The sequence below is a fragment of the Salmo trutta genome, chromosome 24 (assembly GCF_901001165.1).
Source record: "Salmo trutta chromosome 24, fSalTru1.1, whole genome shotgun sequence".
Lineage (NCBI taxonomy): Eukaryota > Metazoa > Chordata > Actinopteri > Salmoniformes > Salmonidae > Salmo > Salmo trutta.
Window position 1 is genome coordinate 18700241 of NC_042980.1, and position 72089 is coordinate 18772329.

Here is a 72089-nt window from a genome sequence, read left to right on the forward strand (position 1 = left end):
AAGTACCTTTATACTGTGTGTGGCTTATGGGTGGACAAAATTGGTTGTCATTTCCTTCCAGGCTATTTTGGTACTGCTGAGGGTTATTGTGGAAGCGTTGTTTAAATTAAGGTATGTTTTCTGGCTTCATGCTATACACAGAGGAATTGCTAGATTACAGTTTAATCAGAGAGTAGAGGTGGTCCCGGACAGGGAGGACATCCCTTCTAGCGAGCGACAACGGACGGACTGTGTCTCATCGCACGTATGACCAGGGTAATGACAGGAAGTGATGAAGCACCACTTCCTTTCTTACTTCCTTTAATATTTGGTCCCCATGACCTCATAGGACGTGCCAGATCCTGACAAATCAGCAGCTCCAGAGAGAGGAAACCACTTCTGACTCCTAGACAGAGAGGATTCAACTCATCTGACTTTAAGGTGATATAAATAACCTTGCATGGTTGAGACTCAAAATCACTTACCCCCATATTGGTTTTAAATATGGCAATATGTGTCTTATGTGTTTCCTGGAATTATGCTTTCCGTTAATGAGCTCTGTATACATCTTTGATATGAATATTACTTCAAGCCAATTCCTTCCCTCCTTCCCGCCATCCACTCTGGAAATAGAATAGAGGTTCTGAGGGAGCTGTCGATCTCTGAAGCCAACATAGCACTTAGCATCTTTAAAGTTGACTGTGAATGACTGTTGGTTATGCAAGCTTCTTTTTAGACTTGCCAGAGAAGCATTCCTCTCTCAAAACTTCAAAACCTAAGAGAGGGAAAACTTACTGTACAGTGCATTCGGAAAGTATTCAGACCCCTTAACTTTTTCCACATTTACATGGATTTAAAAAAAATATATAATTATCATCAATCTACACACAATACCCAATAATGACAAAGCAAAAACATGTTTTTCTACATTTTTGCACATGTATTTAATTTTTTTGTTGTTGAAAAATTACACTTATATATGTATTCAGACCCTTTACTTAGTACTTTGTTGAAGCACCTTTGGCAGTGATTACAGCCTTGGGTCTTCTTGGGTATGACACTACAAGTTTTATACCAGTATTGGGGAGTTTCTGCCTTTCATCTCTGCAGATCCTCTCAAGCTCTGTAAGGTTGGATGGGGAGCGTCGCTGCACAGCTATTTTCAGGTCTCTCCAGAGATGTTAGATCGGTTTCAAGCCCGGGCTCTGGCTGGGACACTCAAGGACATTCAGAGACTTGTCCTGAAACCACCCCTGCGTTGTCTTGGCTGTGTGCTTAGGGTCGTTGTCCTGTTGGAAGGTGAACCTTCGCCCCTAGTCTGAGGTCCTGAGCGCTCTGGAGCAGGTTTTCATTAAGGATCTCTCTGTACTTTGCTCTGTTCATCTTTTCCTTGATCCTGACTAGTCTCCCAGTCCCTGGCACTGAAAGCATCCCCACAGCATGATGCTGTCACCACCATGGATCACCGTAGGGATGGTGCCAGGTTTCCTCCAGACGTTTGGCATTCAGGCCAAAGTGTTCAATCTTGGTTTCATCAGACCAGAGAATCTGTTTCTCATGGTCTGAGAGTCCTTTAGGTGCCTTTTGGCAAACTCCAAACGAGCTGTCATGTGCATTTTACTGAGAAGTAAAGGCCTGATTGGTGGAGTGCTGCAGAGATGGTTGTACTTCTGGAAGGTTCTCCCATCTCTAAAGAGGACCTATGGAGCTCTGTCAGAGTGACCATCGGGTTCTTGGTCACCTCCCTGACCAAGGTTAACCACAGATGGACTCCAATCAAGTTGAAGAAACATCTCAAGGATGGTCAATGGAAACAGGATGCACCTGAGCTCAATTTCGAGTCTCATAGCTTACGTAAATAAGGTATTTCTGTTTCAAATTTGTATTACACTTGCAAAAAAAATGTCAACCTGTTTTCACTTTGTCATTATGGGGTATAGTGTGAAGATTAATGAGCAAAACATTTTATTTAATCCATTGTAGAATACGGCTGTAACGCAACAAAATGTGGAAAAAGTGAAGTGGTATTTGGTATTTTATTAGGATCCCCATTAGCTTTTGCAAAAGCAGCAGCTACTCTTCCTGGGGTCTGCACAAAACATGACATAATACAGAACATTAATACACAAGAACAGCTCAAGGACAGAACTACATATGTAGCCTACATATCAATGCATACACACAAACTATATTGGTCAAATAGGGGAGAGGCGTTGTGCCGTGAGATGTAGCTTTATCTGTTTTTTTGAAACCAGGTTTGCCATTTATTTGAGCAATATGAGATGGAATGGAGTTCCATGCAATAATGGCTCTGTATAATACTGTACACTTTCTTGAATTTGTTCTGGATTTGGGGACTGTGAAAAGACCCCTGATGGCATGTCTGGTGGGGTACGTGTGTGTGTCAGAGCTGTGTGTAAGTTGACTATGCAAACAATTTGGGATTTTCAACACATAAATGTTTCTTATAAAAAAATAGGTGATGCAATCAGTCTTTCAACAACTCTTAGCCAAGAGAGACTGGCATGCATAGTATTTATATCAGCCCTCTGATTTCATTGAAGAGCAAGATGTGCCTCTCTGTTCTGGACCAGCTGCATCTTAATAACTAGTTCTTTCCTTGCAGCCCTGGACCACACAACTGGACAATAATCAAGATTAGACAAAACTAGAGCCTGCAGAACTTGCTTTTTGGAATGTGGTGTCAAAAAAGCAGAGCATCTCTTTTTACAGACAGACCTCTCCCCATCTTTACAACCATTGAATCTATATGTTTTGACCATGACAGTTTACAATCTAAGGTAACACCAAGTAATTTAGTCTCCTTAACTTGTTCAACAGCCACACCATTCATTACCTGTAACGGTTGTCGTCGGGAATGGAGGACCAAAAAGCAGCAGGAATGTGGATGCTCATCTTGTATTTATTTTAAATGAAAATGAACACCAAAATAACAAAAATGAAGAACTTACGAACAACAAAACAGTCTTGTCAGGCTCACACATGCAAAACAAGAAACAATCTCCCACAAACACTACACCAAACAATTACCCATATATAGGACTCTCAATCAGAGGCAACGAGAAACACCTGCCTCCAATTGAGAGTCCAGCACCCAAACATAGAAAACCTAAACTAGACAGAATGCAGAAATACAACCTAGAACATACTAACCTAGAACATACACCCAAAACCCAGGAACACATAAATCAAACACCCCTCTACAACACACACAAAACCCCCACCATACAAAACAAACATCCCTCTGCCACGTGACAGTACCCCCCCTAAAGGTGCAGACCCCGGATGCACCTCATAAATAAACAACCCCCCCCCCCCAAAAAAAAAATCCCCCTAAACTAAAGGGAGGGAAGGGAGGGTGGCTACCGTCACCGACGGCACTTGTGCTACACCCCCCCTCCCTAAACCCACCTATACCGGAGGTGGCTTTGGCTCCGGCCTACTGTCCTCCAGAATGCACAACTTGATCAGTTTCGGGCCGTAGGCAGACTCCCCTCATTCCGGATCATCGGCAGACCTCTTCCGTTCCATGCTGAAGGCAGACTCATTCGGTATACAGTTAATCATATTTAGTTCCAAATCGTCAGGCTTACTCAGTTCCGGGTTGCTGCTAGACTCACCCGGTTCCGGGTCGCAGGCAGACTCCCTCGGTTCCGGGTCGCAGGCAGACTCCCTCGGTTCCGGGTCGCAGGCAGACCCCTTCGGTTCCGGGTCGCAGGCAGAGTACCAAAATACTAAACAACTACTCCCTCTGCTGGTCAGGACGTGACATTACCAGATTCAGCTGAGGTCTCGAACTTAGGGAATGATTTGCACCAAATACAATGCTCTTAGTTTTAGAGATGTTCAGGATCAGTTTATTACTGGCCACCCATTCCAAAACAGACTGCAACTCTTTGTTAATGGTTTCAGTGTCTTCATTAGCTGTGGTTGCTGATGCGTATATGTGTCACGTCCTGACCAGCAGAGGGCATATTGCTTAGTCTAGGTCAGGATGTGGCAGGTGGTTTGTGTTTGTTTGTGTGCACTGCGTTGGTTTGAGCCTGCCACACTGTTACCATTGTAAGTACTGTTTATTGTTTTTTTTGTTCAAGTGGATGCCTTACATGTTTCCTTTAATAAACATGAGTGTCCACAATCCCGCTGCGCCTTGGTCCTTCTCTCTTAAATACGACATATTCGCCGAAGAGTACGACATATTCTGTGACAATATGGTTGAATCATCAGCATACATGGACACACATGCTTTGTTTAACGCCAGTGGCAGGTCATTGGTGAAAATAGAAAAGAGTAGAGGGCCTAGAGAGCTGCCCTGCGGTACATCACACTTTATATGTTTGACATTAGAAAAGCTTCCATTAAAGAAAACCCTTTGAGTTCTATTAGATAGATAGCTCTGAATCCACGATATGGCAGAGGTTGAAAAGCCATAACACATACGTTTTTTCAACAACAGGTTATGGTCAATGATATCAAAGACTGCACTGAAATCTAACAGTACAGCTCCCACAATCTTCTTATTATCAATTTCTTTCAACCAACCATCAGTCATTTGTGTCAGTGCAGTACATGTTGACTGCCCTTCTCTATAAGCATGCTGAAAGTATGTTGTTAATTTATTTACAGAGAAACAGCATTGAATTTGGCCAAACACCATTTTTTTACAACAGTTTGCTAAGAGCTGGCATCAAGCTTTTAGGTCTGCTGTTAGAACCAATAAAGGCCGCTTTACCACTCTTGGGTCTCAAAATTAATTGGCTTCCCTCCAGGCCTGAGGACAAAGACTTTCCTCTAGGCTCAGATTAAAGATATGACAGATAGGACTGGCTATATAGTCAGCTACCATCCTCAGTAGCTTTCCATCTAAGTTGTCAATGCCAGGAGGTTTGTCATTAAATTGAACAATAATTTTCCCACCTCTCCCACACTAACTTTACAGAATTGAGGGTCTGTTTCACTCATTGAACCGGTTAGCCTGATGACACACTTGGTGGGCATTACCTGCTTTCTGAGCTTCCAAAACAAGTGTTTAGTGAGTTCCTGCCTCCACATAAACAAGGAATGGAAAGTTGACTTCAGTAAAGAGCATAATCATTGTTTGTGGTGTCTGTTTGATGCGTTTGATAGCACTGCAGTGTTTACACTGATACTGGTCTTTCATCTCCAGATAAGACAGCTGCTTCAGGGGGAAAGGACTCACATGGATTAAATGAGGTTGCTGCTGTAAAAAAAAGGTTATTCCTAGAGCAGCAATGGACCCCCGTGGCACACATTGGCAAAGGGTTCAGCACGTGTGGTGTGCTCTATAAAAAATATGATAAATGTGTGACATTGGTGTTGGGCTGCGATAGCATCAATAAAGATTTATTTTGCTTTCATATCAGTATGCAATGACCCATTTTCTCTGGAGATCTTGTCACTTGTTCTTTAAAAAACGAAACAAATGCGTTGTTAATAGGTCAACCATGTGTTGAGCAAAAGGAAAGTCTTACTTGAAAAGACTACAAAGGCCTAGGTTAGTTCACACTGGATAGTGTGTGAATAAATGAGAAGAGAACTGTTTGCAACTGTCAATTAACAGGCTCACAATAAGACCTGGGGTGGGAGTCAGTGTTGAGCTGTTCTGCACGTCAGTAAAAATCCACCTGCTGTGTTTCTTGTCCCGAGGCATTGTTCACATTTCAACTAGGTAACACTGAGAAACTTATCCTAAATCCCTGCTGCCTCAAAGCACTTGAACACAGCTCAAAAACCTGGTCCTTGAAACGTTCCAAGAATATTACTAGACTGGAAAAATATACACCTATTCATCTATGTTAATTCCAAAATGTGTATGAAGGAAAACCACAACACAAGACAGGAAATGTTTTCTTATTTTCCAAGCTGCTAAAGTAGGTCTATGGCTCACAGATTTCAGTAGCAAAATCATGGGTAAATATTTTATTTTTGCATTCTTGGCTCAGATATTTTGCCTTCTCACAGCTCTTGTGTTATTTGCTACTCAGTCAGGTGTTTTAGATTAACATCTGAAAGACTTTGGCACAATTTTGAATACATTCTGGGTAATTCTGAATTGACCGTGAAAAGATTGACCTAAGATTGCATCGATTAGTTTTCCATGTCATACCACGCATATATCCATACCATATCCATACCACATATACATCCCTTGTTTTCCTCTCATGTCACATGTTCAGACAGCACACTATGTCCTGTTCAAACCTGTTTGTGGTGTTAAGAAGAATGAAAAAATGTTTTTAATTGAAAATCTTGTTTACTCAGTTATATGACCTGCAAGCTGTTGGAGAGGAAAAACACACACATACATGCGCGCACACACGCACGCACACACACACGCACACACACACACGCACGCACGCACACGCACACACACGCACGCACACACACACGCACGCACGCACGCATGCATGCACACATACAATCTCTTCTGGTTCTGGTCTTATTGCCTGTACGTTGGCAGAAAAACAGAACAAAACTTCAAGGGCAGTCCAAAATATATTATTAGATTCACAAACAACACCACTGTGTTCTCCTAGCCCAGGCTTAAACACTGCAGCAGTATCTGTCTGGAGCAACTGGGGCAAAAGGATACACATCTAAGAATAAGGCCTACTTTCTTGGTTCCTCCATTATAGAGGTGGATCAGATGATTTTGTATCGTTTGTTTATTCGTTCTTTCATTCGTATTTTTCAACCAACATACAACTGGGAGGAGTCAGGCATCCCAGTGTGTCAGACACTTTTAGATGACTTCACCTCGTGTCCCTCGACACCCTTGATACACTCCTGTGTCGCTGTGACATTATCAGCATCCAGCCCCTCCTAGGAAACCTCCCTGTCCTGGCATCACAGAGGCACCAGACTGCAAGGAAAACATCCTTCATGCCTACACAATGTGACAAGTCCCTCTCCACAGAATCACCCAGGGAGAAATGAGAGAGAATTCTGCTACGAGAAAATTAACTTTTGGTCAATGGCTCACATTGACAGTACTTGACATATCTGGGTCTCTGCTGTGGAGAAATACTGGTAGTCATTATTCACAAAAACTTGTACAGGGAGCCTGTTGAAACAAACACTTTTATAAAGTAACCAAACATTATTTTTAATTTCTGTCAAACTGTAATTTAACCATCCACCTTCCTCATTCCTGTGTGAGCAAGAGTTAACTTAGAGTAAAATAAAATGCAAAAACAAAACTTTCCTCAGTGTAGTACAAACTCCAATAGAATGGAGAATGAGTCACATTCAAAAGTATGAAAGTATGTGAAAATAACATTGTTTGACTAAGTTGCTCTTGGCATAGTCTCGGTATGGCGTGTTGAAAAAGCATGTCTGGGCTTGAAATAAGGAGGAGACGAGACAAACAGTTGTGTAGGCACTTGGCATGAGGCCAACATGGGGGAGTTTTCATAATCATTTAATTGGCTTGATTGTCTGTCTGCACTTTGACCACAAGATGCTCTGTGTGACCATAAATGTGTATAACAAGCACATTTGCATGTTTTACTTAACGTTGGCATTCTCTTCAGTCTCTTCAATGTCTTATTTTTTTGAATCTAATCCAAATAACTTTATCACCCAACTGCTGATGCTGTCAAATACAGCAGGGTTGAGTCAGGTGAATAGGTTGACAAACCAGATCTATGAAGTAAACAGGTCTGATTTAGCCTGCCAAGCCAACCTGTATGTAATATAAATGCAAATATGCACCAACCATAGCTGCTAACCGTGACTCTCTAGACAAATATTATCACTGGAAAATGACTCCACAACAATTGGATGACATTTAATATGACAGCAGTTGGCATTTCAGAAAGGTGCCCTATATCTTTCATCTCTATAGAGGTATGGCAGGATTCATTAATGTAAATGTATTCATTGGGTGAGCATATATCCTGGTGAAGAAGTATAAAGACCGTTTCTGTTATCATGAAAGTACGACTGAACTCAGCTACCCCACGTTGGCATGATCATAACAAAGTAAACGGCCTTTTTATCTGCTGGAATTGATGATGACAATATCGTCAAGGGCATTCCTTTGTTAGTAACAGATCCAATTCCTTGTTCCTGTTTTGTAACATGCTATTTCACCCCTTGTCGGAAACAATGTCAGCAATATGTTTTTGAGGCAGCAAATAACAAAACAACAACAGAAACAGTAAGTACAGAAAGTACAGTATAGAATGTTTGACTCACAATACTGCCCTGCTAACACAATCTATAGAATGAGCCACGAGTATTCAAAGCAGTCCTTCTCCGCAGCCATTAAATGCAAACAAGTTTGCCCCCCTCTCGGTCCTCCAACTAATTCTCTCTTGGACAGAGAGAGAAGAGAGATCTTCTGAAGATCCTGCACAGACATGGTGGGTGTCTCAGGATTAATGATGTTTGCTTTCCTCTCCGGTTCTCTCTGGGAGCTGGTGAATAATACAGAAGGAGAGGTCAGCAGCGAGGGTCGGGTCAGAGCTGCTCTGCTCCCTGGAGCCTGGAGCATGTCTTAGCCCAGACTCACATCCACCCCGGGGTATAGGGGGGTTGGGGAGGAAGAGTCAATGGGGGTTTGCGGCTCTTGCTTGAATTTGGTGGCAAATGACCTCTGTTCTGTGTGTTACTCTGTGTAGTTGGTGTTAAGAGTGTGTGTGTGTGTGTGTTGGGGAGTGTGTGTCTGTGTATGTGTGCGTAGATGTGGCTGTGTGTGTAAAGCTACCCTGAGGGAGTCTGTGGCATTTCACACACCGATATATAGAGAGAGGGAGGAAGAGAAGAGAGGGCCGGAGGGCGGGAGGTATGGAGAGGAATGGGTAAGGAGGGTCACCTTAGGGAGGTCACTTTCACAGAGCTCAAGGTCTACTGCTGCTGAACACCACTGTGAGTATAAAAAGCTGCAGACTAGTTGTCTATGACTTCATTCCTCTTTAGGGAAAATGAATGTTAGCGGCAGAAAAAGATGCATTGAATCCCAATGAAAAGATTTCAAATGAAATAAAGCTGGGCCTACATGTATACCCAGACAGCACACATACTGTACATCTCGCCAACGTCGGCCTGACAGCGGTATATCTTTAGTAGACCGTGTTCCATTTAGAACGTCGGCGGGAGGGTGGCAGTGAGTATGGGAGGTCGAAATGCATGCACGCTGCATCGTCACATGGCCGCTCAGCATCACAGAGTCGGCCTTAGATGGTGTAAACATCGACATTGGGACGAGTGTAACAACGCTTGAATAGCTGCCTTCTCTCGATACATAATCATTCCTTACCCGCAGGGGCATGTTTCACATCTTTTAGGCATAGCCTACCAATGGACCGTCAAACATTTCCGGGCTTGGTTGGCAATCATTTTTATCAGAAAATATGTTTAAAGCCTATAGGCGTAAATAAATGAATAAAATTGCATTTTCTGAATACAGTACTTGTCCCATGCCAATTTAAACGATCAAAATAATATTTTTTTGCCATTCAAAACCATGAAACTGATGGGCCATAAACGTTTTATTTTGTCTCTAGAGCGGCTAGGCAGCATGCAGCTTTGACATGCATCGTCCAAAAAGCGATTGAAGGGCGAATGCAATCTAATGCCGACATCTCGGAGACATCTTGCCAATGTACAAACATTCTCTATACTACATCGGCCTGATGTATCATGTAAAGATAGGGCCGACATCGACACGATGTACAGTACATTCGGAAAGTATTCAGACCCCTTGACCTTTTCCACATTTTGTTAAGTTACAGCCTTATTCTAAAATGGATCAAATAAAATAAATCCTCATCACACAAAACACCATAATGACAAAGCGAACAGTTTAAAACATTTTTTGTTGCAGATTTATTAAAAATAAAAACTGAAATGCCTTATTTACATAAGTATTCAGACCCTTTGCTATGATACATGAAATTGAGCTCAGGTGCATCCTGTTTCCATTGATCATCCTTGAGATGTTTCCGCAACTTGATAGGAGTCCACCTGTGGTAAATTCAATTGATTGGACATGATTATGAAAGGCACACACCTGTCTATATAAGGTCCCACAGTTGACAATGCGTGTCAGAGCAAAAACCAAGCCATGAGGTCGAAGGAATTGTCCGTAGAGTTTCGAGACAGGATTGCGTTGAGGCACATACCTGGGGAAGGTTACCAAACAATGTCTGCAGCATTGAAGGTCCCCAAGAACACGTTGGCCTCCATCCTTCTTAAATGGAAGAAGTTTGGAACCATCAAGACTCTTCCTAGAGCTGGCCGTCCGGCCAAACTGAGCAATCAGGGGAGAAGGGCCTTGGTCAGGGAGGTGACCAATAACCCGATGGTCACTCTGACAGAGCTCTGTGGAGATGGGAGAACCTTCCAGAAGGACAACCATCTCTGTAGCACTCCACCAATCAGGCCTTTATGGTGGAGTGGCCAGACAGAAGGCACATGACAGCCAGCTTGGAGTTTGCCAAAAGGCTCTCAGACTATGAGAAACAAGATTCTCTGGTCTGGTGAAACCAAGATTGAACACTTTGGCCTAAATGCCAAACATCACGTCTGGAGGAAGCCTGGCACCTTCCCTACGGTGATAAATGGTGATAGCAGCATCGTGCTGTGGGGATGAATTTTCAGCGGCAAGGACTTGGGAGACTAGTCAGGGTCGAAGGAAAGATGAACGGAGCAAAGTACAGAGACATCCTTGATGAAAACCTGCTCCAGAGCACTCAGGACCTCAGACTGGGGGCGAAGGTTCACCTTCCAACAGGACAAAGACCCTAAGCTCACAGCCAAGACAATGCAGGAGTGACTTCGGGACAAGTCTCTGAATGTCCTTGAGTGGCCCAGCCAGAGTCTGGACTTGAACCCGATCAAACATCTCTGGAGAGACCTGAAAATAGCTGTGCAGTGACACTCCCCAACGAACCTGACAGAGCTTGAGAGGATCTGCAGAGAAGAATGGGAGAAATTCCCCAAATTCAGGTGTGCCAAGCTTGTAGCGTCATAGCCAAGAAGACTCAAGGCTATAATCGCTGCCAAAGGTGCTTCAACAAAGTACTGAGTAAAGGGTCTGAATACTTATGTAAGTGTGATATTTCTGTTTTTTATTTAAATACATTTCCCAATAAATTGGCTTTGAAAACTGTTTTTGCTTTGTCATTATGGGGTATTGTGTGTAGATTGATGATAAAATAAAACAGTTTAATTCATTTTAGAATAAGGCTGTAACGTAACAAAATGTGGAAAAAGTAAAGCGGTCTGAATACCTTCTGAATGCACTGTATGTGTGCTATCTGGGTACAGCTTTACTCTAGTCTAGCATTCAATTAAAATTGAAAGAAAATGATTGTTTTAGTTCTTTCTAGTTTGTGATTCTGCTGATGGCTAACCATATGTTTCACTCAACTGTTATCACAGGCTTAATCTTCACAGCACTCCTGCAAATTCCATTCTATATGCAAGTGCATTTGATTTCACTCATCAAAGGGAACATCACTTTAAAGTGCTGAAATTCTATACATTTATCAGCTGCAGCATACGAGGTCAGTTCTGACTTGTTTCTCGGGGATTGATGGAATTGATTTTTTCATGGCGCGTGCACTGCCTGGTTTTCTCTAAAAATGATTTAATCCGGTATATTTTCCCTGGAACAAGTTATGTCAAAGCTACTGCAGTCTCCACTGTGAGCTCATAATAAAGTTGAAAGTGTCTCTGAGCAGTCTAGACTCCAAAGTTTCGCTTAGGTTTCCCAGGACTGTGAGCTGCCGACCATTAGAACATGTATTTTATTTAGTAGCTGCTAAAGTTGGCCAAGAGCATAAAAGAACTGCAATGAGAGCAACAACTTTAACACTTCCTCGATGACTTAACTGGCTGGCTAACTGGTTCCAAGTCAGCTTACTGTAAAATAAATTATCAAAGAAACCTCACTGGCACTCGGAATTGTCTAAGACCCAAAACAAACAACTACATGCATGGAACCCACATTAACTCACTTGTTTGAGCACTCTCTCCTTCTTTCATTCTCTCTCTCTGGAGGCAAGAAGAGACAGTGGCAAGATGATACTTAAGCGACAAAGGAACATTCAACATCATCTTATTTACACAGCAAATGTAGAAACAGTGAGACTGGCCACCTCAAATTATTCAAACGTTTCTCACCACAGCAAGGCTGTCACTAGAGCACATGTCCTGTACAGTAACTATTGTTGGTCTTACCTCACTCTCTTCCTGATGAACGTTTCAGATGTTATTGAACGGATGACAACAATAGAAAGCTCACAGCGGAGAGCCAGAGATGAGGAGGAAAAGGGAAGTGTGTTAATGTACCAGGCAGCCTCTTTGATACCGTATCACTAACCGTGTTTGAAAACAAAGAACGTTCATGTACACTTCAGACAGATATTTTGCATCCTTAGAGATGCTCAACCACCATTTCTCAAGGCTCCACACACATCTGCAATATAATTTACAATGACGGGCGGACAGGGACACAAACACTTCTGAAAATCACAGTCAGTATGATTGTGTTTACATGCTCCACTACATCTGTAGAGTTTGTATGACATAACATCATTTCTGAGTGGTGTTTTAGTGTAACCTGAAAGTGTTGCTGATATACGATGACTGTCATTCCCTGACTCTCAGCATATCATAACTGATCTGTGGTTTGTCTGTGGATAGATAGAGAGAAGTGGGGGATGAGATGAATAGAGGAATATTACTTCACTTGGCCCAGCTGGTGATAAAACATCTGCTTGTAGACATAACAGACGGGTTTTGTTGCCATCTTTTCTCATTTCCTGTCACTTGTCATCTCTTCTGCTGTAAAGCTCTGTTTCTAATGCATATTTATTCAGGCCAATCTCTGTCACTGTGACAGCAGTTTAATTAAAGGAACATTTGTGTGAAGGTTTTATAAGGCCGTTATATAGATGTTGACTGTCTATGTCTAACCTAATTATGAGCTCAATGTGTTGTAATTTACTGTATCAGCTGAGTGTTTAATTAATGTATTATGTGTTAATCTAGACTTCATGTAAGATTTCTGGACAAACCAGTTCAAGGTCTCTATGTTAGCCCCTTGCTAAGCTTCATTCATCTCAGAAACATACAGTATCATTTCAGGAATAGAAAGACATTGAGAAGGCCGAGGTAGCCTAGCTTACTGATTTATCTTTACATCTCTAAATTATTTCTCCCATTCAATAGATAATCATCACCAGAGTAATTTCATTTTAACAACATCGGATGGCCTGGCCCCTGTGTTTGATAGAACAGCAGCCTCAGCTTGATGGGAATGTGCTGACATTCAGTCTGACTCCCAAATGGCACCCTGTTCCTGGCACCCTATTCCCTATATAGTACACTACATTTGAACAGGTCCCTATGGGCCCTGCTGAAAAGTAGTGCACTATATAGGGTACAGGGCGCTGGTCAAAAGTAGTGCACTATATAGGGAACAGGGTGCCATTTGGGACGGACCCATAGTGGTGATAAAGCTAGTCTGGAAGGCCTGTGATAACTCTGTTAGCCTTGGCATTGATTTACTGGAGGCCTACTCTACAGCATTATTACATTGTCCCATGATTGAATATTTATATTTGGCCTGTCTAGATAGGCTAGCCAACTTTGTATCAATGTGGAGGGAGAGATGGTGCTTTGTCTCGGTAATGTTGCTACAAATTGAGTGTAGTGGTACTGTAGCATTCATGTTGGTTCGCCCAGCAGTCCGAAAGGCTGTGTTGTAATTGACCATACTCCCAGGTTATTCTTGGCAGGATACGAAAGGGGTCCATCACAACGGGCCTATCTGATGCTAACTATTATACACTTACAGCTGGCAATCAGCTGGACTGAGAGTGGGGTATGTTAGACCACTATCTGGTATTTTTCCTTTGGTACGTCTGGGGATATGACATGTCTGAAATGTGTTGTGTGCCCCATACAGAACACTCTGTTGTCATCTAAAATCAAATTAAAAGGGGAACAACCCAGGATTTTACGAATGACAGGGGAGTTCCAGCTCCCTATCAGTAGTAACGTTCATGTTTGATTACCCACAGCAATGGGAGGGATCGTGATTGGTTGCCATGGAGACAACCCTAGAGTGAGTTTCTGTCAACCATTTTGTTTCGTGGATTTCTCTCCCTATTGATTTATGACATTATTTTCCCTCTGAGTGACCTGAGGCTGAATCAAGGCTTTGACATGGCAGGACTGGAGCCAATGTCTGCTGTACCATGAGCTCTGACAATGTTTTTTCCCCCTTCAGAATTAGAAATCAGTGGAAAAAGTGAAATATCCCAATCAAGAATTCATGTCTATGAGTGTGTGACAGAGAGTGAGAGAGCAAGAGAACTAAGAGTGTTGCTAAGAGATTCTCTTTCATGGCCTCTGTGGTACAGGATCAAGGCTGAAGGAGCAGCACTGCTGACTATGAACCTGGCTGTGATCTCTCCTGTCTCCTCAAAGACTGACAAGGTCACAGGGTGCCACTGGAGGTCGGGTATTGACTGGGGTTTGGTGCTGTAATGTTTTGATATAGTGAACTAATTGATTTTCCTGTCAGCATCAAAATATTTACTTCATTGAAGAATGATCCTTCTTATGTGATCATTATGAAGGAGCTTTTCTTCAATAAAAAAAAAAAATATATATATATATATATATACTGTGTGACTTTATTCCACAGAATGAGATGCAAGTGAATGGAAGTGATTCCAGATGCGCTGCTGTGGTTGAACGGAATTGGCTGAATCATCACCTCATTGTCCCATAAATGAGTAAGGGATGAATAGAGCTGTAAATTACTGCTTGGGGAACTAGAGGAGCAGGTCTGCTATTTAACCTGAAACCCTGGGTAATAAGTGGATGAAGAAACGACTCCTCAGAGTGTATTCCTTACTCTACTAAGAATGGTGAAGCCGTATTTCAACAAAACAAGTTGTCTCTGCTTCCGGAAAGAAGCAAACATTATTAGTGGTACTGGAAATAAACAATTCACCACAAGATTGCGAAACGTGGTATATGGAGAACTAAATGCTCTGTGGCCAGTGATAAGCAGCAACCACAAAATGTATATATAGTTGATTTTTAAAAGAATGTGTTAATTGGCCCATGCTTGTATATAGAATATTGTATTGGCTGTGTATGCATGCAGCTATGGTTTGTTCGTTTTTTTATGCTACTGTAAAAGCAGCTGGTAAAACCTCAGCCGTTTCTTCTGACTTAAATAAAAATTTCACCAGTACCACAGAAACCTTTTTACAGACACTTAGCAGTGTTGGGTACGGCTTGGTGTTAGGAAGGTGACGGTGCAGGTTGGTTTGTTCACTGGACTGTGACCCACAGCTGAGGTGACAGATAACATGAGCACACTGGTACTTGTCAAGACACAAAACACTTGCTGTTCCCCATGTCTGCATGATTCTCCCATCAGTGATGGTGTCTCAGGACCTGCCACGTTACATGGCACAACATCAACATCACGCTAGGTTCACAGGGAGTCATGGAGTAACACAGAAATCCATCACCTCAGAGATTTGTACAGTAAACACAAGCTGGCATCATCAAATAATGTACCTGTTCACTTTTGATGTATCTGTTCACACATTTAGATTTGTGTTACTGTTGCTTTGCTATTTCACCTTCCAGTAAACAGCTCAGGTTTGCTACTTTTGTGGCACAAAGTAAAATGTTTACAGAAGAGGGAAATATACAATTATTATTGCTTAGTATTTCTTTATGAATGCTAATCATGGTAAAGTAGTCCATCAGTGTACAACCAGTACAACATGAGCATTAGCTAATAACCAAGTGAACTGAGCTGGAAATAACTCTATGGCTTTAATTGGCAACCCTGAATATTAATGAGATTCAAGGTAAATTGCTCACAAAAGGGAATTCATAATGGTTCATTAGAGTTAGACAAGATTGCAATACCTGAACCAAAAAGAAACAGGAGAAAAAGGGAAAATATTGAGGATGTGAGGATTAACGGTGTGAACATAAACAACAACACGTGCACTTGTGATAACATGAAACAACATGCCACAAAACCCCCCACAAATTCAGACTATCAATCAAAAGAGGTCCACCTCCCGATGATTTTAAGCATTCAGTGTTCATTCCCCTTCCACCAAAATACTCTCTGGCTGTGAATCCATCACAGGGGCACAGGCTAGGGGCACACGAAGTGACAGAAGTTACGCCTGTAAAGTCTCGCTGTGCCCGCCTCCAGCACCTCTACAGGATACTGTGACTTCACAACCTTAACTGGGGCTGAGTGACGGAGATGCAGCCTGACAGCATGGTGGGAATCTTAGAATTGGTGCCCACAGAAATGTAATTTTTCTTTTTCATCCCATTTTTATTTAACTTCCCAGCACAGCCTCGCTTGGGTTGGCCGACAGCTAGGCTGGTCAGCTGACATAGCGTACCACTGTGGTGGTGAGGGGTGACAGTGGTGGTTTAACTGTATAACTGTGTGCCAGTTTTTAGAACAAGGTTAATATCATTGAATGTCATACTGTGAAAATGAAATGCTCTGACTATCACTATATTGTTAATAACAATGGTACATTGTAATTACCTACATTTGCAGTGGTTCCATTTCTCTTTAGATTTTTTTTACTCTTACCCCTTTTTTCTCCCCAATTGGTAGTTACAGACTTGTCCCGACACTGCAACTCCCCTACGGACCCAGGAGAGGCGAAGGTCGAGAGCCATGCATCCTCAGAAACACAACCCTGCCAAGCCTCACTGCTTCTTGACACACTGCTCACTTAACCCAGAAGCCAGCCGCACCAATGTGTCGGAGGAAACACCGTCCAGCTGGCAACCAAAGTCAGCTTGCAGGCGCCAGAGCACGATGGGACAAGGAACTAGAGCACGATGGGACAAGGAACTAGAGCACGATGGGACAAGGAAATCCCGGCTGGCCAAACCCTCCCCTAACCCAGACGACGCTGGGCCAATTGTGCACCGCCTCATGGGTCTCCCGGTCAGGGCCGGCTGTAACACAGCCTGGGATCAAACCCAAGCTGGGTGAACTCATGTGGACGGAGCAGTTTGAGCGTCAACAACAACAACAACAACAAAATCATGAAAATGTATGCACTCTGGATAAGAGCGTCTGCTAAATTACTAAAATGTAAATGTAAAATGTGTGGTGTAACATTCTTATTAGTCTGACATTCTTAAATGAAATGCTGTACAACAACTGTAAGAACTTATGAAACCACAGTCCAGTGAGGTTGTGTCCTTGAGGTGTTTCACAAGTCAAATGAGAGTGAGAAAATACACTATGTCAACTTCCACTGATGTCTCTTTAACACTCTCACACCCAAAACTCTCAGTCAGTACAATAGATGACTGTGAGTTGGGTGTTATACAAGCACAAGAACACTGTCATGTAAAGAAAAACTTCTGACTCTGGTTCTGACATTTTCTTTCTTCAACAATATGGCATGAAGAGCTTGCAAAACTTTTGGAAAAAAATCCATACTTATTTAATGCAAATTAACTTTAAATACACAATTAGCATACATACTAGGTAGGATCCCTTAGTTGGCTGTGACTTTTCTTTTTAAGCCAAACATTTCAAGCCAGTGGAGCCAAACCTTCATTACGAAGTCTGTATTTACCCCCATTCAACGATGCCTGTTGAGGAAAATAAACATGACATTGTACAATCCAAACTGTGATTGTCTGTATCAGAGCAACCCTGCCCAGGGCCATTTCTGTGGAAGTACAAGCTGTATTCAGCATCCAGCATCTCTGCTTGCACACAGGTTAAACAGGAAATCATTGCCGGTATTCTTCTCTTTGTCTGGGAGGGTGTCAGCACAGGCTGCTTTGTATGGACTCAGCCAGGTGCCTGTTGAAGGTGGGTCCCCCACATTGAGCTGCTTCCCAGCCTGGTCCTGGCATCACACAGAGAACCAAGACAAAAAAGGCTTTGTCCTCAATGGCACCCTATTCCCTGTATAGAGCATTACTTTTGACCAAGGCCCATGGGGCTCTGGTCGGAAGTAGTGCACTACATAGGGAATATAGTGCCATTTGGGGCAAAGACAAAGAAAGGACCTCACTCGTCTGAAGAAGTGACTGCTGGGAAATCAACTAAGCAGATACCCAATGCTGCTCACCTGCAAAATCCAAACTGACAGCAGTTTCTTTATGGGAAGAAAGGTCTGCTCACAAAGGAGGCACGTGCTCACAATCAACGTTTCCTTTGACATTCTTCTGCCTTTGCGGCTATATTATTGCAGATTTAGGTGGCTGACATTGGTAGCAGGTCGGCTTTAATACAGGTTGGGAATAATTCCTGGTGCCAGTGTTATCAAAGCCATGTGTATCTGTTGGGCTCCCGAGTGGCGCAGTGGTCTAAGGCACTGCATCTCAGTGCTAGAGGTGTCATTACAGACACCCTGGTTTGATTCCAGGCTGTTTCACAACTGGCCGTGATTGGGAGTCCCATAGGGTGGCGCACAACTGGCCCAGCGCTGTCCGGGTTTGGCCGGTGTAGGCTATCATTGTAAATAGGAATGTGTTCTTAACTGTCTTGCCTAGTTACATTTTAAAAATAAAACATTTATCTGTGAGTGAGCAGCCTCTCCCATTGTTACACTTTCAATTGAAAATGGAAAACAGAAAGGTGTTGGGAATAACTCACTCCAGCTGGGAACAAAACCTTTATGAAACTTTGCAAAGTCACACAGATATTCAAAAAGACACAAAACACACTGCATCCCTTATTAAAACACAGAATCCACTGGTTTAGCAACTTTAAAGAAAAATTGTACCATATCCCACATCATGTTTTTACAGTTACTATAGAATTCTGCAGTAAACTGTAGTATACTATAGAATACTATAATCCACACTCTAGTAGCCCTAGATCATGTGTAGTACTTGTATAGTATAATTTTGTATAGTACTTGTATAGTATAACTTTTGTTTCTATGAGTGTACTGCAGAATACTAAACTCCACAAATACTACACTACAGTAAATACTACACTACAGTCATGTTGTCAAAGACTCTAGCCACCCAATCCATAGACTGTTCACTCTGCTACCGTCTGGCAAACGGTCCCGGAGCATCGGCTATCAGACCAACAGTCTCAGAGACAGCGTCTACTCCCAAGCCATAAGGCTGCTAAATAGCCGTAAGACTGCTAAATAGTTAATTAATGGTTACCCGATCTTGCACTGATTCTATGCACAAGACTATATATACACGCTGACACACACACTACACTCTCACACAAAACCCCTACAGATTTTCACATACACACACACACACACACACACACACACACACACACACACACACACACACACACACACACACACACACACACACACACACACACACACACACACACACACACACACTAACAACATGTAAATGCTTGACTCATTAAAACTGCACGGAATCTGTGTTATTAGAGAGAGAGAGAGTTAGCCATTGTTTCCGTAAACTAAAATGGTGTCCTCTATCTTGGTAGGCTACATTTACCCCGAGATGCTGTCTCAAACGGCCACCTTCTAGCTAGGTTACAGATGACAACAAAGACTATTCTGTGTCAGAATCCCTGTGTGTTCCACAGAATGTGTTCCGACCACAATGGAGGCTCTCGGGGAGGAAGAAACTGCAAGAATCTGTAATCAAAAAGTTCTGATTTTTGGCAAGGCCTACTATGTAGCCTGACAGAAAAGCAATCAGAGTGTGAAAGAAGCTTGAGTCATAGCTTTCCTCAGAGAAAGAAACAGTTTAACTCACTCTTATCTAGCTGACTGTGCTTGAAGTCACTCCATTACTATGCAAGACCATGTTTCTTTACAGTGAAGACCACCATAGAGAAGAAACTATTACACCTTCGCTAATACATTTGCTAATACAGCAACACTCCATCACCACACCAGAATAATGTTATTAAGTGATATTTGTTATTTCGAGATACGGTATTATCATAAAGGACTCATAACATAGCATTATGTAGCTACTGTACACAGTGTACTCTACTGTACTTGCCCTACATGTTGCACTTCTTCAAGGAGAGATATCATCTTTAATACCTGCTACCACAGATACCCCAGCGCTGATTATAATTCCTTTCAGGTCGGGATTAAGATGAGTCGGCTGAGTCTCCTGTTGTGTTTGCTTCAGCGCTCCTCTCTCAGCAGGCATGCACAACCTCAGCTGTATTCATCACCCTCAAGGTTACTGATATGCATTGCAGACAAACATCACAGTGGCTTCAGTACTACAGTCAGTGAAAGAAAGTGCAACCCTTCAACCCCTTTAAAGTGGTTAGAAACATAAAAAGCAAAGAAATAAAAGTATTGAGGCTAATCCAGACAGCTCATTCAAAGTCCAATGAACACAAATAAAACGAACAGGAAAACATTAGAAGTTCCAAAGGATCCCAAAATTATATTATTTTTGTACATTTTAGATTATCCTCTGATTTACTGTAAAAAAAAACACACACAAGAAAACATTGCAATTACAATAGGTCTTTTAATATTAATTCTCATAAATGGTGTAAAGTACTTAAGTAAAAATACTTTCAATTACTACTTAAGTAGTTTTTGGGGTATCTGTACTTCACTTTACTATTTATACTTTTGACAACTTTTACTTTTACTTCACTACATTCCTAAAGACAATAATGTACTTTTTACTCCATACATATTCCCTGACACCCAAAATAACCCATTACATCTTTAGCTTAGCATGACAGGAAAATGCTCCAATTCACACCTACTGTATTAAGAGAACATCCCTGGTCATCTCTACTGCCTCTGATCTGGCAGACTCACTAAACACAAATGCTTCGTTTGTAAATTATGTCTGAGTGTTGGAGTGTACCCCTGGCTATGCTTAAATAAAAAACACGAAAATGGTTCCGTCTGGTTTGCTTAATATAAGGAATTTTAAATCATTTATACTTTTACTTTTGATACTTAAGTATATTTGAGCAATTACATTTACTTTTGATACTTTAGTATATATCGTCATTTTCTATTAAGGTATCTTTACTTTTACTCAAGTATGACAATTGCGTACTTTTCCCTCCACTGCAGCTGCGTTAGCTTCTCATCTGAAATACATGAGAGACTTGGTCTGATGCATAATGGCTAAATAGTTTACTTGCGCAACGCCCTCCTTGACTTGAAATAGCAATGACTCTCCTCAAACTCCTTCAAACTTACCCTGTCTGTGGACCGTTGCGTCTCATAACTGGTCTGGAGCTCTCGTATACAGGACTGGCTACGACCCTTGGATGTCACAGTATTTCACTCTCCTAAGGTTTCATGTTTATTATTTCAAGGTTTTCTATTTTGACCATTTTTTGAAATTACTGTGCCGTCGAGACGTTCTCATTTCAGGATAGATTCTTCTGCGCAGCTGACTGATGCAGTCCGCTCGTACATTTTGGGAATCATACAACCTTCGGATTTTCTATTGATCCCGACCTCCTTCTTTAGGATAATTTAGATTTTATGGAAAGAAGGCGAGCCATATCACACACCGTTCCAAAATGGATTTAAATCCAAGCATAAAATGTAAAATAGTGGTCGTTGGGGATAGTGAATGTGGGAAAACCGCTCTACTAAATGTGTTTGCAAAAGATTCCTTTCCAGAGGTGAGTTTTACGTGACATATTTTTCTATTTATTGGCATGATAATTGCGCGTTATCAATCAGCTCGCAACTTTTTTTATATGTCTAAACGGCATTGATGTTGATAATGGATATTGTGTTTCATTTGTAGGGCTACATTCCCACGGTGTTTGAGAACTACACGGCCAGTTTTGAAATCGATACGCAGAGAGTTGAACTCCGTCTGTGGGACACTTCAGGTAAGGACCCTTTGCGCATTATTCGCGTTCTGAAAACGTGCGTCACTGTCATTCCTGCTGTAGCTACTAAATACCATGAAAACTCGAGAGTTTTCGACATCAGAAGACAAGCATGAAATCCTGATATGCAGTATTGGCCACATTATATGCTTTACAGTAACTGCCAGCCACTCTGAGGGGAACAGTCCGATGCTGCCTCTCTGGAATGTGAGAGAGAGGGTTAGATAGGGAGTCAGATAACAGTTATGGAAACCTTGTGGACACCACCAGCATTCTGTAGCCTACATCTGAAACCACCCACCCTCACACCCTTGAACATGTAAGACTGATAATGTGGGAACTCAGACACTGTGTTGACTCTGTATAGAAATGTACATCAGTCTTGGGAAATCACCATTTATTAGGCTACTTTCTGACATTATTTTTTGTCATCTGCACTCTGAGGTAATGGCAAACCTTGTTTTGTATGCCTCTACAGGGGGAAAATTGTGATATATTCTTTCAGCTGTCTATTAGGAGAAAAGCTGACGCTAAAGGGCGGTAACAAAACAAGACACTTATTTTCCCCTGGCCAACATGCACAGATTTTCATTCCGAGAGCTTGCATTACTTGTTTAATAAAGCCGCTCCCCCTCACAGCCTGACACACAACAGGAATCCCATATAGAGGTCCCTGTGGGATCTCCTTCCAGCCCCAGGTCTGGAGGTAATTACCTTCTATACTACAGCCTCAAAGCCCTCCAGTCTGGCTGGGTGATTGTGTGGCTCCAGTGGGGTGGAGAGTGGTTAGAAAAGGGTGAGGTAGTGCTTTGGGCTGCCTCTGTAGGGTGAAGAGGGGGGTCTAGAGAGGGGGTGGCGGTGGGATGAGGGAGTGCTTTTGGCTGCCTCTGTAGGGTGGAGAGGGGTCGAAGGGTGAAGGGGGGTCTAGAGAGGGGGTGGCGGTGGGATGAGGGAGTGCTTTTGGCTGCCTCTGTAGGGTGGAGAGGGGTCGAAGGGTGAAGAGGGGGGTCTAGAGAGGGGGTGGGGGTGGGATGAGGGAGTGCTTTGGGCTGCCTCTGTAGGGTGGAGAGGGGTCGAAGGGTGAAGAGAGGGGGTCTAGAGAGGGGGTGGCGGTGGAATGAGGGAGTGCTTTGGGCTGCCTCTGTAGGGTGGAGAGGGGTCGAAGGGTGAAGAGGGGGGTCTAGAGAGGGGGTGGGGGTGGGATGAGGGAGTGCTTTGGGCTGCCTCTGTAGGGTGGAGAGGGGTCGAAGGGTGAAGAGAGGGGGTCTAGAGAGGGGGTGGCGGTGGAATGAGGGAGTGCTTTGGGCTGCCTCTGTAGGGTGGAGAGGGGTCGAAGGGTGAAGAGAGGGGGTCTAGAGAGGGGGTAGCGGTGGGATGAGGGAGTGCTTTGGGTTGCCTCTGTAGGGTGGAGAGGGGTCGAAGGGTGAAGGGGGGTCTAGAGAGGGGGTGGGGGTGGGATGAGGGAGTGCTTTGGGCTGCCTCTGTAGGGTGGAGAGGGGTCGAAGGGTGAAGAGAGGGGTCTAGACAGGGGGTAGCGGTGGGATGAGGGAGTGCTTTGGGTTGCCTCTGTAGGGTGGAGAGGGGTCGAAGGGTGAAGAGGGGGGTCTAGAGAGGGGGTAGCGGTGGGATGAGGGAGTGCTTTGGGCTGCCTCTGTAGGGTGGAGAGGGGTCGAAGGGTGAAGAGGGGGGTCTAGAGAGGGGGTAGCGGTGGGATGAGGGAGTGCTTTGGGCTGCCTCTGTGCAGTGTGGTGTAAAAGGGGTAGTATTGAGGAGAGTGAGAGACTGTTCTGGGCTGCCTCTCATCTGCTCTGTGACTTCCAGCTGATTGTGGCGCATCCCTTGGGTTTGTCCAGGACACGACTCAGTGATTACACCACAGCTTCAAGAAAAGCTGAGCTCACCACACACACCAGGGCTGACTGACACACTCATCTATTGTTCCTGTTGGGGACCACCTTGGATACACCAGGGAAGGATGCATTACACACACACAAACCAGACCTCACCACACACACCAGGGCTGACACACCTCTAAGGACTTCCACTGAACCGGCAGCCCCCTCTCTAGTCACAACATGATAATGTTGATTTGGTGGAATTGTTTTGATAACCTTGTGGATAGCGTGGCACATTTTGAGCTATATGATAGTGTTGTTTATTGTTATCACAAATGAGTCTCATGTGGAAATTGGAGTACCACAAGTACTGTATATGGCGCTGCAATGGATAGCTGACGTTTTACAGGCTCCTGGCTATTCTGTGTTTTTATGCACTGATCTTAACTTTTTTTGTACATAATGTTGCCGCCATCGTTTCCTATGACCGAAAAGACATCAGAACAGGGATCACTAACCTCGATTTGGATGAAGATTTCTACTTCAATGAGTCGCCGGGGCAGGACATACTGCTCACTCCAGACCAGGCCCTAATCCCAGAGACTCGGAAAAGGAAAAGACGGCGTAAGAGAGGCCAACGTGCGGGCACCTTGACAAAACTACGTTGGCGAATAAACAATCCGCCTCTACCCTATGTTCTATTGGCGGACGTGCAAACACTGGAGAACAAACTGGACGAGCTCCGTTCGAGACTATCCTATCAACAGGACCTAAAGAACTGTAATATCCAGTTTCTCAGCATCGTGGCTAAACAAGGACATGGATAATATACATCTAGCTGGTTTTTCTATGCAATGGCAGGATCAAACGGCAGCATTGGGTAAACTCAAGGGGGAGGTGTGTCTTTGTTAACAACACCTGGTACACAATCTCTAATATTAAGGAAGTCTCAAGGTTCTGCTCGCCTGAGTTAGAATACCTCATAATAAGCTGTAGACCATACAATTTACCAAGAGAGTTTTCTTCTATATTTTTCCTAGCTGTCTATTTACCACCACAAACCGATGCTGGAACTAAGACTGCACTCAACAAGCTGTATAGGGCCATAAGCAAACAAGAACATTTTCATCTAGAGGCGGCGGTCCTAGTGGCCAGTGATTTTAATGCAGGGAAACTTAAATCAGTTTTACCCCATTTTTACCAGCATGTCACCTGTGCAACTACAGGAGACAAAACTGTAGATCACCTTTACTCCACATACAGAAACGCATACAAAGCTCTCCCTCGCCCTTCATTTGGCAAATCTAACCATAACTCTATCCTCCTAATTCTTGTTTACAAGCAAAAACTCAAACAAGAAGTACCAGTGATGCGCTCAATATGGAAGTGGTCCGATGAAGCGGATGCTAAGCTACAGGACTGTTTCTCTAGCACAGACTGGAATATGTTTCAGGATTTATCCGATGGCATTGAGAAGTTTACCACATCAGTCACCGGCATAATTAATAAGTGCATCGATGATGTCGTCCCCACAGTGACCGTACATACATACCCCAAACAGAAGCCATGGATTACAGGCAACATACACACTGAGCTAAAGGCTAGAGCTGCCGCTTTCAAGGAGTGGGACACTAATCTGGACGCTTATAAGAAAAAAGTATATTATCTGCACGACAGAAGTCAATGTATATCTGCTGTTGGAGTTCAGTCAAATTTTCTTAACATAACTAAAGGAGTCGCACAAGGCTCAATACTAGGCCCTTTACTGTTCACTATTTACAATAATAATGTTGGTCTGTCCCTGAATAATAATAACTGGGGCTTACATCTCTATGCGGATGACACAGTTATTTATTCCTGTGCCCCCTCAGTGTTACAGGTCATTCGCGATCTTCAGCTTGGCTTTGATTCAATTCAATAATTGCTCAGCAATCTTAAATTAGTGCTAAATGGTGATAAAACCAAGACCTGTGTATCTGTACCTTGAGAGGAGCCCAAATTGAGCTAGTCCCCAATTATAAGTATCTAGGTATTTGGATTGATGATAAACTGTCCTTTGTCCTCTTAAGGATTACCCTCTTTTTTCTATTTTCACCTAAAATGACATACCCAAATCAAACTGCATGTAGCTCAGGTCCCGAAGCAAGGATATGCATATTCTTGGTACCATTTGAAAAGAAACACTTTGAAGTTTGTGGAAATGTGAAAGGAATGTAGGAGAATATAACACAATAGATCTGGTAAAAGATAATAGAAAGAAAAAACCAAATGTTCTTTTGCATTATTTTTGTACCATCATCTTTGGAATGCAAGAGAAAGGCCATAATGCATTATTCCAGCCCAGGTGCAATTTAGATTTTGCCCACTAGATGGCATCAGTGTATGTGCAACGTTTTAGACTGATTCAATGAACCATTGCATTTCTGTTCAAAATGTTGTATCAAGACTGCCCAAATGTGCCTAATTCAATTATTAATAACTTAATGTTCAAAATTGTGCACTCTCCTCAAACAATAGCATGGCATTATTTCACTGTTATAGCTACTGTAAATTGGACAGTGCAGTTAGATTAACAAGAATTTAAGCTTTCTGCCAATATTAGATATGTCTATGTCGCATTAGCCTACGTTAGCTGAACCGTCCAGTTGAAGGGACACCGATCCCGAAGAAGTTTGAAAACACACATTGATAAACTGACTAGAAAGTTGCAGGTAAAGATTGGTTTCTTATATAGAAATAAATCCTGTCTCACTTTTGAAAAGGAATATTGTTCAAGCAACACTTCCAGTAATTGACTATAGCGATGTAAATGTAAATGTAAATAGCGACTCAATCTACATGCAAGCAGCAGCCTCATTAAGTTTGCTGATGACATGACGGTGGTAGGCCTGATCACCAACGACGATGAGACAGCCTATAGGGAGGAGGTCAGAGACCTTGCATTGTGGTGCCAGAGCAACAACCTCTCCTTCAACGTCAGAAAGACAAAGGAGCTGATCATGGATGATAGGAAACGGAGGACCGAGCACGTCCCCATTCACATCGATGGGGCTGCAGTGGAGCGGGTCAAGAGCTTCAAGTTCCTCGGTGTCTACATCACTAAGGATCTATCATGGTCCGCACACACCAACACAGTCATGAATAGGGCACGACAATGCCTCTTCCCCTTCAGGAGGCTGAAAAGATTTGGCATGGGCCTTCAGATCCTCAAAAAGTTATACAGCTGCCCCATTGAGAGCATCTTGACTGGCTGCATCACCGCTTGGTATGGGAACTGCATGCATCATCCGTCCACAAGGTGCTACAGAGGGTAATGCGTTTGGCCTAGTACATCACTGGGGCCGAGCTCCCTGCCATCCAGGACCTATATACCAGGTGGTGTCAGAGGAAGGCCCTAAAAATGGTCCAAGACTCCAGCCACTCAAGTTATAGATTGTTCAATCTGCAATCGCACGACAAATGCTACCGTTGCACCAGGTCTGGAACCAAAAGGACAGCTTCTACCCCCATGCCATAAGACTGCTAAATAGTTGGTTAAATAGTTAAACAAATAGCATTGACCCTTTTCATACATTTTTTGCAAATGTATTAAAAACAAAAAACTGAAATATCACATTTTCATTTTTACATAAGTATTCAGACCCTTTACTTAGTAATTTGTTGAAGCACCTTTGGCAGCGATCACTGCCTCGAGTCTTGTATGACGCTACAAGCTTGGCACACCTGTATTTGGGGAGTTTCTCCCATTCTCTGCAGATCCTCTCAAACTCTGTCAGGTTGGATGGGGAGCGTCGCTGCACAGCTATTTTCAGGTCTCTCCAGAGATGTTTGATCGGGTTCGGGCTTTGACTGGGCCACTCAAGGACCTTCAGAGACTTGTCCAGGAGCCACTCCTGCGTTGTCTTGGCTGTGTGCTTAGGGTCTTTGTCCTGTTGGACGGTGAACCTTCACCCCAGTCTGAGGTCCTGAGTACTCTGAGCAGGTACTCAGGAGGTACTCATCAAGGATCTCTCTGTACTTTGCTCTGTTCATCTTTCCCTCAATCCTGACTAGTCTCCCAGTCCCTGCCGCTGAAAAACATCCCCAAAGCATGATGCTGCCACTGCCATGTTTCACCGTAGGGATGGTGCCAGGTTTCTTCCAGATGTGATGCTTGGCATTCAGGCCATCTTGGTTTCATTATACCAGAGAATCTTGTTTCTCATGGTCTGAGAGTCCTTTAGGTGCCTTTTGGCAAACTCTAAAGGGCTGTCATGTGCCTTTTACTGAGGAGTGGCTTCCGTCCGGCCACTGTACTATAAAAACCTGATTGTTGGAGTGCATCAGAGATGGTTATCCTTCTGGAAGGTTCTTCCATCTCCACAGAGGAACTCTGGAGCTTTGTCAGAGTGGCCATCGGGTTCTTGGTCACTTCCCTGACCGAGGCCCTTCTCCCTCGATTGCTCAGTTTGGCCGGGCGGCCAGTTCTAGGAAGAGTCCTGGAGGTTCCAAACTTCTTCCATTTAAGAATGATGGAGGCCACTGTGTTCTTGGGAACCTTCAACCTTCAAGACATTTTTTGGTAATCTTCCCCAGATCTGTGCCTCAACACAATCCTGTCTCGGAGCTCTGCAGACAATTCCTTCAACCTCATGGCTTGGTTTTTACTCTGACAATGCGCTGTCAACTGTGGGACTTTATATAGACAGGTGTGTGCCTTTCCAAATCATGTCCAATCAATTGAATTTACCCCAGGTGGACTCCAATCAAGATGTAGAAACATCTCAAGGATGATCAATGGAAACAGGATGCACCTGAGCTCAATTTCGAGTCTCATAGCAAAGGGTCTGAATACTTATGTAAATAAGGAATTTCTGTTTTCTGTTTGTCATTATGGGGTGTTGTGTATAGATTGCTGAGGATTTTTTTAAATCCATTTTGGAATAAGGCTGTAACTTAACAAAATGTGGAAAAAGTCAAGGGGTCTGAATACTTTCCGAAGGCAATGTTCTATTAGATAGGTACTAAAGTATATCCCCCCTAACCCACCTCACTGATAGACAAGCCATATGTTGAATGACGAGAGATGTCTTCGTTACGTTGATTGCCTTTGTTACACTGTTCATTATTTGTCTCACAGTGACAGATACAACAGTATCTCTTTGTATACTTTCCTCCAGCTCTGAAATGCCCATTTCTAACAGTCTGTGTAGGTTACTGTGAAACTGTAAATCCCCCATTTTGATCAGCTCAATCCTACAACACTATTTTAATGTTTCCATAGAAAACCATTCATACCAGAAGTTAGACATTCCACATCTCTCACGCATCCTGGTCGAGCCGTTTGTAAGACTTTCAGTTTAGGCTATGAAAATAGGGGTCTTGTGGCTGTTTGTTTAACCTACAGGATCTGCTTCGCAATACCTGAAAATATTTCATGATTGTTTACATCTGCTAGTGTGGATTTGTTTGTGAAAAACATTCAGGGAAGTGGTAGTCCGTGACAGACCACAGCGTATGCTTCATAGGCATTCTACTCAAATATCCAAATGGGCCCACTTGTATAGAAGTTTACTCCTGAGAATTCAAACTGGGTTTAATTGTGTTTAGGTAAATTAAAAGTTCAAATTAAAAAAGACAGACGGTGATGGTGTCATTGGTGTTTTACTCCTTGTACTGGTCCACATTGAGATCATCTGGATTCCATTTGTGAATCAAAACATATTTCTGGTTTGGGTGGGGGCGTTCGTTGTAAAGCCAGCTTCAGAAGTAATGGATCTGGTTTTGAGGGATTGTTATGATTTCTTGTCATGATGTGAAATAGCATAATTGCCCCTACATTCTTTAGAATTCAATGGCACAATTCAGGAACCTAGGTTATTCTACACTGCTTTGTATTCTAAAGTAAAAGCCCTTTGGCATGGAGCTTATAGAGAATGACACAAATATCTCTTCAGAATGAGGAACTGTTTCCTACAATGGAGACTATTTGAAAGGTCTATGAAATCCGGAATCCTTGGAACGTCCCTACCCTAAACTCTAACCTTAACCCCTACGCTAACCGTAACATAACCATAACCATAAAACTTACCTAACCATAACCCTAACCTTAACCCTTACCTTAACCATTTTACATTTCAACCTCAATGGGGTAGGGACAGCCCAAGGATTCTGGATAGCACATACACTGTTTGAAGTATGTGTGAGATATGACGGTTTCCTCCCTAGACAGTAGGGATTAAAGACAGTATTTAAACAGTATTTAACGTGGGTGAGGGAAGACCCCTCCCACTGTAGACCACTGTACCTTGGGAAACTAGAAAATCCCCACCATTTCTCACAGAGGGACAACGGGGAGAGGGGAGTTTCCTGACATTGGTTTTGGTTTGGTTTCTTTACCTGGATGCAACGTGACCCAGTCCACCACATAATGGCCCCAAGGCTTCTCTGTATTCCATAGTACACCCAATACTACCAAAGAAAACATTGAGGTCGCCGTAGGACAGTGTTAATTTCGTCAACAAAAACAGTGACTAAAATATTAGTCAAACTATTTTTCGGTGCCAATTAGCGAGACTATAGCTGACTAAATATACCCAGAAAAAACTATAACTAAGCAAAAATTATTTTTAATTTCAGACAAATGATCTCTGTGACTAAAATTGGACTACTAAGTGGACTGGACAAGAGTTTTTGGAAAGATTCAGAGTTTTTCAGTGTTAAGCACAATTAATATTAGCAGCACAGATGCACAGCGCAGTTCCGTTCAGCAGTGGGAAGGACTCGTCACACCTAACAAACACAGCCTACGTCAGCTGGTGACCTGCGGGGGAGCAGGTGACGAATGTGTGCAGACAGGGTCCCCTCCGTCTCCGCCTCCGACTATACATATTGCGCAGGCAACTCCAGCCTTCTAGTTAGCTACCCTTTGACACAAGCTTCTTTTCAAAATTAATAACAATAGCAGCATTGAGTTTAATAGAAAAATAACAGTCTAGCTGTGTTTTTCTCTCTGTTGAGTAGGCTATAGAAAAGTAGTCTGACTTGGAATTTGTAGTCTCGCTCAACCCTCCCACTTCTCCCACTGCATTTCATATACAGGTTCTGCAGCCACTGTAACCAAGTCTCCCTCTTTTCTACAGAGAAAACATCTTGAATCTAGCCCTTTGGCTACCGTTCAAAAGACATGACCCATAATAACGGCGCTACGTTTTTTTCTTTATATCGTGCATAGGTGGGCCATATTTTACATATTGAGGGCCGTTCTAAAACTAGGCTACTTGCGGACCAGACCATTAACCATTTGTTGAGGCCACACCTTGTTCAGCAGGACAAAACATTTTGGAACGTTCAGATAGAAACAGGTTATGTATACTAAACAAAAATATAAACGCAACATGTAAAGTGTTAGTCCCATGTTTCATGAGGTGAAATAAAAGATCCCAGAAATGTTTCATGCTCACAAAAAGCTTATTTCTGGCAAGCGTTGTGCACAAATTTGTTTACATCTGTGTTAGTTAAACAGCATGATCATTACACAGGCACCTTGTGTTGGGGACAATAAAAGGCCACTCTAAAATGTGCAGTTTTGTCACACAACACAATGCCACAGAAGTCTCAAGTAGAGGGAGTGTGCAGTTGGAATGCTGACTGCAGGAATGTCCACCAGAGCTGTTGCCAGAGAATTTAATGTTAATTTCTATACCATAAGCCGCCTCCAACGTAGTTTTAGAAAATTTGGCAGTACGTCCAACTGGCCTCAACCGCAGACTACGTGTAACCATGTGTAACCGATGTGAAATGGCTAGTTAGTTAGCGGTGGTGCGGGCGGTTGTTGATGTGTGCAAGGGTCCCTGGTTCGAGCCCAGGTTGGGGCGAAGAGAGGGACGGAACCTACACTGTAACCATGCTAGCCCAGGACCTCCACATTTGGGTTCTTCACCTGCGGGATCCGATGAAACTGGGTTTGCACAAATAGAGAATTTCTGCACAAACTGTCAGAAACTGTCTCAGGGAAACTCATCTGCGTGCTCGTCGTCCTCTCCAGAGTCTTGACCTGACTGCAGTTCGGCGTCGTAACCGACTTCAGTGAGCAGATGGCAGATAGCGTGTATTGAACTGGGTGTGCCGAGCGGTTTGCTGATGTCAACGTTTTGAACAGAGTGCCCCATGGTGGCAGTGGGGTTATGGTATGGGCAGGCATTTATCTACGGACAACGAACACAATTGCATTTTTATTGATGGCAATTTCAATACACAGAGATACCTTGATAAGATCCTGAGGCCCATTGTCGTGCCATTCATTCACCGCCATCACCTCACATTTCAGCATGATAATGCACAGCCCCATGTCGCAAGGATCTCTACACAATTCCTGGAAGCTGAAAATGACCATGGCCTGCATACTCACTAGACATGTTACACCAGATACTGAGTGGTTTTCTGATCCATTCCCCTCATTTTTTTAAAGGTATCTGTGACCAAAAGATGCATATCTGTATTTCCAGTCATGTGAAATCCATAGATTAGGGCCTAATTAATTTATTTAAATTGACTGATTTCCTTATATTAACTGTAACTCAGTCAAATCTTTGAAATTGTTGCATGTTGAGTTTATATTTTTGTTCAGAGTAGAACAAACATTCCTCTCTGACATGTTGAATAAGGAATAACGTCAGCTCTAGTCATGGATTTGTTCTGCAACGTCCGATAACGTTTTTCAACTGAACTTCAACTGAACGTGGCCCTGGTAACATTACAGCTACCTATATGCAAACATATGCAAACATATGCAAACATATGCAAAGAAAGGAAAAGGGGTAGAAAACAATTTATTGACTCAATTCGTCTTGCCGTTATGCTATATCTAACTTTATTTTGAGTTAAAGTGGACCCAGTGACTCAGACTTAAGCACTTGGACCAGGACTCGAGCACTGGGACTCGGACTTCAGCCATAGGGACTCGTGACTCGACTATTGGTGACTCGGACTGTCTCGAGCACAGTGGACTCAATTCGGACTTGAGGTGTAGTGACTCGACTACATCACTAGGTAGTCAAAGTCATTAGCCCCCGTTCTACTTTTGGACATTAATGTGGCTGCGGCGTCTGTAGAACGTTGATAACAATGGCAATGACGTGACTGAGTCATGGAGGTTCAATTCAGCCCATACTACTTTGCCAATAATTTGCGGATTGTGCTACGCCTCTCTCTCTCTCTCTCTCTCTCTCTCTCTCTCTCTCTCTCTCTCTCTCTCTCTCTCTCTCTCTCTCTCTCTCTCTCTCTCTCTCTCTCTCTCTCTCTCTCTCTCTCTCTCTCTCTCTCTCTCCTTGTGTGTGTCGGTTTGTTTTGTATGTAATGTGCAATATCTATCTAGGCTGAATTTGGAATTTACATGGAATTAGGAATTTATTCTTTTTATATATGTTTGTCATATTTCTGCTGTTGGGAAGAGAATGTGATGTTATGCAGAAAACTATGTTGGTAAGACAAGGCTATGAATGTTTGTACACATGGAAGTCAGTGATATATGTTTACTGTAGGTTAATGAGGCAATACAAATGTGATGTGACTAAAATTAAATTAACATTTAGTTGACTGAAATGGCCCACTGTTTTCGTCATTTTCACAATAACTAGACAAAATCATTATTCAAATGACAAAATTGTGTCTAAGACTTAATGATATTTTTGTATAAATGACTAAGACTAGACTAAATCTAAAACAAAGAGTGACAAAATGATCACTGCCATAGAGCTATGTTTAAGATGTTTAGTGTACACTAAGTACGTCACAAGTTTGTGAAAATATATCCTTTACTGAAAAAATTATAAAATAACTTTCAATATCCTGTTTGGAATGGAAACCACTGCAATCTGACCCTGCTCTGCAAATAACCTTGTCATTGTTTGAGTCAATGCATCTGTGGAATGGGAAATGTTTGTTAACTTACAGTAAGTTGCAGGGATTTGAGGAAGTACTGTGACTCAGTTACCACATAGATCCACTATCACTTGACTAACAACATGGTGATGTTTTTTGCAGGCTCTGCATACTATGACAATGTGCGGCCTCTCTCCTACCCTGATGCTGATGCAGTCCTCATCTGCTTTGACATCAGTAGACCAGACACCCTGGACAGTGTACTGAAGAAGGTGAGTGTTTTGTGGTGATATAGCCTACTCTTATCCGTGAAGCTATATAAGCTGCCTCTGCTCCCCTTGAACTGGGGAACAGTGGCGTGTCCCAATGGTATTTTCGCTCAGTCCCCTTGACCCATGAGCCTTTCTGAAAAGGCCTCCATTTGTGTTTCTGGGGGAAGTGGCCTTTGAAAATCCCTATTCTGCTGAAAACTAAGGCTGTATCAATGAGAGAGGGGTCTAATACTAGGACAGCACCAATGAGAGCGGGGGGAGGATTGTGAAAACAAACTCAAGTGAGGCTCAGAAGTAGTCTAACAGGCCTTGTTCACATGTGGTCTCCAAGACATGGCCATTGTGTGACTCAGTGCCCTTTGACCTGGGATGTCACTAAGGCTCAGTATTGTGCCAGCTGAGAGGAGTGTGGTCCAGTGAGAGGGGGAGTGATCCTTCCTCTGGAGAGAGCATAATCACCAGGCTTTTTCTCTCTTTAATCCCCTTTCATAGGGTTCCAATTCTAGACTAATGTTGATCTCTCCCTTTTCTTTCACCCATATAGTGGAAAGGGGAGATTCAGGAATTCTGTCCCAACACCAAGATGCTGCTGGTGGGATGTAAGTCAGACCTCCGCACTGACCTCTTTACCAAATCTAACAGTGGACATACACCAGTGTCCTATGATCAGGTGGGTGTCATGTCTTTCTAAATGTAATTTAAAATCATGAGCTTAAACATAATCATGTGTTAAAAGTGCTGGGAACAATTCGTACTAGACAGCTCTCCAGACTGAAATCTTTGTGTTATTCTCTCTCTCTCTCCATCTCAGGGCTCCAACATGGCCAAGCAGATCAGTGCTCCCTACATCGAGTGTTCATCCCTGCAGTCTGAGAACAGCGTCAGAGACATCTTCCACGTGGCCACGCTGGCCTGCGTCAACAAGAGCAACAAGAACGTCAAATGCAACAAGTCCTCCAGGGGCACCAAGAGGATCTCACACAGCAGACCAGACCTGCCCACGGTGGTGTCAGACTTCCAGAAGACCAAAGCCAAGACCTGTGCTGTTATGTGACTGCATGGGCTGTGGTTGGAATCTTGGATTGAAGGACAATGTTGAAGGACATTATAATGAGCATATGATCTTTGGATAGCTATGAAGGGCTTTGTGCACTATTAGAAGACTATCGATCTCCACAGCTATTGCCAACTGAATGAGAGATGGTGTTTAGGTAGCGGCAGCAACTATGCTGTGGTATGTTATGTACGTTATCTGTGGTTGTACCCTGCCTTTTTACAAGTTAAATGAAGCATAACACCAAGTAGTCAATGAACGTACATGAACTGGATGTATTTACCTGGAGTTAACTGGGAATTATCAGTCAGAACTAAGAACTGACTAATGTTAGTGACTTGATGCCACAGAATCTGAGAAAACTCATCTTGGACTTTGTTCATGAACTCTCTGGGGAATTCCACTGAAATGACACAAAAGAGTTGTACTTAAATTCTCAGTTTGAACTGGAATACCATGGTGGAGAATGCAGGCAGGGTTGTAGAATCCTGATTATTGAAAAGCTTCATTTTCAGAAGTTTTCTAGGTAGCAGTGTTTTGGATCATATGTTCTTATAAGCAACCAAAATAGCTTGGGGGAGAGACGGTGAACGATATGAGATAAGTTTGTGTGTAATGTTCAGAGAAGCACAGATGATAACCAGGATGCTGTTACCCTTTCTCCAATCCATGCTGTTGAAGGCTCCCGAATGTCATGTGTCGTGTGTCACCCTTTAGGCTACTCCTTCCTTTTCTTTACTTTTTACTTTCTCATCATTTGTTATCTAAATCTGTTCATTCTAAGTTACTCTGAGATTTATTCTAAAACAACGACAAAATAGTTCATTTCAGAACTGTCAATTTCCCATGTTTAAATGTACAGTAGTCATGCAAATGTAGTAAAGGTTAGATTTGATGCTTATAAATGTATAAGCCCATCATTGATGCCTCAATGCAGCATTTATTGACTTATGGGAAGTACACATATTCAAACTGAATTCTCCTATTTAGGCTTACGAGAACTACTAGCCCTGTGCAAGATTTTAGGGGCAATAAATGAAATTTGGTTGGGAAGCCCCCCCACCTTGCCTAAAGTTTTAGTGCCCCCCTCTTGATCTGTAACTCACATTTCTATGTAAATTTGGTTGGGTCACCCAAAAAGTTACATATTACAGCTTGAAATGTTATTTCCTGCAATTCTACACCTTTTGCCATGGAGTGTAGAGAAATGTTCTGCATTTGAATGAAAAACCTGTGAAGAGTTGACTCCGGGATGCTGGCCTTCTAGGCAGAGTTCCTCTGTCCAGTGTCTGTGTTCTATTGCCCATCTTAATCTTTTATTTTTATTGGCCAGTCTGAGATATGGCTTTTTCTTTGCAACTCTGCCTAAATGGCCAGCATCCGGAGTCACCTCTTCACTGTTGATGTTGAGACTGGTGTTTTGGGGGTACTATTTAATGGAGATTGCTCAGTTGTGCACCGGGGCCGCCCACTCCTCTTTCTATTCTGGCTAGAGCCAGTTTGTGCTGTTCTGTGAAGGGAGTAGTACACAGCATTGTACGAGATCTTCAGTTTCTTGGCAATTTCTCGTATGGAATAGCCTTCATTTCTCAGAACAAGAATAGACTGATGAGTTTCAGAAGAAAGTTCTTTGTTTCTGGCCATTTTGAGCCTGTAATTGAACCCACAAATGCTGATGCTCCAGATACTCAACTAGTCTAAAGAAGGCCAGTTTTATTGCTTCTTTAATCAGAACAACAGTTTCCAGCTGTGCTAACATAATTGCAAAAGGGTTTTCTAATGATCATTTAGCCTTTTAAAATTATAAACTTGGATTAGCTAACACAACGTGCCATTGGAACACAGGAGTGATGGTTGCTGATAATGGGCCTCTGTACACCTATGTAGATATTCCATCAAAGATTTGCCATTTCAAGCTACAATAGTCATTTACAACAATAACAATGTCTACACTGTATTTCTGATTAATTTGATGTTATTTTAAATGGACAAAAAAATGCTTTTCTTTCAAAAACAAGGACATTTCTAAGTGACTCCTTTTGAACGGTAGTGTGTCTTTGGCCTTACTGCTATTAGCCCATACAAACGCATTGAATAACAGATTCACTACATGGAACAGATAGTTCCCCCCAAAAATCTAAAATAAGTTTGTTCTGAAGTGTCTGTCCTATATCTGAGAGATATAAGACAGATCAGGAAACATTTGTTATTATATACAAATATTTACATGTATTGTTGGCACTAAAACAGTCTCCATATACAGCTGAAGTCGGAAGTTTACATACACCTTAGCCAAATACATTTAAACTCAGTTATTCACAATTCCTGACATTTAATCCTAGTAAAAATTCCCTGTCTTAGGTCAGTTAGGCTCACCACTTTATTTTAAGAATGTGAAATGTCAGAATAATAGTAGAGAGAATGATTTATTTCAGCTTTTATTTCTTTCATCACATTCCCAGTGGGTCAGAAGTTTACATACACTCAATTAGTATTTGGTAGCATTGCCTTTAAATTGTTTAACTTGGGTCAAACGTGTCGGGTAGCCTTCCACAATAAGTTGTTTGAATTTTGGCCCATTCCTCCTGACAGAGCTGGTGTAACTGGGTCAGATTTGTAGGCCTCCTTGCTTACACATGCTTTTTCAGTTCTGCCCACAAATTGTCTATAGGATTGAGGTCAGGGCTTTGTGATGGCCACTCCAATACCTTGACTTTGTTGTCCTTAAGCCATTTTGCCACAACTTTGCAAGTATGCTTAAGGTCATTGTCCATTTGGAAGACCCCTTTGTGACCAAGCTTTAACTTCCTGACTGATGTCTTGAGATGTTGCTTCAATATATCCACATAATGTTCCTACCTCATGATGCCATCTATTTTGTGAAGTGCACCAGTCTCTCCTGCAGAAAAGCAACCCCACAACATGATGCTGCCACCCCCGTGCTTCACGGTTGGGATGGTGTTCTTCGGCTTGCAAGCCTCCCCCTTTTTCCTCCAAACATAACGATGGTCATTATGGCCAAACAGTTCTATTTTTGTTTAATCAGACCAGAGGACATTTCTCCAAAAAGTACAATCTTTGTCCCCATGTGCAGTTGCAAAACATAGTCTGGCTTTTTTATGGCAGTTTTGGAGCAGTGGCTTCTTCCTTGCTGAGCAGCCTTTCAGGTTATGTTGATATAGGACTCGTTTTACTGTAGATATAGATACTTTTGTACCTGTTTCCTTCAGCATCTTCACAAGGTCCTTTGCTGTTGTTCTGAGATTGATTTGCACTTTTCGCACCAAAGTACGTTCATCTCTAGGAGACAGAACGCGTCTCCTTCCTGAGCGGTATGACGGCTGCGTGGTCCCATGGTGTTTATACTTGCGCACTATTGTTTGTACAGATGAACGTGTTACCTTCATTGCATTTGGAAATTGCTCCTATGGATGAACCAGACTTGTGGAGCTCTACAATTTGGAGGTCTTGGCTGATTTCTTTTGACTTTCTCATGATGTCAAACAAAGAGGCACTGAGTTTGAAAGTAGGCCACAGGTACACCTCCAATTGACTCAAATGATGTCATGACATCATTTTCTGGAATTTTTCAAGCTGTTTAAAGGCACAGTCAACTTAGTGTATGTAAACTTCTGACCCACTGGAGTTGTGATACAGTGAATTATAAGTGAAATAATCTGTCTGTAAACAATTGTTGGAAAAATTACTTGTGTCATTCACAAAGTAGATGTCCTGACCGACTTGCCAAAACTATAGTTTGTTAACAAGACATTTGTGTAGTGGTTGAAAACGAGTTTTAATGACTCCAACCTCAGTGTATGTAAACTTCCGACAACAACTATATACTTCCATAAATGTTTTCAACTGGTACCTGGGGACCTTCAGACGAGTTTTGTGAGGCCCGTTGGCATCCTAGAGCAAATGTACGTGTTCGTGAGGGGTCATATTAGTGTGTAGCCCAAACTGTTCGGACGCTACAGACAGAAGTTGGCAGATCGGCTGTGTCGACTTCAGACGAGTCCCAAAACGGAGAACACCATTGTGAAGTGTGACATCGGCAGATGTGGTGGATTGAGTTGCATCAAATCCCCAAAAACCCAGATATCTCTAGCTTAAATTGACAGATTTTTATGGAGATTTTTTTTAATGCTAATTGGATTTACACAGGGGTGCGGACATTGAGTTCTAGGGGTTAAGAACATTTAGGCCCATGGAAGCCCAGTCAATTCCGGTAGACACACATGATCCAGAGAGTGTTGAACTCTCTGGATCACGTTTCTTTCCTGTGAAATAAGTTACAAGATAAGATTTGTCATTTAGTTAGTGAAGAGAGACATCTACTGTGAGTGACATCCTGCTCTTTCTGCCTGTCACGCCATCCTTGTTATCAGAGCTGTGACTTTGCTGAAGGCTTTCACGCTCTCCTCTCCTCTGTTCACACGCTGTGGGAGGTCTGGTCACATGATGACACACTCTGGGTGAACCATAACTATCCCTCAGCTCAGCTGTCTCTCTGTCCTATCAACCCGTTCCCTTTTGATGACAGTTCTTTTGATGGAGGTTTCCATAGACACTGTCAGCTTCTTAGGGATAATTCATCTTTTAGGGGCATTAAGAGTTGGTCTCCTCTTTTCTTCTGCTTTGCATTGACATTTGGGTATTTTTTTAAATAGTTTTACTTCAGAAACCCCTCACCATGCCAGAACGAACATGTAGTTTGGACTATACTTGTAAGTTAATTACGGATAATATTATTGTTGTTTCCAAAGAGAAATCTGAGAAAACACACAAACAATCTATACATGAATGAGAAGGAATTACCTTGATCACATCAAATGTGACCTGTGGTGAAGCTTCCAAAACATGGGCCAATCTTCCCTAACAATACAATATACACAGAGTGTACAAAACATTAGGAACACCTTCCTAATATTGAGTTGCTCACCCTTTTGCCCTCAGAACAGTCTCAATTCATTGGGCATGGACTGTACAAGGTGTCGAAAGCGTTCCACAGGGATGCTGCCCATGTTGACTCCAATGCTTCCCACAGTTGTGTCAAATTGGCTGGGTGTCCTTTGGGTGGTGGACCATTCTTGATGCACACGGGAAACTAAATGAGCGTGAAAAACCCAGCAGCTTTGCAGTTCTTGACATTCTCAAACCGGTGCGCCTGGCACCTACTACCATACCCCGTTCAAAGGCAATTCAATAATTTGTTTTGCCCATTCACCTTCTGAATGGCGCCCATACACAATCATGTCTCAATTCTCTCAAGGCTTGAAAATCCTTCTTTAACCTGTCTCCTTCCCTTCATCTACACTGATTGAAGTGGATTTAACAGGTGACATCAATAATGGATCATAACTTTCACCTGGTCAGTCTATGCCATGGAAAGAGCAGGTGCTCCTAATGTTTTGTACACTCAGTGTGGCTGCCACAATGATACATTAGGATATGAATCCAGGTGACTCTGATGTGACATATTAAGATGTCATTATGGGGAGGTCCTTAGCTTAGCTATTTTTACAAACAATATATTGCTGTTATTTGTCGGAACAAAGGTTTACAATAACCAGGACAAAAGGAACATATTGCTCAGCGTGTAACATGCAAGACTGGTTTCTCCATCATCACAGAGCCATTTTGGCAGGATTGGTCTGGTGTTGTGGTGCTTTGTGTGACCACCTCCCTAATAGTGCCCCATTCAAGGTGATACGAAAGGTGACCTAGGGAAATCTGTGCTGCGTAATATGGAGGAGATGGCCATCTTTATGCATACCTAATGGCGTATAGCGTTTCAGCTTCATTGAAATATAATGGCCCATTTGGCTTTTGTGAGCGTACAAATCCATTCTATGGGGCGGCAGGTAGCCCAGTGGTTAGAGTGTTGGGCCAGTAACGGGAAGGTTGCTGGATTGAATCCCCGAGCTGACAAGGTAAAAAACTGTCGTTCTACCCCTGAGCAAGGCAGTTAACCCACTGTTCCCCGGTCACCAAAGACGTGGATGTTGATTATGGCAGCCCCTCGCACCTCTCTGATTCAGAGGGGTTGGGTTGAATATTCAGTTGAATACATTCAGTTGGGCAACTGTCTAGCTATCCCCCTTAATGCTATGGAGATTATGGTGAAAAGACATTTACTCTCACTTTTGTATTCATTGCAGTTAGATTCAGGGTAATAGCAAGAGATTGTCTCACACCGATCTAAATTGCAAGCTTTACTTCAACACTCCAATACTTGTAGTAGTATTGTGAAATAGCCTATCTTTAAAAGCTTATTCAAATTAGTTCATTTGACTGGTTTTTCAGAATTCCTACTTTTAACTTGTGCCATAACATAAACTGAAGAACATCTGGTTGCTTGACATGATAGAGATGCCATATAAAACATATGGCTATGGTTTGTATCTGTTCAATTAATTTCTCAGCCTTGGAGAGATTAAACCACATAAAAATGTCAGTTAAAAGCAAGTTAAAGTTTAAATGAATGCTCATGAATCTTCCTTATTTCCTATTATTATGAATGGTGGGCCTACTTTGAAAAGTAATAAAATGGAACCTGAATCGTCACCCAGAGGTATTTGTGATTAAAAAAATATATCGGCTGCCAGCTTGCAATTTCACACCTCATTGCAGGATTCATTAAAACACTAGACCACGATTTTGACCCACTGATAGAATGCTTATTAGCCTCTTAAAAACAAAATGCTTGTTTGCAGATATTTGTACCCCCCTAATTCAATTCTATTTACAAATTGATATACAAATTGATCCCTCTACAAAGGTATCGATAATGTGTTCTAATGACGAGATGAAGATACATTGGTAACACCCTGGGTTTGCCATTTGTTCTGGCACGGTGCATCCTTCCCAAGCTGCACCAGTGTTGTGTGATGATGACCTTATACTGCATAACCTTATAAACACATCTGGCTTCACAGCCCACCTACCACGCACTCACATTTGGTGAGCAGATGTTTCACACAGCAACACCGCATCTCATAAAGCTTTGACCCATGTCAGCAAAATGGAAGAACGGACGGTCAGACCTAGCGCTCTGCTCAAATTCCATCAAGGGAGATGTGTGAAAGGATTCGGACAAAAGAGAGCTCTCCTCTGAATAGGCTTGGCTGAGTGAATGGGGAAATATTCAGTTTGGGCTGAAGAGAAAATAATCCCCCACGGACACACCCAGATTTCTCAAGACACAACGAAGACGGCTGTTGGGATAGGATATAGCCTGAATTCTCAAATTCATTTCTTGTTTGTTTTTTTCAACGTGGAAAAATGTTATGTAACAAGCTAATTCTTTACCTAGTATAGTGCAAATATGTCTGGTGCCAGATTTATATTTAATAATCTGCTTGGAAAAGTTTGACGGAGTGAAAGATCACAGTGGATTTGATTTATATGAGAAACTTTACTTTTGCAGTTTACAGTCCAGCTCATCTGTCAAATTCCTGTTGCCATATAAATCTGTCAATCAGATCAGGGGGTACATAATTTCACAGCCACTTCTCAGTAATTGGTAACTATAGCAGCTTTCCCCAGCAACATCCGCCTCCGGCGCTTGACAGTAACCATAATATATTCTATGATTAAAGCAGTAATGTGAGAAAAGATAATCTTATTTGAACTGCATTTTACACGGATGCAGCGATATTCCACCCATCACACATTTCCACTTCACTGTACCCCTCTGGACCTTTTCTCTTCCCTACTGCCCTGCTTTGGTGAAATCTCCCAGGATCCTCCACTGCAGGGCTGAATTGGGCTTGTAGGCTCCTCTTCCTCTGGCTGGGAAACTGGAGTTTAATCAGACTGTACCAGCAGAGAGGCTATCTCCTCACACTGACACACACACACACACCCACACCCACACACACACACACACACACACACACACACACACGTCCCTACCCACACACACGCAAGCATGCACACACAAGCATACACAGGCATAACAGTACCTTAGGCAGCTTCAGAAAGAGACTGTAGGAGTGAAACTGCTGCTGTCTTACGGATGCAACTGCAGGAAGAAGAGTCAAAGAAAACACTATGGCCATTTCCATGTAAAGGACCCATGAGCACCAACATGTGAAGTTCATAGAAGCACATCAAATTTGGTGTCAAATGAAAGCTGAGTCTCGTTTTTGATTTATATTAAAGCATGCAGTATATACATTTTCAACCACAACAAAACTATCCTACAAATTGGGAACAAGCAAAGTATTTATTGTCAAACAGATGGAAAGGGGTCTTAGAAAACATCTACCAGAGAAACTCTTAAAATGTCTAAGAAATACATCAAAACACAAGAATGTTGAAGACCCCCTGTGAACTAATGTCAACACTTATATTTTAGCTTAGGAAAAGCATTTCTGCTTTATGTAATTTTAAGAAACATTGTTTTGTACCTTGAAATTCAGTCACCAAAACACACATATTTTTAAGATATTTTCTAATTTCTCTCCCTCATGAGGAGGCCGGATAATGAAAGTTCACAGAAGTGACAGGTAAGACCTATCAATTAGTTTGTGTTTTTACTGATATCAATTTGTTTATTAGTTATTTAAAACTTGAAATTCTGTTACAAAATTGGTAACAGTTTTTCTGGGAGAAATCTGTAATGGAATTTCGGCAATTGAATGGGCAACAATGGGAAATCATAGTAGTCACAAACCACAGTTGGGTCACCTACTACTGTCCTCCCTTCTATTGGCATTCTGTTATGTTCAGCTCATAACTGTTTTCTTTATTTTTCTGTCGTCTGGTGGTCAGCCAGAGTGTGAAAAGTATGGTCAACCTCTCCCTCTCTCTCCTGCTCTCTCTCTCTTTTCTCTCTCACTCATTGATGTCACCTCTCCCGACTCTTACCTGACACCCACCAATGAGTCCCCTCTCTTTCCATTTACTGTAACCAGCATCCTCACCCACTGAGCACTGACCGACACCGGACGTCCACAGACGTTGAAAATACGTTTACATTTGGTACACCCTGGCCTTGATTTCAACGTCCACAGAAGTTGTTTTTTGGTCCGGTTCGGACCAGCCTTGATTTCAACATCCACAGACCCCTGGACCGGCCTTAATTTGGACCAAACATAGACAACCATGATTGGTTCAGATTGGACCAAATCTGAACCAATCATAGACGTCTATGTTTCACAGGTTTGGATAGCACAGTACAGCATATTACAGTAGAGTAGAGCACAATAAGTACCTGTAGTACAGTAAAGAAAAGTAGAGTATAGTTCCGTACTGTACAGTAGAGTGGAGTATAGTTCAGTACAGTACACAGTAGAGCAAACAAGAGTAGAGTACACTATAATGTACTGTACTGAACTAGACCTTACTGTACTGTACTCTACTATACTTTACAGAACTGTATTCTACTGTTTTGTACTCTACTGAGCTCTACTGTGTTGTACTTTGATGTTCAAACTTGTGAAACATAGATGTCTATGATTGGTTCATATTTGGTCTGGTCCGGACCAACCAAATTTGGTCTTGTTTGGTGGCAGAGCTCATTAAAATAGTGTGTAGAATAATACCCAAATATGCACAGCAGGATGTTGCATATTTCTACCTTTGCATTCCTATTTAGGAATACATCACCATGAAGAGAATGACATTCATATCCATAATTATGCATTTCTGTGTGGTATAGATCAGGGACCCATGATGAAATTCCGTTATCACAATTATGTTACCGGGTGTAAATCCACTTCACTGACTGTAGTGCAATAACCAAAAGAGATGTTTTCAAACTCAAGATGCCATGTTATAGCCAACACCCCATTCTTTCTGCAAACATCTTTGAATCTTAATTCAGAGCAGATATTAAACACTTATTTTGTACATAATGTTTCTGCCACCGTCTCCTTTGACCAAAAAGAGCTTCTGTTTTTCAGAACAACGATTACTCACCTCGGAGTGGACAAAGATTTTTTCTTTAATGAGTCAGACGCGAGGATATGCTGCTGCTCCCAGACCAGGCCCAAATCCCTGTCATTCACATGAAGAGGAGACACCAATACAGGGGACGCAGATCCGGGTGGCTTGTGAGAATTCATCGGCGAGTGGGTGCCTCCGTCCTCTTGGCCAACGTACAATCATTACAGAATAAAGTGGATGAGCTCAGTTTGAGATTATCCTACCAATAGGACATTAAAAACTGTAATATCTTATGCTTCACCGAGTCGTGGCTGAATGATGACATGGATAATATACCGTTGGCTGGGTTTTCCGTGGATCGGCAAGATAGAACAGTTGCCTCCGGTAAGACAAGGGGTGGTGGTCTGTGTCTAACTGTCCATAACAGCTGGTGCCGGATCTCTAATATTTAGGAAGTCTCAAGGTTTTGCTCGCCTGAGGTAGAGTACCTCATGATAAGCTGTTGACCACACTATTTACCAAGACAGTTTTCATCTATATTTTTCTTAGCTGTCTATTTACCACCACAAACCGATGCTGGCACTAGACCACACTCAACAAGCTGTATAAGGCCATAAGCAAACAAGAAAATACTCATCCAGAAGTGGCGCTCCTAGTGGCCGGGCACTTTAATGCAGGAAAACGTAACTTTTTAAGGTGTAGGGGGCAGTATTTTCATTTTCGGAGGAAAAGCATGCCCATAGTAAACTGCTTAATACCCGGGCCCAGAGTCAAATATTTGCATATTATTAGTAGATATGGATAGAAAACACTCTGAAGTTTCTAAAACTGTTTGAATGATGTCTGTGACTATAACAGAACTCATATGGCAGGCAAAAACCTGAGAAAAATCCAACAAGGAAGTGGGAAATCTGAGAATTGTAGTTCTTCTTTTGAATCCCTATCGAAACTACAGTGTCTGTGGGGTCACGTTGCACTTCCTAAGGCTTCCATTGGCTGTCAACAGCCTTTAGAAACGTGTTTCATCCTTCTCCTGTTACTGGGCAGAAAATAGGAGCTCAGTCAATGAGTGGACTGCCTATGGACAAAGGACTTGGTGATGTGCGAGCCTGCCAGCGCGCCCCTCCTTCTTTTTCTTCTTGAATGAATACACTATTGTCCGGTTGGAATATTATCAACGTTTTATGTTAGGATTGATTGTAAACAACGTTTGACATGTTTCTACGAATGGTAATGGAACTATTTGACTTTTCGTCTCTGGTACTGCGCTCGCGCGTTATGCCTTTGGATAGTGATCTGAACGCACGAACAAAACAGAGGTATTTGGACATAAATATGGAGTATTTTGAACATTTCTTGTGGAAGTAGGAGTGCTCGGAGTGCATTCTGACGAAGATCAGCAAAGGTAAGAGAATATTTATAATACTAATTCAGAGTTTTGTTGATGCCAGAACTTGGCGGGTAGCTGCTTCGATGGCTGAGCTATGTACTCAGAATATTGAACAATGTGCTTTCTCCGTAAAGTTATTTTGAAATCTGACAAAGCGGTTGCGTCAAGGAGTAGTGTATCTATAATTCTTTCAATAACTGTTGTACATTTTATCAACGTTTATGAGTATTTTTGTAAATTGATGTGCACATTCACCGGAGTTTTGGTGGGAATACATTTTCTGAACATCATGCGCCAATGTAAAATACTGTTTTTGGATATAAATATGAACTTTATCGAGCAAAACATACATGTATTGTATAACATGAAGTCCTATGAGTGCCATCTGATGAAGATCAAAGGTTAGTGAATATTTTAACTGTACTTTTGGTTTTTGTGATGCATATCCTTGCTTGGAAAATGGCTGTGTGGTTTTTCTTGCGAAGTTTGTGTCCTAACATAATTTAATTTTATGCTTTCGCCGTAAAGCCTTTTTGAAATCGGACAATGTGGTTAGATTAATGAGAGTCTTATCTTTAAAATGCTGTAAAATAGTTGATTGTTTGAGAAAATGAAATTAGGAGATTTTTGCTGTTTTTTATTTCGCGCCATGCTATTTCACTGGCTGTTGAATAGTGTGTCCCGCAGGTGGGATGCTAGCGTCCCACGTAGCCCTGAGAAGTTAAATCCATTTTACCTCATTTTTACCAGCATGTCACATGTGCACCCAGAGGGTGAAAAACTCTACCATCTTTACTCCACACACAGAGACGCGTACAAATCTCTCCCTTGCATCGATGACTTCATCCCCACAGTGACCGTACGTACATATCCCAACTAGAAGCCATGGATTACAGGCAACATCCGCACTGAGCTAAAGGCTAGAGCTGCCGCTTTCAAGGAGCGGGACACTAATCCGGACGCTTATAAGAAATTCTGCTATGCCCTCCAACAAACCATCAAACAGGCAAAGCGTCAATACAGGTTTAAGATTGATGCTCGTTGGGTGGCAGGGCTTGCAAACCATTACGGATTACAAAGGGAAGCACCGCCGCGAGCTGCCCAGTGACACGAGCCTACCAGACGAGCTAAATTACTTCTATGCACACTTCGAGGAAAGCAACACTGAAGTATTTATGAGAGCACCAACTGTTCCGGACGACTGTGTGATCACACTCTCTGTAGCTGATCTGAGTAAGACATTTAAACAGGTCAACATTGTCACGGCTGTTCGAAGGATCGGACCAAAATGCAGCGTGTTCGTAGTTCCACATACTTATTAAACGTGAAACTGAATGCAATACACGTAAACACTTGAAAAAACAACAAACCGTGACGCAGAGAGGAAAACACACTACTCAAAAGATAATAACCCACAAACAACAATGAGAAAAACCCCTACTAAAATATGATCTCTAATCAGAGGCAATGAGGATCAGCTGCCTCCAATTAGAGATCAACCCCAAACAATCCAAACATAGAAATAGACAAACTAGAACTTAAACATAGAAATAGAAAACATAGAGCAACCCAAAACACCCCCTGTCACGCCCTGCCCTACTCTTCTATAGAAAATGACATCTTACTAGGGTCAGGACGTGCCAAACATCCACAAGGCCGCAGGGAAAGACGGATTACCAGGATGTGTACTCGAGCAAGCGCTGACCAACTGGCAAGTGTCTTCACTGACATTTTCAACCTCTCCCTGACGAGTGTGTAATACCTGTTTCAAGCAGACCACCATAGTCCCTGTGCCCAAGAATACCAGGGTAACCTGCCTAAAGGACTGCCGACTCGTTGCATTCACGTCTGTATCAACACCATCATCCTAGACCCCCTCCAATTTGCATACCGCCCAAACAGATCTACAGATGACACAACCTCTATTGCACTCCACACTGCCCTTTCCCACCTGGACAAAAGGAACACCTACATGACAATGTTAGACAATTTGTTTTGACATAAAACACTTTTACGATTTTACCGAAATTCTGTTACCAAACTTTGCATCTGCACAATACTTCCAGTAAATGTGTTTTTGTCAAATGTGCAGCGTAAATTGTTAAAAGTAGTCCTTGTGCATATGATTTGTTAAACTTTGAAATCAATGTTTTTTTGTTTCGTATACAATTTAAGTGAAAAAGAGTCTCAGCTCAATTCCATTACCATGGAATTGGCATTATACAAAATCTCTGTACATTAAATTGCTAAGGGTCTTCTGTGTTGAAACTTTGCCACAAATTCCTGACTGAAGTTGCCTCCCTTCCCCCCTGTTTCATATAAGCAGGTTTGATGTCATAAACCAAAGGGACTGCTAGTGATAATATTTCAGTAGGGAATCCTCCTCCACTCTGAGGGAATGAACAGCAACACCACAGAGGAGCCGAATCTCCCTGCAGCCGCCGGCAGGTAAGACAAGGAGCGCATCCTTATAAGAAACTTCAGCTCATAAAAATACAATCAATATCGAGGCATCTCTTTGTGACAGGGGAGTAACTGTGAGCACAACATAAATAATAATTTTACCAGGCCAAGGAAAGAAAGAAACAAAACAAAGACTGACAGTTGCTAATTGTTGTGTTCAAAACACTGTAGAAATAACATGACCATGATCATTGTGAGTATCAACCTGTTAAACCATAATCATCATAATAAGCATGGCACATTGCTCATTACAGCAGATTAATCAATAACCTTGAGAATGTGTATTGAATAGGACATAGAGAGCCTCTGGCGCTCTTTCCTCCTTCTGGTATGGGCGACCCGCCACTCACTGCAGCCATATTGACTGGAAGCTAAAACAACAGGGAAGTCATTGTGTGAGAAGAATATGAATCACCTGTGTGTGTTATACCCCTTAAAGGGGAAATATATGAATAAATCACACAGATGTACAGTAGCTTCGGCTTCAAGTCACTTGTAGGGAGTAGGTTATACCTAGGAATTCCTAGGTATAACCAATCAAACTCAGATCAGACATCAATAGAGTACACAGATCGTATTATAGCAATCAGATAAATGAATAGTATATTACTTACTGGTACACATTATGATTCTGTATTACTATTTCGTTATTATTAATACACATTTAATTCTATCACACACTCCCCTTCAAAATTAGCTATCGTCCCGATAACAACACCATTGACCTTAAGTTCTGTATGAATGTGTTACATTCAGGAACTATTTTTGGACAATTCTTTGAATTTACATTCTTTGTATGACCTTATGTGGCTCTTTTAAAATGATTTTGTCTTATATATGGCTCTTTAGACATTCTTATGTCTTGTATGGCTCTTAACATATCAGCAGGAACTTTTCTCTCTCTCTCGCATAGCAACAGGAACTTTTTTCTCTCTCTCGCATAGCAACAGGAACTTTTTTATACCTGAGTTACAGTAGTACTCAACTATATCATAAGTCTATTAACTTCTTTGTTTCTGTATTTGGCCCTAGTCCATGAGCATTTTCATATGCTTTACATACTAAACAGCCTAGTTCTGTATTAGCCAATACCTCTCTCTTTTAGATTCTATAGATATACTGTTTGTAATGGTATGGTGGAACAGGAGTTGTCACTGAGGCCATTGCTTGTGGGTTTGCATAGTGCACAGGCTGGTACTGGTACAGGACATTGTTTGTTGGTCCTGCATTGTAATAGGTGGGAGTTCCAAGCTTCTCATACATTAAGAATGTTGGTGTTCTGCGTTCTCTCCTAGGAAACAGAGACTTTTGCTCTACTTCACTGTTGCAGTCACTTTGAGCTAATGACAAAGGAGCTGGACTTTTTTCGTCCACAGGTAAGTCCACAAGTAAGTCCATTGACTGTTCCACTTCATACTGAGTCTCTTCTGGCAGAGGCATTGGTGTGTCCACAGGTGTGTCCTGTTCGGGGTCAACTGAGTGTTCTGCAGGTTCTACAGCAGTACTTTCGCTTCTTTCTGGGTACGCCCAAGATGGTATTTCATATCTGTAGTATTTATCCTCGTCGTCGTCGTTGTCCTGTTCAAGTTCTTTCATTTGTTCGTTACTTTTGTTCCTCTTTTCTTTGGCTTGGAGTTTTGCTGTGTTTAAATTCCAGAGGCAGGTGGTCACACGGTAAGAGCAGGTTGCAATGCAAGTCTCTGGACTGTCCTTTTCCTTGTTTAGGTTTCAGTTCGTAGATCAGAATGTCTTGTGAGCTGGGAAGCCCTGTGCACCCTTTTAGGAATTCCTCGGTATAACCAATCAAACTCAGATCAGACATCAATAGAGCACACAGATTATTATCAACATTCAGATAAATGAATGGCATATTACTTATTGGTACACATTATCATTCTGTGTTATTATTTTGTTATTATAAAAGCACATTTAATTCTATCATAAGTGCTGTTATTTTCAAACAGGTTTTGGAAGACACGTATCGGTTTGAAATGACTCTGCCGGCGGCATGGTCATCGGATCACCTTGACAAGCCTGGTGGTCCAGTCTGTTTGTGCTTCAGCCTGTTTGAACTGTTCTCTGTGTTAATTTGCTGTCATGTACGGCATGACAAGTGGCAACAATAAAAGAGTTGGCTACAGCATTTTTGGGACCAGCAGGCTAAGCCTTGACCATAGAGGTGGCATGAATCAGAAATGACTGTCATGATCAATAAGAGAGATTCAATAGTGGGCAAACACACATAGATCCCCCAGGTGCTATGCATTTGCTGCTATGCATTTGATAGCCATAACCATAATACACTTCAATTGGATTTCAAATATTGATTGGGGAACTATTTGCTGAGTAATGTGTTTGTTTTGTATGTGCAAGGCTACCTTGCAAAAGAGACCCTGGTCTCAATGCCGACCCCCTGTTTAAATAAAGAAAGAAAAGAAAAAATGATTCACAACATACAGTAATTGCCTGACATACAAGACCATAATAACTGTCTGAACAAAGAGGCATTTCTGAAAACCAGCTCTGCTGACGGTATAAAACCGGTAGACATGACTTGTCATAACTTGAAATAAAACAGTGTGTTTGTGTGGGTTCAGGACATTGTACTGTATTCTACTGACCTGTAAATCTAGCGAGGGTGTATATTAACTGTCAGTGAGAGCTGACATCAGCTGCAGGACATACCATACGAGTTGTCTAATACCCACAAGAACTGTATAATAGCTCTCGGTGAATGTTGTGTCAAGTTAACACCAGTACTGAGGAGTGTTACATTAAGCTACAGTGTTATACTCGTACAATAAAAAAATGCTATGTAGAACCTAAAGGGTTTCTTCGGCTGTCCCCATAGGAGAAGAATTTGAAGAAGAATTTTTGACTCCAGGTAGAAGCCTTTTGGGTTCCATGTAGAGCCCTTTCTATAGGGGGTTCTATATGGAACACAAAAGGGTTCTTGCTGGAACCAAACAGGGTTATACATGGAACCAAAACGGGTTCTCCTATGGGGACAGCCGAAGAACCCTTTTAGAACCCTATTTTCTAGAGTGTATGTTGTTTATCGGTTGCTTTACTGGTAGCTGCTACATCGATCCTGGAGTAACTTCCCCTTACACTTGTGTACATTGTTGACCTGTATATGCATGTTCTGTGCATGTGGGCATGTTTTTGACGATAATGACAACGCCACCAATAATATCTGCACTTCTTTCAGTTAGTACTCAATTTCACCTGGTTGCTTGCCCCTGTAGTGCACGTTAGAGTTGAAGTAATATATTGTAATAATATTTGTATCTAAAACACAGCTGGTAAATTCCAGTTAAATAGTCCCTCCAGTGACATTTCATCTGATAAAGAATGCTGGGTGCCATCCATGCCATGAATGTATGTTTGCTTGGTCAGGCAAATGCAATGATCTACAGTGAACAGAACACATTCCTCTAAGCTAAGGTCTGGGATGCTTTTGGTGAATTAGATAGTGATAAACTGTATCTAAATATTGTCGACATTGTGGGTCCAACCACCAACTGTCACAGGTTGGATTTAGAATTTTCTTTTGCCAATTCAGCAAAAATGGTTGCAGTAATTTTGATACAGTGAGTATTTATTCTGTATGGTTCAGTCTGGAATGCAAAGGGGGAAATAAAGGATCTCTTAAGTAAGTAGGTGTTGTATCTCATCTATTTAGAGACAACACAATTAAATCCATTGCCTAGAGAACCTGCCACCTTGCTCCCCCTATCCTCCATTATTGGCTTTGTTAGCTCACAAAATTCCTTGCCAGAATGCGTAAATATCGATTTCCTTTGTTTAAAAGATTGAGCCAAGACACTGAAATAAAATAGGTTGTCTGAAATCGTTGACCAAGGCAGGTTGTTTTCCCATCTCTGTTGACATAAAATAATGAACTCTCTTTATCTGACTCGCCACCCAAATTGGAGGTAACCCATTGTTTGCCTGTAATGACTGACCCTATTATAGGGGAAATGGGATGCTTGCTTGGGGGATCAAAAGGAGAAGCCAGATCCCATCACCATTCACCCTGGCAGAATAAATGGGGCTGCCTGTCTGTCACTAAGTGAAACCATTGTAGGCTCCCTTGGTTCCTGATCTTTAAGTGCAAACAGTCAATGGCCACTTAGTTTGTTTGCCGTCATCAGGAGGACCTAGGAGGAAATTGAGGTTCACTGGCATGAAAGAAATTGTGTAGTTAATTTATATAGGCAAAAAAAATGAATAATAATATATATGGATATTGTGAACCTGAGAAATCTGATACATCTTTTTACATTATCCTTTATTTTCTTGTAATTACAGAGGACTATACAGTGCATTCACTGTTTTTGTCAATACTAAACCTTTGACTGTTTGACTGTTTGCAAACTATGAGCACAATAACTAAATCTCTGTGAAAAAGTCCTAAGCTTAAAACATCCCAAAGCACATCAATTGAGTTGATGTTTGGTGATTTTATAATAAAGATTTGCAGTAGCAATGTAGTGGGGTTGACGATTCTGACATTTTTCCGCAGTGGAGACCCAGATATGTCATATAAACGTGATCTGTTGGAGAAAATACAATTTTTCTGACTGGACAGCATTAGAATTCCAGCACAGTAACAGGCTATTTCTCCCTGGTTGGTGCTCTGTCTAATTGCTTGTCACATTCTGTAACATAAAGATATTCAGCTTTTACTGAATGCTCTGAGGTTCTCTGAAGTCTTCCAGTCTGGTCCCAGATCTGTATGTGCTGTATGACATGACAATAATATTTATGGGATTTGGCTAAAGCTCATACAGTACAGATCTGGGACCAGGCTAACGGAGACCTGGGAGGTGAAGATAAATAACACAGTGACATGGAAATGCACCTTGGGATAAACCACACACTGGTATGTTTGTGTATGTTTTTATGTACTAATGACTGAAATCTTTTTTTTTTTACTTTTTGGATTTTATCATTGGATGGTGTCTGTTGTTGCCATATGAATGAATAATGTTTCATGATAAGTACATTTTAATAACTCACTAATTTGATGAAGTACAATCAACATATATCATCATGTAAAACTTTATCTGATCCTCTTTAAACCGTGTGGATGAAGTTTATATACACTGAGTGTACAAAACATTAGGAACACCTTACTACAGCCTCAATCCCATGTTCCCTCTAAGCTGGGCACAGCAGTAGCCGAGCTGCCCCTAGGACCGCAATGCAGAGCGCAGAAGAAATATCAGCCCAAGGAGAGAAGCACAAGATTGAACTTCACTCAACTTTTTAGTTTTCCCTGTTAGTTAACACTATCAGTGTTTCCCTTTACTGTGGAAATTGAGATCGAATCAACCCAATATTAGCCCCTTTAAATGTTAACTGCAACATACCGAAACAAAACAAACTATGCAAGAGATTTTGTTGTAGGCAGAACCCATCAGAGAAGGATTCTATTGCACGACTCAGCCCGTACTCTACACAGACCAGCACAGCATAACCAATCAGAGCTGCAGTAGGTGTCACGTCCTGACCATAGAAAGATGTTATTTTCTATGGTAGAGTAGGTCAGGGCGTGACAGGTTTTTTTTTCTAGTTTAGTTTTTCTATGTTGTCAGGTTCTAGTTTTGTATTTCTATGTTGTTTGGGATGATCTCCAATTAGAGGCAGCTGGTCCTCGTTGTCTCTAATTGGAGATCATACTTAAGTAGGGTTTTTTGCCACCTGGGTTTGTGGGAGATTGTTTTTGAGTTAGTGTATGTTTCACCTCTGCGTCACGGTTGGTTGTTTTTTGTTCTTTAGTTTATTTGTATGTCTTGCATAGTTTCACAGTTGAATAATAAAATATGTGGAACGATAATCACGCTGTACTTTGGTCCGCTTCATCCTACGACAACCGTGACAGTAGGCCTATACACAAATAGATCATTGCCATATATGGATCTGCGCCATTTACTTTGAACTGGACTGTGTTTACAGCTGTGGACTTGAGTATGTGTGCTTGTTTTGAGATCAAAGCAAGAGCTGCATGCAGCCACATGTGCACATTTTGTTCATATCCTTTGCTAGTTAGTGAGTTATTAGCCCAGTTATAGATCATTTGTAGTCAGCAATAGGGGAGTGATTGCTTCCTACAAGAGCACAAAATGTGTACATTTCTAGACATCTCTGAAAAACAAGTCAGGTAGAGAGCTTTGTTTTGTCTTAAAGGGGCAATGTTGTATTTTGAGACAGGCTTGAATAAGCTAATTAGACAATAAGTAGAGGGTATAATCATTTTTCTGATTCTCTGTAATAATGGTATAATGCATTTTATTTTGTAAAGTAGTTTCTTGCATCAAACACAACATTTTCAGTCACCTCCTTGTCTGAAGGACAAGTGGATTAACAGGTTAATGTCAATTTTCGAAAGTCTCATGAAATGTAGGTCTACATTGAACACCACACATTTGCTTCTACTGTAGGCTGAATGAAAGAACATATATTTCCCTGTTAAAATGTTATGAGATGCATTTTCTCCATTTTCTCCATTGTTTTTGATGGTAGGCCACTCTCATAGGCCTACATTATGATCAAATAGCCACAGTAGCCTACTTGGCCACTGTTAAAACTGTAACTTATAGTGGGTACCTTCTACACCAAATTTTCACAACATTCAAGTTTGCGCTCAGCAGACCTGAAATTAATTATAGGGAACATTGATGCTGACCCATGTTTTCTCCAATGCTTCCCACAGTTATGTCAAGTTGGCTGGATGTCCTTTGGGTGGTGGACAATTCCTGAAACATAAGGTAAATTGTTGAGCATGAAAAACCCGTCAGCGTTGCAGTTCTTGACACACTCAAACCGATGTGCCTGGCACCTACTACCATACCCGTTCAAAGGCACTTAAATATTTTGTGTTGCCCAGTCACCCTCTGAATGGCACACATACACAATCCATGTAAGAATTGTCTCAAGGCTTAAACATCCTTCTCTCCATCATCTAAACTGATTGAAGTGGATTTAAAAAGTGAAGGGATCATAGCTTTCACCTATATTCACCTGGTCAGTCTATGCCACGGAAAGAGCAGGTGTTCTTAATGTTTTGTACACTCAGTGTATAATAATAATAATATATGTGTTGACAGACAGGGTGTTGAAATTCTGGTCACGATCTCCCGCCCCTCTCAAACAATAAAACCTGCCATTCCCATGTCATTAGCAGTCTGTTTGAAAAGCTTTGCTATAGGCAACTGCTGCACTCCATGATAATACCCACTACAATCATAAGCCAGTCAAGAGCCATTCATTTTTCATTGAGCACCCCATGCCTCTCCACAGAGGCATCATGCCCATAGGGGGCACAGGAGCACATGCACCCTCAAATTTGTCCTGTTTAAAAAATAAAGAAATAAAGAAATACAACTAGTCACTTAGCAATTTTATGAAGTTGGCTCTAGCCCAGATAGATTCCCAATCTCCCAACCTTATAACTAGCCACCAAAAAGCAATTTCAGGCTATCAAGTTAGAGTAGCTAGCTTGTCTAACTATCTTAGCTGGCATGCCTGCTGGCAAGGTTGGTGGACTTTAGAAAAGCAAGCAATAACTAAATAGTTATATAGTTTCCATGGCGCCCTAGTAGGGAGTGGCAGGCAGCCTAGTGGTTAGAGCGTTGGGCCAGTAACTGAAAGGTTGCTAGATCAAATACCTGAGCTGACAAGGTAAAAATCTGTCGTTCTGCCCCTGAACAAGGCAGTTAACCCACTGTTCCTAGGCTGTCATTGTAAATAAGAATTTGTTCTTAATTGACTTCCATAGTTAAATTAAAAAAAGTAGCAGCCTAAGCACAGAGCTCCTGCAAATGTGGACATATTCAGTCATTTTTTAGGTGTTTTTAATCAGCTCTTTTGTTTTTCGCATCCGCTACAAGACCATGGTGCTTGCCTACGGAGCTGTGAGGGGAACGGCACCTCCGTACCTTCAGGCTCTGATCAGGCCCTACACCCAAACAAGGGCACTGCGTTCATCCACCTCTGGCCTGCTCGCCTCCCTACCTCTGAGGAAGCACAGTTCCCGCTCAGCCCAGTCAAAACTGTTCGCCGCTCTGGCACCCCAATGGTGGAACAATCTCCCTCACGATGCCAGGACAGCGGAGTCAATCACCACCTTCCGGAGACACCTGAAACCCCACCTCTTTAAGGAATACCTGGGATAGGATAAAGTAATCCTTCTAACCCCCCCCCCCTTTAAAGGATTTAGATGCACTATTGTAAAGTGGTTGTTCTACTGGATATTATAGGTGAATGCACCAATTTGTAAGTCGCTCTGGATAAGAGCGTCTGCTAAATGACTTAAATGTAAAATGTAATGTAAATGTTTTTGGTAACATTTAATTTATATTGCATACATCTGACGTTTTTGAGCCACGGATTTGAAGATTGACTGACAGATTAACTCTTTTTGGCATCTGGACACAGTACCATATTTTTTGTTTCACCTGGCTGCCAATTCCAGATCTTTACAAAACATAATTTGAGGAGTCGCCTGAAGCGTGAGAGGAATGGCAGATGGAGGAATACAGCAGTGCTGAGTCAGAGGGCTCGTAGAGAGGACGACTGGCTACTATTCTGAACTTTGTGTGGTGGGCTTTCTGACGCCACGAGCTTCTGAGGCATCACCCAAGTGGCTGCTACACAGAGAGGAAGAGGAGAAGTCCAGTGGATTTAAGACTCTAAGATCATCAGCAGACTCCATCACCATCATCTACCATCCTCTGACCAGCTCCCTTCACTCAAGCCATGAACTGACCCTCTCCATCTTCGGAGGACTCAGCTTTCAAAAGATTTGGCCTCTATCGGTTGACCTGTCATGATATATTGCTTGTTAGTTTATTTGCTCTTGAAGCGCTTTGAGATTCTACAAAAAGTGCTATGGAAATGTAAGAAATTCTTCTTCTTCTTATTATTAAATGTATTGAATAAGAATCCCATTCCTTTCAATCTTTTATGCAGATTTTAGCAGATAAGCATATTTAGTTTATTTTAAAAAATAACCACCAGTCAGCCGGACAGATCAATAGATATGCTTAGATATGTCTAGAAAAATTGACATATTTGTACATAGAATTAAGCATAAGGGTTATGGCTCTAGACTGCAGGGAAAAGCTGTTTCAGGGGTTTGAAAAATCCACAATTCTCCAATTTACAGATGGGAGGCATAGCCCCCCCTACCTACCACCCTCCAGCTATCCTCACATACTTTGTGCCCCCTCAGATGTTTAGGGTGCATGACGCCCCTGCTCTCCAACAGACAAGATCCAGAAATCTCGCTTGATCAAAAGCAGTGCACAATTCTGTGAAACAAGATGTTTGAGATGGGTATAGTTGAAAGGCTCTTCAGATCGAGAATCTAACAGACGTGTAAACAGATCCTATTTTGCAGATGTGAAAGATGTGAGAAATCCTTAAAACATCAACTTAAAAAAGCAAGATTATCATCAACATTTTCATAGATTATGTAACTAGATCTCTTTATCAAAATCAAGCCATGACAGTTTTGATAGGAATGATTTCAGACTAAACATTGACTAACACCATCCTTAAACAGAGACCTACAGTAACATGTTCGCTTTTGATTCTTCCCTAGACTACCGTTCTAAATTGGCTGCTTAAATGTAAACGAATCAGTGCCACTTTTAGAGATCGACAGCTACATTTAAAACACCCAGCTTGTATAATAGGTTAATCAAATCAGGGATTAACCCCAGAGAAAGACTATTGATTCATTAATCCCATAACCCCTTGTCCACTCTCAGACAAAGGTGCACAGCGTTATGGATTTTCAATACATGACAGCACACAGATGCTATCGAAAGTAAATATGCATTGCAATTATAGTGCTACCATGGCATGTTGTGCATTGATTCAAGAAAACACATTTGGTGGAAAGGGGTGTTCAAACTGCACATGTCAAGCACACGCCCACCCACAAAAGTGCCCATTTAATGTTTATTGAGAGGGGGAGGAGGCAATTATGGTAGAGAAATCAACATTCCCCTACACGATCTATTCAGGCTGAGTAAATAGATAGGCTCAGTCAACTGTGAATTTCTACAGAGCAGAGCTGTGACATTTTCCGTAAGGTCAAATGTTTTATGGCATCAATAGTGAAATCCAATACGAGGTTACTGTAACATAACGCCCTTCCACCATAACAACAATTACTCAGAGTGAGATTGTGTGTTTTGACTATATAAAACGACAAATAAATAGCCTATGTATTTGAATTAATTGTTGGATGAACAATCATTTCGAAAGGCATTTAATTCCTGTGCATAGCATGTTGTAATGTATTTGACAAGACATTTGGCTTATACAAGCTATTTATTCCAATACCATAGCATCTATATGTAGTACCAGGAAACAGATACTCAATGGCAACACAAAGAGAAAATCAAGAATTAAGAGGGTAAATTGCAGGGTGGGGGTTGAAGGTTTGACGTGAATAGCTTCCCATGTTATGAAGTACCCTATTGTTCCGTCACTATCTACTATCAGGGAGACATTGGGGACATCTGATCTGCGCTTCGATGGTTTGATTCATGCCCCACAGAGGACAATAAGAACATCCTCTGTGCTGTTACATGAGGAAGCAAGACAAGACAATGGGCTTTTTCCATCAGGACTACTGTAATGACATCGCTCATCACCACTCTGTCAAATGACAATTACGGCATTCCTCCATGGTACAAACAGGTTAATCAGTCTTATGAGCAACATCTCTTGCGAGGCCATGTTCAATCTAACGTGTGTAGAATGGAAGTATTGACATGGACAATAGTCAGCATAAATAAACCAAAATTCGATCTATCTAAGGATTGATTCATATCATTGCTTGAGTAATATAATAATTTCAGCTCCCTTGGGCTGAAATGTGTAGCCATGTCACATTCCTCAGACTGCATTGGTTGACGTGTGTCCAATGAAGTTATCAGCCTGTGTGTATAGTGTCTAAATAAGGTTGATTTGTGACCAACAGACCAGAAGAAGAAATCTCCATAATCAGTTTGACTCTTATCTGCATATTCCTTTAATTATTCAAAGGAAGAGGAAACACATTAACTGCAGTTACATTATAAGCCAATTAGTCCTGTTCCTCCTTCAGTGTGTGTGTGTGTGTGTGTGTGTGTGTGTGTGTGTGTGTGTGTGTGTGTGTGTGTGTGTGTGTGTGTGTGTGTGTGTGTGTGTGTGTGTGTGTGTGTGTGTGTGTGTGTGTGTGTGCATCCTCTGGATCATGTGTATTGATCTGGTGAAGAAGGGAGGTGAGTAGATATCTAGGCACACTCAGGCCCCAGAGGATTGGCCGAGAGCAGGACAGGAGTCTGTCTGAGGGCTGCTAAGGCTCATGGGAAATTAGAGTGTGCCGTCGGTCTACCAGGCAAAATACAGGAAGCATACACTACAGAGCATCAGGTAGTGAGAGAGTTGTGAACCTTGAAATATTAATGTCCACCTCTCAGGGGATATTAGTAACCTTTTGGCCTCAGGAAATGCTGATTTGTGTCTGCTGTCTTTGATCTTTGGAAACCTATATTTCCATTTATATGAAAATGAAAAAATAAATTTTTCATAGGAGTAAAAAGTTGAATCTTTAATTTTAGCGATTGGGACCTTTACACTAATTAAGAATTTAGTAATGAAATACTACTGTAATAATTTGCATTTAGTGAAAAGTTGAATAGATTGATTCCAGATCAACACACATACAGTACTCATACAGGCTGCAATTTTCAACACACTAAAAAGACCGATTACAGATGTCATATTTTCAGTTGAGTGATGCTGCTCCAAGACAAATGTTTTCTTTCTGTCCACAGCTTGTTTTGAAATATAGAAATAACCAATTTCCCCTCTTTGAATGTTTCTTTGCTTTTCTTTCCTCTCTTTTCCTCCCTCCCCACTCGTTTTAGCGAAGCCATTAGGGGCCTGTTCTGATTCCCTGACAGTCTTCATTAAAAGCAGAGCACTTTGGGTGAACATTTCAAAGAAAATGACATTTCAAAAAAGGCAGCGGTACTGCTGTCATCAGGGGCCATACACTAAAACATTAATACTTTGTGGCTGTGTGTAAACACATCTCTCTTGCCTTCTCTTTAACCTCTGGACAGACTTGGCTAACTCAACTAGTGGTATCTGCTGACTCAGTGAATCTGTGTGTATTCCTCTGAGTTCTTCACGGTTTACAATACCCTTCAGGCCTCTGGTCGGTCATCCAACCACGATCTCTCACAGCTGCACTGGACTCATTATCTCACTCCATTATCTCACTCCATATCTTACATAACTGCTTTGTCTGCATAATACAGGACATTATATGACATGACTTGACTGGGCTCCAGACCAGAGCTCCTCTATCTGCCAGAGTGAGTCTAGGGCCAGAGGACCCATCCAGCACTGGAGAATATGGGATATGCCACGCTGTCCTGTCTAAGGACTTGACCGGTTCAGGAGAGTTTCTCCAGTACTATTCCCACGTTCCACTACAACCTTCATACAAAGCAGATTGCCTTAAAACGAGCCTGACCTCTAACTCACATCCTGTAAGGACCCGTCAAACCACCAGATATGGAGAAATTGAGAATGACATTTTCTAAGAATGATTACCTGCTCTTGAGTTAACTGTTCAACAACTCCATTTCTCCAAAAAAGATTCCACATTCAAATGTTTATAACAATGTGTCATGGTGGTAATATGCAGAATATGTGCGTGGGTTTGCTCATAAGTGATGAAAGGAAATGCAATCCTTCACATTTAAATATGACATAAACATCCCTTATTTCTGTTTACATATCACCTCTAATACGGCAAACATTGTTCCCCTTTTACACAGGGGTGTGTATATGTTCCTGTCTGTGTGTTTAAATTTGTAGCCTCTCTGCTGGTGCAGTCTGATTAAACTCCAGTTTCCCAGACAGAGGCAGAAGAGCCTGCAGCCCAATTTAGCCTGCAGTGGAGGATCCTGGGAGATTAACCTGGATACAGGGGTAGATGTAACGCAGTAAAGTTAAATCCAGGACACTCCAATTAGTATGATATGGTATGTATGGTATGTATGGTATGTATTCATTTGAGGATGTCCATCATCCATTTTGTATGATATGTTATAAATTACAATTCGTATGATATGTTACAAATTTCACTTTGTTCGATATGTTAAGAATAGCAATTCGTACAATATGTTACCAATTTGAAAAAAGTCCGATGTGTTACAAATTCCAATTTGTTGTGGCTCAGTTCTTCCATGGCCTGCATACTAAACAGACATGTCACCCATTGAGCGTGTTTGGGATGTTCTGAATCGACGTGTACAACAGCGTGTTCCAGTTCCCTCCAATATCCAACAACTTTGCACAGCCATTGAAGAGGAGTGAGACAACATTCCACAGGCCACAATCAACAGCCTGATCAACTCTATGTGAAGGAGATGTGTCGTGCTGCATGAGGCAAATGGTGCTCACAACAGATGCTGACTGGTTTTCTGATTCGTGCCCCTACCTATGTTTTGAAGGTATCTGTGACCAACAGGTGCATATCTGTATTCCCAGTCATGTGAAATCCATAGATTAGGGCCTAATGAATGTCCTTACGTTAACTGTAGCTCAGTAAAATCTTTGAAATTGTTACGTTCATATTTGCGTTCATATTTTTGTTCAGTATATAAAGATAAAAAATGGTGAAGAGGTAGGCATTAATATGTTTCCATCAATACAATAATGTGAAATGCAAAGTCCTTATTCCCTTTACAATGTTTTTGCTTGATGAATTTGAATCATTTCTAGCGCGCTTTAATATCTTGAACATCCAGGTGTTTCTTTGGGAGATTATTTTTCTTTATTCTTTCCTGGAATTTCTTCTCCATTCACTGGGCTCTGTCCGAGAGGAGAATATGGCCATTGTAAGAATCCATTCACATGTCCTGAAAGAATGTGGTCCTAATCCCATTCCCACCCCAAGACAATACGCTATTCCTTCTCCCTGAAAGATTCCCCAAAGCATCTATCCTTCATTAAACAGCCAGTATGCACAATATTGGACAACAGCGGGGATGCATGTCTCCACCAACGTTTTCAATATGATGGATGTCCCACCAAGCCTTTATTAATATAAGTCTAGGATTCTAGCTGGACTGGGGGGGATCACAGATCAAAGACTGTGTTGGATCTTTATATCATCGACTTCAAATGGAAATCCACCATTCTTTACTGGTCTCCAGTGAGATTCCAGTAGCAGAGGGCCTTGGGCAGAATGGAGGGACTGACTTGTGTTCATACTGGGAGGGCAGGGACTCAGCTGGTACCCATAAGGCCTTTGAGGGAAACAGGGGAGTTGAAATGCAGCTGTCATTCATACAGTAGGCTGCTATTTACCAGAGAGAAGATGGAAGACAGGGCACAGAGACAGCTAGAGACTACAGATCTGCAATTCTCATTTTGTAAAGGGAATGACAACATTATTTTCATGTCTTGCAGACTAATAAAAAAAAAAAACAATCCTGGATTGAGGAGTTCATGTTCTATAGAACCTTTTCACAGATTATACCATGCAAGGATCGGATGCATCCACTGTCATGTTCTATTAACACATTATTCTATAATAATAATCGCTTTATTTCATATAGTGCTATTCATACAGAATCTCAAAATCGCTAGAGAAAAACAAACAAAAACAAATTCAGGGAGCTGTCAGTTCATGGGAGATGGTCTTCCACAGCTGGATGATGATGGCGTTCAGTACAGGAGTAGCTTGAGAGGAGGTGGTGTCGATGGTCCAGCCAGGGGGGGGAGAAACATTGGTTGGACAGGCAGGCCGGGAGCTCTTCGTCAGACACCTCTGTCTCTGAAGTCCACAGCTACTCCTCCTCTTTAGGTAGGCTGGAACAGATCCACCACCCAAAAGTGTAGCACCCACCTGGGTGATGCTTCGGCAGCTATAAGTGCCTGAGAGACCGCCACAACTCAGCAGTAATCATCAACGGTCTCCTACGAGGCAAGCCTCTGTCATCCCCTCGCTCTACAGTCCACATCCTTCCAGAAACCAGGGCAGCTGGAACTAACAGCCGGTGCATCATTCAAATGTAGATTAGCCGGCTAGCTAGCTAGTTAACTATAGCTAGCCAAGCCAAGTAAACAGACTTGCCAGTTGTGCAAATCCATGGGTTACCACCAGATAGTATAGCTCAACCCTCAACAGGTTATCAGAAACCGAAACAAATATTTCAAAAAATGATATATGCTTCAAGCATGCTGTCATAAATTGGTTAGGTTGAGCACACTCTGTATGAGCCATCCATCGTCATCGTCATGATTAACACAGTATTTTTCAATGTATTCCCAAAAACCTGAAGTCGCCATCCAAGTAGCCATGTGACTGTTTTCAACACATAAACTGTATTAGCCTTTTTTTTAACAAGATAAATAAACGTTCAATCAGTACTGAGTGACTGAACAATAAAAATATTGTGCATCGAAAGCTTCCAGTCATCGCCACTGTCCAGTTAAATAGATGCATCCAGGACAGGGTTTGTAGCGTACTGTAACAGTTCATATCACTGCCCTGGGATCTGACGGTCCTGGGTTCGCCTCTCGGAGGAGACATTTTGACCGTTCTCTTTCTTTTCGTGACCATTCTTTTTCGACCGTTCTCTTCTGACAGCCCCCCTCCCAATCCTGACACACACACACCTGCGCGTGCACTCACGCTGTGTGCTTATTTTCAGTTATTATGTGGCTCTTAAAAGAGCAGTGTTGAGTGGCAATGGACAGAGAGGAATACACTGATAAAAACAGGACCATGTTTGCAAAACAAGTGATTCTGAGTTTATGTCAGTATTGCACAGGTAAGCTAACGGTTCCATAAATCAGGAGTGCAGACAGGCTAGCTCATTAAATCTGTGTGAGTTACTGTGTCCAACACACCTGTTGTTATGTTGGTCACCTACTGACTGAAAAAAAGGTATTGTTAAAATAATGGCTTAAGAAAAAACCTGCTTACACATACTGTAGTAGGTTTCAAGTTTTAATGTCACGTGCACACGTGAAATGCCTTTCTTGCAATCTCCAAACCCAACAATGCAGTAATCAATATAGCGTTAAAAATAACATTAGGTAGAACAAAAACGCACAATAAATATAAAAATAAGAAAGTAAGAAGCTATATACAGGTCAGTTCTAAAACCATATTTACAATGTGCAGGGATACTGGAGTGATAGAGGTAGATATGTATAGGGCAGTGGAGGCTGCTGAGGGGAGGATGGCTCATAATAATGGCTGGAACGGAGCAAATGGAATGGAATCAAACACATGGAAACCATGTATTTAATACTATTCCACCTATTCCGCTCCAGCCATTACCATGAGCCCGTCCTCCCAATTAAGGTGCCACCAATCTCCTGTGGTATAGGGGTGAGGTGACTAAGCATCAGGATATGTGATAAACAGAGTAGCAGCAGCGTAAATGATGATTGTATATGATTGTGCTCCTGTGTGTGTAGAGTCAGTATAAATGTGTGTTATGTGTGTGTTGGAGTGTCAGTGTACGTGAGTGTGAAGAGTCCTGTGAGTGTGCATAGAGACAGTGCACAAATATAATTTACATTTAAATGGTCAACTCAGATAGTCTGTGTAGCCATTCTGTTAGCTATTTAGCAGTCTTATGGCTTGGAGATAGAAGCTGTTCAGGATCCTGTTGGTGTCAGTTTTGGTGCACCAGTACCGTTTGCCATGCAGAAGCAGAGAGAACAGTCTATGACTTGGGTGATTGGAGTCTTTAAAGCTTTACATTTAAGTCATTTAGGGCCAATGATATATTGGGCTGTCCACACCACCCTCTGCAGCGCCATGCGATCGAAGGCGGTGGTGTTTGCCATACCAATGCTGCAGCTGTAGAACTTTTTGAGGATTTTAGGTCCCATGCCAAACCTTTTCAACTTCCTGAGAGGGAAGAGGCTCTGTCATGTCTTCTTCACGACTGTGGGTGTGTGAGTGGACCATTTTAAGTCCTTAGTGATTTGGACACGAGGAACTCAAAGCTCTCAAACTGCTCCACTGCAGCCCTTTTGATGTGCTCGCCACCCCGTTTTCTGTAGTCCACGATCAGCTCCTTGGTCTTACAGACATTGAGGGAGAGGTTGTTGTCCCGGCACCACACTGCCAGGTCACTGACCTCCTCCCTGTAGGCTGTCTCATCATTACCGGTGATCAGGCCTACCACCATCGGTTCGTCACCAAAGTTGATGATGGTGTTAGAGTCGTGGGTGAACAGGGAGTACAGGAGGGGACTAAGCACACACCCCTGTGGGGCCCCTGTGTTGAGGGACAGCGTGGCGGAGGGGATGTTGCCTTCCTCACCACCTGGGGTTGGCCCTTCAGGAAGTCCAGGATCCAGTTGCAGAGGGAGGTGTTCAGTCCCAGGGTCCTAAGCTTGGTGACGAGAGTGGAGGGGACAATGGTGTTGAATGCTGACCTGTAATCAATAAAAAGCATTCTCACATAGGTATTTCTCTTATCTAGGTGGGTGAGGGTAGTGTGGATCGCAATTGCTATTGCCTCATCTATGGATCTGTTGGGGTGGTATGCAAATTGGAGTGGGTCTAGGGTGTCTGAGATGATGTGTGCCATAACCAGCCTTTCAAGGCATTTCATGGTTGCAGATGTGAGTGCTAAAGGGCGGTAGTCATTGTGGCATGAAGCCTTAGAGGAATGTTCCTTGGGAACAGGAATGATGGTGGTCATCTTAAAACATGTGGGGATTACAGACTAGGACAAGGAGGGGTTGAAAATTACAGTGAAAATGTGTGCCAGCTGATCTGCTCATGCTCTGAGTACGCAGCCTGTAATACCGACCTTGCGAGTGTTGACCTGACTAAAGACCTTACTCACGTCTGCCTCGGAGAGCGAGATCACCCAGTCCTCTGGGTCGGTGGAGGCACTCGCGCACAGTATGGTGTTGTTATTGTCGAAGCGTGCATAACATGCATTGAGTTCGTCTGGAACAGATCACGGCTGGGTCTTCCTTTGTAATCCGTAATGGACTGTAGCCCCTGCCACATGGGGTGGATATCAGAGCCTGTGTAGCATGACTCCACCTTATTCCTATATTGTCCACAGTCCAATGCTGTGTGCTGGAAAACCTTGGTAGACCATGGGTGGAGTAGGCATTGTGATGCTCATGTGAATTTCCAGACCAATGACTACTGGTCACTTAAAACGTTGTTTTTTGTTTTTAATAATCTTTCTCTCTCTGTGTTGCTGTAACTGGATTGAGAGAAGTAGATGAGAAACAGAGAGAGAGATACACAATTAGGACAGATATATTGTGTGAGAGAGAAATCAAAAAGATAATGCCATAGAGTTGGTCTTATTAGAGGGCTTTCCTCTCCAGGCCAGTGACCCAATGAGGATGCATCCTGATCCACATGCGTTCCAGATGGCCTGCAGGCTAACTGGGTTAAGGTGCTATTCTTGGATGCATGTTCATCCTGCATGTACTCCAGGGAGCTCCACCACAACCAATGGCTCGATCTGTGAGCTGTTACTGTATGTTCCTAGGTTACCACCAACAGAGAGCTATCTATACCAGATACTGTACTACATTTAGAGACCCCAATAGACACCGTCACTGTGTAAGTCCATACAAGCTTATTTCAGATGGGATGATCGAACAGTTATAGAAGTAAATGTACTTGAGACGTGCGATGTGTCGATGTAGATCCACTTTTACTAGTGTTATTTAAATATATGGGGACAGAGAAGTAGCTGTTTTGACTTTTGAGTGTCACTGTTGACACCTCAATCAACGCAGCTACCAAGCGAACGGGTGTGAATGGGTGTCTGTCTACGTAATCACCCGAAGAAAACCACACCCAGTTACAGATCTTCAGGGCATACATCCCCAGGTGGGACGAGACTCAGCTGTAAGGCAGGCAAACGTTATGATAAGACAGGGACCATTGTCACAGAGAGGCCTAATGTGGTCCCTAAGTTGTGCTGTTCAAACACAGCCCATTGATATTCACAGAGCTGCTGATAGGAGGTGTTTGAGTTCAAAACATGACTCAGTTCATTAAGCAGGTGGAGGCAGTGCTAAGAAGGATGCCTAAGGGCGATCCAACCCACTCTGAAAACACTGCATTGTTTTACACTATACTATCTAGTTATGCTACAGCAGCGTTTGCCACACTATGTCCTGGGCAGACCCCAAGAGGCTCACATTTTGTTTTTTGCCCTAACTCCATACAGCTTATTAAAGTAACCAACGCTTGATGAGTTGATTATTGAATCAGCTGTATAGTGCTAGGGCAAACACTGCTGTAGCAGCATAACTAGATAGTACAGGGTAAAACAATGCAGTGGGGGTCCCCAGGACCGAGTTTTGGAAACGCTGTGCTACAGTAGTCTTTGTTACTATACTAATACACGAGCGCTATTGGAAAACTCTGCCATATCTCTTTACATTGTTTTATCATCAGCTGGAGGATCCATTCTTCACCGTATGAAGATTATAGCCTACTCTCTCTACAATCCATTCCATGAGAGATAAATAAGAGTTCTGACATCTGTTGTCTGACTTAGTCTCTACAGTATTTTGCTTGTGGGCGAATAAAGACTGAATTGTAACACTGATTTCACTGTTGGACATGGACAAAGACTAACTCTGTTGAACATTACTTTGATGTGTGTGTCTCTGTGTCTCCGTTCTGTATATGTGAATAAACACTTGTGTATACATTCTGCACACGAGCCCGCGTGGTGTGGTCAACACGGCCACACATTAATCTACAGATCACCTCTGGGGAGAAACCATTTGCCCTTCATTTGCCTGGAACAGACCAGATTAATCACTGCATATAAAGCACAGCTGCTAAACATCACCCAGCTGCTTCCCCAGAGAGAGAGACAATTCAAATTTCCCATTTGCGTCCATCTCATCAGATAAAGACGAGCAGAGGCCCCTGTCCCCATGTCCTAAATTAAGGTTTGCTCAGGTCAGTTTGGTTGGTTAAAAACCAAAACATTTCAATCTCCAGTAGACAGAAGACATTCCTGCTGCGCGGACACAGGGGAAGTCCCCCACTGAGACCTATAGGCTACACTCTTAGAACAAAAAGGGGCTATCTAGAACCTAAAAGGGTTCTTCGGCTGTCCCCATAGGAGAATCCTTTGAAGAACGCTTTTTGGTTCCAGGTAGAACCCCCTTTGGTTTAATGTAGAACCCTTTTTCTAAGAGTGTAGCCTTTAGAATGTTTCAACAGGCCCAGCTGCTAAGGGTCACACACGCACGCACGTTTGCACGAACACACACAGAGAGAGAGAGCCAGGCTAGACATTAGAACGTTTCAACAGGCCCGCTGTTACAGGTCACATCCAGAACATAGGCCCCATGGTCCGGGGAGGTCTTGTAAAAGAGCATTATTTGTTTGGGCTATGCATTAGCCATGAAAGACTGCTTGTCTGGGAAGTCACTATGGGGCCAGGGACCACATACCTGTACATTACCATTGTAATAATATACATCAGATGCTATAGGCCATAAAGCCATAGACAATAACTACACAAGAAATAACGCTGTTTCTTTCCCTGTTTATGAGATACAGACAAGTTGTTTTGCATGACATCTTATTGCTTTCTTTGTTGTTGTTTGTTTTATGTTTAATATAATCTTTATTTATTTTGTTTATACAGTATACATTTTCAATCAATAATTAATACAATTCATGACTTTACAATATTTTTTAAAATACATAAACTTGCTTTGCCTGGTGGGGAAATTGCCCTGGATGAGCTCAGCTGGCTATGCTTATCATGCATCTCTTATCAGTGAGTTGGTTTGTCTGCTTGATCTCACTATACTGTCTAGCTGGGCTGCCCGTTGTTATCTTATCTAAAGTGCCTTCCCTCAGCTCACCCGCCAGCCGCAGCATTCATTTGCAGTGTGTGTAAATAGCAGGTGACCCTGGGTTCAGATTCATATTGGATGCACTGCAGAACACAGCAACTACAGAACAAACAGACTTGTTCTCGGGTGAATATGTGTCATCATGGGATATCACACCTTACATCTCCATTCCCGAGCAAAGAGAAACAGGGACCTCTGTGTTTGCTGGTAATTGCCAACGCCAAAGCCATTATTGCACAGCCAATGAATCAGAGGGTGTAACAAAGGTTTGGCCATTATAAATGGCTATGCTGCAATAAGATACAACTCTACAGAGGATGCAGTATGTATCACTTGAAATTATGAATGTACTCTTATCTCTCAAACTTAAATGCTGTCTCTATTATGCTATTTGTGTAGTCTGGAAGTGACCAAATGTCCTATTGTTAAAGTGGTATAGAAATTACTGTTCATTTCCAATAAGTTATTTTAACCAACTGTGTGGTAGTCTAGGATTTCATAAATAAAGTGCTGCTTAGTCCCATCTGGCTGATCTTGTCATTGTTCAAGACATTGATGAATGATCCTGCTGGTAGATCCATACCACATTGACCAACCTGGGTAGTAATGCAGGTCAAACATGAGGCAACTGCTTCTATCTATTCCAATCACCTGCCCTTTAGCAACGATCAACAGACGTTTTTACATTGTCTGCGGCCTGCCTTTGGTTATCAATGAAGAGTTCAGTACAGAGGTTGCGTTCCCCCTGACAACAGACAACAGTCACAGAATGTAGTAAAACAGCGCTGCAGACGAAGAAGACACACAACAGAAACACATCAACAGACGTCAGTCCTGTAACAACAGACGTGACAGACATACAAGACAGAGAGAGAGTGTCTGACTCTGTCTTGTCTGTCACCTCAGTCACAGGACTGGTGTCTGTTGATGTGTGTCTGTGGTGGGCATTCTCCATGCGGCAGAGAGAGGAAGTGTAGATAGATTGGGTGAAAATGTGCAGCCGCTCTGACTGGGATAGAGAGAAGATAAGAGGGGGGCTTACAGGGGCTTAGACTGGGAGGCTATTTTTTTGTCATCCACAGATCTCTCTCTCACACTCACACACACACACACAGACATAGCATATTGCTCATTTCGTAATAGCCCAGCGTTCGCACCTGTCATTATGATTTTATTATAATGGAGAGAAGGACTGAAGATTATTCAAATTATGCACTACCAGCTTTCTGGGAAGTTCTGAGGCAAAATACCAAAGTCTACAGACAGAACAAAATACCAGTGGTGAAAGTATAGCAGCTCTGACTCTTTTCAAGCCTCCCCAATCTTCTTTCTCCTCGTAATGGGATACAGACAGCAAGTGTAGTGGTATTATCTCTACAGAAAGGAGACCGAAACTGGGCTTAAATCGGACGACTCCTTGCCTTACAAAAGGCCTGGTTTGTCATACAAAAACACTACTATACAGCTCTTTATTTGATGCGGCAAGCTATTGGCCAATGGGCGGGAAACCAATTTAGCTACAACGAGTGAATTGTGAGAAGACGGTGAAATGTAATAGAAACCAACCATAAATTGATAACAAAGCTAACTCTAGTATTTCCAGTTCATAGACTTTACTGAACCTATACGAGCTAAGTGTCGGCACTTAATTACATTAAGCTGAGCAGGCCGGTTTATCAGATTGAGGTCAGCGGTCACTAAAACCAAAATGTGATAATTCCATCAGTCTCCATTATCAATTGAATGAGCAGAGACCAGTGAGGCGGTTTGTTTTAACCTGGGCATGGTCTCCTAAGGGGATAATCAATATGAACCTAGTCTTGCTACTTTAGCTAGACCCACCTTTCCTTTGTGGTCGGAAGCCTAAACTGCACTTGAAGGACTCACCAAGGTCTGCACGCATCAGTGAAGACACTCTGTAAACAAGATTGACTTGATTACTGTGTTGCACTGGTTGGTCCTTTCATTGTTATTATAATGGCCTGTCATACAGTCGGTTGCATTTAGAATGTAAAATCAGTTAAAAACAATTCTTAAAATTGGTCTAGACATTAGTCTAGACAGTAAATTTATATTTTTGTTTTTATCAGTGACGCACAGCAAATTAAGCACGCATACACTGTGGTGTTGTGATTTGTGGCATAGAAAAACACGAAGTAAAATTCTAAAACATATGTGAGATGATACGGTTGCTGATTTAATTAAACTCCTGTCATGGGGACAGACAGAGATAAGGACTGTGAGGGTGACAGCAGTGGAAATGACTGTTTAAAGTCTGAGGCAGACAGAGAGGCTGACGGACAGGTAATGGGTGGAGGACAAGGATGACAAAACCAGCCCTGGACTGTGTCCCGAATGGCACCCTATTTCCTACACAGTGCACAGCTCTTGACCAGAATCCTATGGGCCCTGGTCAAAAAGTGTGCATTATATAGGTAATAAGGTGCCATTTGGGATGCACACCCCCAGCTTCCATCTTCAACACAGAGGACAGAACGACATTGCCATCTCCACGTACGTTCGTTTGC

The 72089-nt window shown here is 42.2% G+C and overlaps 1 protein-coding gene across 1 annotated transcript; it reads left to right on the forward strand.

The window, feature by feature from the left end:
- The first annotated feature begins 21202 nt into the window (after positions 1–21202).
- LOC115160855 (rho-related GTP-binding protein RhoE) lies at positions 21203–35810 on the forward strand. The gene is made up of 5 exons (XM_029711336.1): positions 21203–21652; positions 21781–21868; positions 33727–33836; positions 34381–34506; positions 34648–35810. The coding sequence occupies exons 1-5, from the start codon at positions 21548–21550 to the stop codon at positions 34888–34890; spliced, it is 672 nt and encodes a 223-aa protein (XP_029567196.1). The 5' UTR covers positions 21203–21547; the 3' UTR covers positions 34891–35810.
- The last annotated feature ends 36279 nt before the right edge of the window (positions 35811–72089 follow it).

What these genes read in the sequence shown, in the direction of transcription:
- LOC115160855 (XM_029711336.1), top strand. Translation starts at nt 21,548, where the DNA reads ATGGATTTAAATCCAAGCATAAAATGTAAAATAGTGGTCGTTGGGGAT. An exon ending in TGGACAGTGTACTGAAGAAG is followed by an intron (nt 33,837 to 34,380) that starts GTGAGTGTTTTG and finishes TCACCCATATAG; the next exon opens with TGGAAAGGGGAGATTCAGGA. An exon ending in CACCAGTGTCCTATGATCAG is followed by an intron (nt 34,507 to 34,647) that starts GTGGGTGTCATG and finishes TCTCCATCTCAG; the next exon opens with GGCTCCAACATGGCCAAGCA.